The 71008-nt window shown below is 44.4% G+C and overlaps 2 protein-coding genes and 1 long non-coding RNA gene across 5 annotated transcripts; all 3 read right to left on the bottom strand.

Moving 5' to 3' along the window:
- Positions 1-15317: 15317 nt before the first annotated feature.
- Positions 15318-22634, bottom strand: LOC115911165. Its single transcript, XR_004061248.1, has 4 exons — positions 22516-22634; positions 20016-20104; positions 18476-18555; positions 15318-17759 (listed from the first exon to the last, which is right to left on the bottom strand). It is a non-coding gene; the product is annotated as an uncharacterized LOC115911165 (long non-coding RNA).
- A 706-nt stretch (positions 22635-23340) lies between these two features.
- On the bottom strand, positions 23341-25719 carry LOC115907324 (ragulator complex protein LAMTOR1-like). The gene is made up of 3 exons (XM_030955158.1): positions 25679-25719; positions 24483-24609; positions 23341-23792 (listed from the first exon to the last, which is right to left on the bottom strand). Exons 1-3 carry the CDS (start codon positions 25717-25719, stop codon positions 23703-23705), a joined length of 258 nt encoding a protein of 85 aa, XP_030811018.1. The 3' UTR covers positions 23341-23702.
- A 2129-nt stretch (positions 25720-27848) lies between these two features.
- On the bottom strand, positions 27849-47252 carry C1H21orf91 (chromosome 1 C21orf91 homolog). 3 transcript variants are annotated; one of them, XM_030956169.1, is made up of 5 exons: positions 47156-47252; positions 46454-46583; positions 33534-34049; positions 30302-30364; positions 27849-28868 (listed from the first exon to the last, which is right to left on the bottom strand). In XM_030956169.1, the coding sequence occupies exons 2-5, from the start codon at positions 46575-46577 to the stop codon at positions 28708-28710; spliced, it is 864 nt and encodes a 287-aa protein (XP_030812029.1). In that variant the 5' UTR covers positions 46578-46583; positions 47156-47252; the 3' UTR covers positions 27849-28707. The 3 variants fall into 3 exon arrangements, with proteins under 3 accessions (XP_030812029.1, XP_030812012.1, XP_030812020.1); XM_030956152.1 differs by lacking the exon at positions 47156-47252 and adding an exon at positions 47003-47055; XM_030956160.1 differs by lacking the exon at positions 47156-47252 and adding an exon at positions 46906-46946.
- Between the last annotated feature and the right edge of the window lie 23756 nt (positions 47253-71008).

Raw genomic sequence — 71008 nt, 5'->3', positions numbered from 1 at the left:
AGAAAACACATGGCAAAACTTCCTACATTGATGACTTGACATTATACATTCATGATAATGAAGTGGCACATACAACTATGAAGAAAGTGCTAGATTCTGCAGTCTTACTGTACCTCATGATACCATTTCCCTTTAGTCCTGAACTGCTGGAATTAATTAATGAAAGGGTAATTTGGGGGTGAAGTACTTGATTAAGAACAACAGAACAATCATGCAAAAGTAAAACAATCCCATAGAACCCAAAAATACCCCCACAGAATTTAATATACAAAAACATACCACACACACATATTAACACATGTATTGTTGTTAACCTTTATGGTATAGTTAGTAAACAGGGATGTAGTAAGGGAAAAATCTAATAATGTTCTTCTTTCAGGTGTTAACTTTGGTATAGTATTAAACACACTCTTATCACTAGCAAATAATATTGCTATTTTTGTGGTAGGCTTGAGTCTAATGCTCTGACCCAGACTGGCCTCACTGTGTTAGACACTACAGGCAAACAGCAAGAAACCTGTCCTACCACATAGATCTTGTAAGCTAAATAATAAATACAACTAAATGCTAATGAGAGGAGAGATCTTGGGATCTCCAGCTGGTCAGAGTAACCCCGAGATGTGTTAGAAAGTCTCTTTTCCCAGCCTGGCAGTCGAAGGAGTCAAAACTCTTCAGTTCTCGGTCTCAAGGTTGTTTATTGTTCCTTATCTATAAAATTCTTTCTCCTGTCCTGCCGAGGTCCACTCAGCAAGACAGTCAGAGGCACTCTGCCTGCCCCTGGGGCAGTGTTATCTTTTTATACTAAAAACTACGTATACAATGTTTACAATTACTTCCCAATACCTATCACCTATGTTAGACAGTGAGCTTCTACTCTAACCCAATCTGAAAGTGGCAACATCACCCAGAAGATGGAGGCCAAGAAGAAGAAGGAGAAAGGCTGGACATGCCCAGATCCCTCCATCTTGCCCCCCTGAACCTCCATTCTAAAAACCCCAAAAATCTATTTTTCACCCTGTGATAAATTCACTATCATTCCGCTTAAACTGTTGTGGTTTGCAGGTCTTCATGTAAGGTTGGTAATTTGCTCCATGGGTCATAATCAAAACCACAGGTGTTTTGGGCTCTGTGCCATGGTCTCTGAGCCCCTTGGCAGGGGTCTTGGCCTCTCAGGACAGCCAGAGGGATGTCCTGAATTCCAACAGAGAGCGAGTGGGCAGATAGTTGTCTTTATTTTACAGAGGGGGAACCAAGTCAGCAATTAGTTCAGAGAGATACCGCTGATCAACGAGGGGCCCTGCAACAGAAAGAGAATCCCAATCCAGGCTTCCTGTATCAAAGTCCAGAGCATTCACCAGGTCAGAATTCTTCCTGCAACAAGAGCTGTGGGAGCAAAAGTGAAAGCATACCTAGGCATTGGTTGGAGAAGTTGACAGAATTGTGAATCATTAGGTAGAAAGAGGAAATGGGAAGCTGGAGGATAGGATTATGGAAAAGCTAAAAGCAAAGCTTTTAATCTACGAATCTTCCCTTCACAGATAGTTGAGGTATGAGTGCCAAAATATGACGTTTATTTTAGGTTTATTCCCAGTAGGAGACTTCATAAAAATGTGTGGATCATATTTTTATTTCAGTTTTATTTCATCAGCTGTTGGAAAGTCTGTGCTGTCTCTTAGTTTCTGGAGATCAAAGTGTAGGCAGTGAAATAATCTGCCACTTTGGAATAATTTGCCTCAGCAGGCATTCCTGGTGCAAATCAGAGTACAAATCAGATGGTGAATCAGTGATCTCAAAAGAGGATTACTTTGGATTAGTTGTCCAGTGAAGCAGGCACTTTGTACAACGCAGCAGACAGCTCCAACATGAGGCAATTCATTGCTTTTCATTTAGTTTTTTAATTTTTTTAAAGGAACATTAGTTTACCAATGGATTCTCATACACTAATTAACAGTATTTTGACAGTGTTTGTGTCTAGAAGACAGATTATGTGACAATACTACAAAGCAAATTTAAGTGCCAGATTTTCAGGAGAGGGAGAAGGCTTGGTAGGAAGCAGCCCAAGCTGCTTTTTGGTTGACAGCAGGTGGAGGTTTAAACACTGGTCTAAGGTTCTGTCTTGAATGTCTATTTCAGCTTAGAGCTTGATTTGTGAGACAGAGAGGAGACAATTCTGTCTGACCATGGTTCAGTACTTCTGCTTCTCTAGTTTAAGAATGTGATGTTTTAGTGATGCTTGAATTACAGAATCATAGAATGGCCTGGGCTGGAAGGGACCTTAAAGATATCTAGTTCCAACCCCCTGCCAAGGGCAGGGACACCTTACACTATCCCAGGTTGCTCAGAGCCCCATCCAACCTGGCTTTGAACACTCCCAGGGATGGGGCAGCCACAGCTTCTCTGGGCAGCCTGTGCCAGGGCCTCACCACCCTCATAATAAATAATTTCATCCTAATCTCATCTAAACCTACTCTGTCTCAGTTTGAAGCCGTTCCCTCTTATCCTGTCACTTCAGACCCTGGTAAATAGTCTCTCTCCATCTTTCCTGTGGGCTCCCTTCAGGTTCTGGAAGGCCACAGTTAGATCACCCCAAAGCCTTCTCTGTTCCAGGCAGAACAATCCCACTTCTCTCAGCCTTTCCTCCCAGCAGAGCTGCTCCATCCCTCTGATCCCCTTGGTGCCTCCTCTGGCCTGGCTGCAGCAGGTCCCTGTCCTTGCTGTGCTGGGAGCCCAGAGCTGGATGCAGCCCTGCAGGTGGGCTCTCAGCAGAGGGGGCAGAGGGGCAGAATCCCCTCCCTGCCCTGCTGCCCACGGGGCTCTGGGTGAGCCCAGCACATGGGGGGCTCTGGGCTCCCAATGGCCAGGGCATGGCCAGCCTCTCACCCACCAGCACCCCCAGGGCCTTCTCCCAGGGCTGCTCTTGAAGAAAGGCTTTAATACCATTTTACTGATTGTATACATTGCTAAATTAATCTGCTTTTCAGTTTCACAGGACTGGTATAAGGTGAATATATACACCACTTATCCATTTAAAAACACAATGCCCCATTTCTTCAGGTTAATGTTTAACTCCATCATGCTGTAGCTGTGAGCTTGTTATTAATCAACCATTATTCAACCAATAACCAACCATTTTGCTGCCTCCCTGTTTACCTGGGTTCTGGCCATTTATTAATAAAGATAAAGCCATTCTTGGCTGCATTTCCCATGTCACAAAGGTGGCTTGTTGGCTTAAGAAGCACTATCTATCCAGAACCAGTCTCTGGGGTGGCTCTAAAGGGCTTGGAAGAGAAATGAAGGACAGAACTCACTTAGACATCATGCACAAAAAAGAGGGAAATTGTGCATATTCTGTGTGTATGAAATGATATCTGTTTCTGTATGCATGGAAAGCAGTCTTTGATGAAAAGCTCAAATTTCCTGGACAATATAAAATCCCTATTGTGAGGGGATAGAATGTAAGAAAAAATAAAGATAGTGCAGAAGGTAGTCTCACCCCTGTGGAGTTGCAGCTGTACTAATCACCAAAGATTAGGAACAGGCCTGCTCTTAACAGGCCACAGCTGTGTCCAATAAGAAGAAGAGTGCTACAAAAGAGTGGGTGTGCTGGTTGAGGAGAGAATTGGAGTTTGTTGGTTGTGCTGTGAAGAAGAAGCGGACAGTGCTGTGAGGAGTTGCCCATGAGAAATCACCAAGAAGATATGGAACTTTTGCAATGACAACACCCTGTGAGAGAAGAGCAGAAGTTGCCAACTCTTACTGCAATGGCAGCAAAAAACACATGCTAAAGCTTGAGATCCAGGCAGTTTTACTTAAGCTTTTATGAGGGCAAGCCCAGATCCAGCAGCACTATTTTCTCCTGTATTTAGACAGTAAGAGCTCCAGACCATAGTCCCAGCTCTGCCCCCACCCCTTGACACACTGGGGAGAAGTGTGAGCTAAAATTTCAGGAGTCACTGGTGATCAGTGTCTTTGCACCACTGTTTCTGAGTTCAGATCAAGCCTGAACAAGCGCTGGGCAGCTTGGTGTCTGCTCCAGACAAAGGTCAGCACATTGCTTCTGATTCAGTGCCAGACTGGTTATTCTGCTAGAGGCTTCCTCCTCTGTATCATCACCTTACTCTCTCCTCTGGACTCTGCAGCAGGCTAGAAGTAAGCCAGAAGAATAAAATACTGCAATTACTCTTGAATCTTCTTTTGCAATGGATGAAAATGTTGTTTCCCTAGTGCCCAGTGTCCTAGGTGAGACACCAGCTTCAGCAATGAACAAAGTACTATGAAAAGTGACAGGGAGACTTAGACCTCTAAACTGCTGGGATGGAATGAGGTCAAGTTTGGCACAGTGCATTACATCAGCTGGAGGAATCCTCCTTTAAAGAACAGCCCTTGCCAGCCATGCCAGACACATGTTCTGGCCTGCCTGTGTAAAACCACCACTGAAAGCCTCTTTGTCCACCAGGGCTGTGACAAAGATGTTTAGGTATGTCTCTGCAAGAAGCAGTATAAATGCCTACTGTCTTTTATGTATGTTCGTAATACAGCTCTGTGTGCTCAGTCATCTGCAGTGTGCTGCTCCTGGAGCACACCAATGATCCTCTGCCATAAAGCAAACATCAGAACCTATCCTTTAAATAAAGAAAGAATTCTCCAAACACCTGAAAATTCAGGCTTGCAAGAATTGTTAGGACAATGATACAGGACACAAGTTTCTTGGTTGATTTTGAGGTGTTCTAAGTCCACCTGTGTGGACCATTGTTATTTAACAGGAATGGCAAGCTTTAGAGGGATAACAAATAAGACTGAATGAGTTTTCCTCATGTGATAGACTGGCAACCTGTCTATGTGTCTATGACAAAGACAGAATCAACACCAGATTCTTATCAAATATATTTGTTTGTCTTCAAATTCTTCCAAAACATGACAAAGTGCTAAAGGCTCTTTAATCTTGGCATGTGCAACTATTTCTTATGAAATAAAAAGTTTTCTTATGAAACCTTCCTGTCCCTGCACACCATTCCAAGTTGCCTAGGTGCCAGTATAAACCTAACTGTGACCTTAAGCTTAACCAAGTACCTAAGCAAATGTTTCATTTTTACCTATGAACAGTTCTACTGAAGTCACAGGTCTGAAATTCTGCGTGTGGTTTTCCAAGTCACGTGTTAGTTCGTGATACAGAAAGCAAAAATCCAATCTACATACACATATTATATGTACATATATGTACATGCATATGCATCTACCTGTACAAAAGACAATGATGTACAGAGCAGCCTACTAGCAATCAGATAAATTTTTGAGCATTACCCAGATGTTTTTGACTCCAGGCTGCCCTGACTTCCTTCGATGTGTGTGCTAAAAGGTACAAATAGGTCACTGGAATTGGAAGGCAATTCATTGAAATCCATTGTTCTCAGAATATGGTGAATGGCACACCTGTGCTGAATACACACAAATGCCTAATAAGGAGACAGCCATAATATGACTGTTTGTGTGACATCTGATTTTTTTTCAGTGTTCAAACGTAAGTGGGCTGTTGCTGACAGATGTGAATATTATATGCATGTAAAGAAACAACACAGTCTCTGCCTTAGCTTTTGACTTGGAGACCGAAGGATTCCTTGGTATCGTGCTTTTTTGATCTTGTAGAAGTTGTTTTTTTATTTAGGATACATTCCCCCTCCAAATGTGCCTAATGACATTATGTGAAGGGATGGGAAGGCATATTGCCTTTCAATTTATTGCTAGCTGCACTAACACTATCCATATTAAACATAAATCTTCTACTGTTGTGAACTGTACTCAGAGAAACCAGCAGCATATTATAGAAGCAACGGCTATTCTGCCTCTTTTCATTCTCAGGGCATTAACTTACTTGTTCTGTTTCCACCTTGGAAGAGGCAAGTGAATTTAGAGTGATAGCTGCTCAGCAGTCAGTGCTATGCACAGAAATTACAGAATCACAGAATTTCTAGGTGGGAAGAGACCATTAAGATCATCGAGTCCAACCCATGTTCTAACACCTCAACTAGATCATGGCAGCAAGTGCCAGATCCAGTCTTTTTTTAAACACATCAAGGGATGGTGACTCCACCACCTCTTCCAACCCATGTTCTAACACCTCAACTAGATCATGGCACCAAGTGCCAGATCCAGTCTTTTTTTAAACACATCGAGGGATGGTGACTCCACCACCTCCCTGGGAAGATGATTCCAGTATTTGACCATGCTTTCTGTGAAAAACTTCCTCCTTAATTCTAGCCTGTATCTCCCTTGGTGCAGTTTGAGACTGTGTCCTCTTGTTCTGTCTGTTGTTGCCTGGAGAAAGAGACTGACACCCAGCTCACCACAGCCACCCTTCAGGAAGTTGAAGAGAGTGATAAGCTCACCTCTGAGTCTCCTTTTCTCCAGGCTGAACAACCCCAGCTCCCTCAGTCGTTCTTCATACGGCTTGTGCTCTAAGCCCCTCACCAGCCTCACTGCTCTTCTTTGGACACACTCAAGCATCTCAACGTCCCTCCTAAACTGAGGGGCCAGAACTGGACACAGCACTCAAGGTGTGGCCTCACCAATGCCGAGTACAGGGGAAGAATGACCTCCCTGCTCCCTGCTGGCCACACCATTCCTGATACTGGCCAGGATGCCATTGGCCTTCTTGGCCACGTGGGCACACTGCTGGCTCATGTTCAGCTGGCTGTCACCAGCACCCCCAGGTCCCTTTCCACCTGAGCACTGTCCAGCCACACCGTCCCCAGCCTATAACGTTGCAGGGGGTTATTGTGGCCAAAGTGCAGGACTCGGCACTTGGACTTAATGAACTTCATCCCATTAGATTCTACCCGCCCATCCATCCAACCGTTCCAAGTCCCTCTGCAAAGCCCTCCATCCCCTTAACAGATCGAGACACGCTCCTAGCTTAGTGTCAGCTGCAAATTTGCTAATGAAAGACTCTAAACCCTCATCCATGTCATCGATAAAAATATTAAACAGAACTGGCCCCAGCACAGAACCCTGAGGGACGCCACTGGTGAGCGGCCCCCAGCTGGATGCAGCACCATTCACCAGCACTCTCTGGGCCCGGCCATGCAGCCAGTTCCTAACCCAGCAAAGAGTGCTCCTGTCCAAGCCACGGGCTGCCAGCTTGTCTAGGAGTATGCTGTGGGAGACAGTATCAAAGGCCTTGCTGAAATCCAAATAAACAACATCTACAGCTGTAGGGGGACACAGTAGAATGTAATCTTACCCCCTAATGAGTTGCAGCTGGTACCAATTACTAAAGATTAGGAACACCTGTAACTAATAAGAACAAGTGGCATAAAAGGGTGGAGTAGTAGGCAGAGTTAGATGGTTACTGCAAGGATCAAGAAGAGTCACTGCTCAGAGGAGCTCACCATGAGAAGCATTGGGAAGGTATGAAACTCTGAAGCTATGGAATCCTTGCGTGATAATAGAATTGTTGTAATATCTAGGGCAGCATACAGCCTTTCCTGTATCCACTAGGCAGGTTACCTGGTCATAAAAGGTGACCAGGTTGGTTAAACATGACCTACCTCTCCTAAACCCATGCTGACTGGGTCTGATACCCTGGCCATCCTGTAAATTCTTTGTGATGGCACTTAATATAAACTGTTCCATTATTTTGCCAGGTACTGAGGTCAGGGTGACTAGTCTATAATTACCAGGATCTTCCTTTGCACCCTTTTTGTGAATGGGTATCACATTGGCCAGCTTCCAGTCATCTGGAACCTCACCAGTGAGCCAGGACTATTGGTAAATGATGGAGAGTGGCTTTGCAAGCTCATTTGCCAGCTCTCTCATTACCCTGGGGTGGATCTCATCTGGTCCCATAGATTTATGAACATCCAAGCATTTCAGTAGTCCTTTGACTGCCTCCTCTTGGATAATGGGGGGACCATTCTGCTCCCTGACACCATCAACCAGCCCAGGTGGGCAGGTGTCTTGAGGGCACATCATCTTCCCACTAAAAACTGAGGCAAAGTAGGCATTAAGCACTTCTGCCTTATCCTCATCTGCAGATACTAAGTTCCCTCCCTTGTCTGATAAAGAACAAAGGCTGGTCTTACCCTTCCTTCTAGCATTAATGTATTTGTAAAAACATTTTTTATTATCCTTTACAGAAGTCGCCATTCTAAATTCAAACTGAGCTTTGGCCTCCCTAATTTTTTTTCTGCATGCTCTAGCAGCCTTCTTGAATACTTCCTTAGACACCTGACCCTCCTTCCAATGCTGATACATCTTCTTTTTATTCCTAAGTTCCTCCAAAACCTCCTTGCCCAGCCAGGCTGGACGTTTACCCTGCTGACTGATCTTTTGGCTCACAGGGACGGTCTGTTCCTGTGCCCTCAAGATCTCTGTTTTGAGGCATGCCCACCTTTCCTGAACTCCTTTGTTTTTAAGGGCTGCTTCCTAAGGGACGCTCTGAATAAATCTCCTAAACAGGCCAAAGTCAGCCCTCTGGAAGTCTAATGCAAGGGTCTTACTGGTGCTCCTCCTGACTTCACCAAATATTGAGAACTCTATTATTTCATGATCACTCTGCCCCAAGCGACCTCCAACCACCACATCTCCCACCAGCCCATCTCTATTTGCAAACAGCAGATCTAACATAGTCCCTCCCCTGGTGGGTTCACCCACCAGCTGCAACAAAAAGTTGTCCTCCATACATTCTAAGAATTTCCTGGACTGCCTCTTTACTGCTGTATTAAGTTCCCAGCAGATGTCTGGTAGGTTGAAGTCACCCACAAGAACAAGGGCTGATGATCTTGAAACATTATCTAGCTGCTTATAGGATAAGTGATCTACCGCTTCTTCCTGGTTGGGTGGACTGGGTGGACACCCAGTAGGGTGTCAGCCTTGTTGGCCTTCCCCTTAATTCTTACCCATAGGCATTCAACTCCATCTTCCTTAGTTTCTTTCTACGGCATCAAAAGTCTGCTTAATATAAAAGGCCAAATTGGATTTAAACGTAAGTGTATCTGCTGCTCCAAGCTCTCTCCTGGGACTAAAAAGGCAGACAGATTATATTTTGCTGTGGTAAGAAATTGTTCCTGTAAAAATAATAATAACAACAATAAAATCATTAAAGCCTCAGGTAGATTCTGTTTCCTGAACTCCTGGATGTGTTTGGACACGTATGACGCACTCATAAATGCCAATACATGGAAATTTTCTGACCTCACAGCTTTAGACAGAGTTTCCAGCTCACCCTCTGTACTGGCTTGTCTTATCCCAGGTGTGGTCAGCTCTGTGCAAGCAGGACAATGTCCTACTCCCTGTTTGATCCAGTGCTGTCACTAATCCTGGTACAGCTTCGGGTGGGCTCATCAGGAAATGGAGGGATAGCACCGAGCTGCTCGGCCTGCTTGGAATGGAAGGGAAAAGAAACTGCACCGACTGAAATGCACCACCAGAGAGAGCTTTTGTCTTGCTGACTTTATCAGGGACACTGCACAGAGCTGCGCTGCAGCTCTCAGCTCGCAATGGAAGGTTTTGTAAGCATTGAATTATCAGGTGGAGTATAAAAATTGAAATTCACAGCACTGATACCATTTTAACTGCACACTTGATCCTTTTAAGCAAGCAGGACAGCTGGTAGAACTGCTGTCAGCCAGGGGAAAGCTGCTACAAGATGAATGTCTCCTATCAACAAGGCCCTGGTCTGACACTGGTTCCTCTGATTTTGGCTGGTACAATCTAGAGGGCATGGGGGTACTCTGAGAGTGATGGGAGCGCCCCTCAAATTGAGTGGGGACCTGTGCTGCACATCTCTCCTTTGCCATGAAGTCATAGATTCATAGCATTACAGAGTCACATAGGTTGGAAAAGAGCTCCAAGACCATTAAATCCAACGTTTGACCAATCAAGCTCAGGCATAATCTTGCTCTGGGAATATCACTTTTGATTTCAACAACTGACACATTACAGAGTTGCAAAATATTTGTCAAATGTATGTGATCACACATTCATTGAGCTTTGAAATACTCTTTCTGATTGCTCTGGATTCTTTTAGGTGGAGAAAAACAGCTTCCATGAAATGGATACAACTTCACACAAAGTTTTGTTTCACTCTTCTTTTGTCTGTGTGGTAGAGCTTGGAATGTAATTTATCTGGCACTGTTTGTGGCAAAATGCCAGCGTTGGCTCAGAACAGAATCAGGTAGGGCGAAGCACTGAAGCTGCTTCTGGGAAGTGTCAGGACATGTTTGCAGGTGTCCTGGCTTCTTTCCTGGGCATTCAGTGTTGCAAGGAGGATACCAGGCAAAACAGATGATAACTGGGATCCAGCATCTCCACCAGCCTTGTGGTTTGAGAGCAAGCACCCTTCTCTCTGCTCTCCCCACTTCCAATATCCCTTCTCCACTTTTATTGCACAAGTGAGTGTGTTTGTAGTTTTAAAGGTGAACAACACCATCATCACGTGAGCCTCCTGAGACCTGTGTGAAAGCACATGGAAACCTTCACTGAGGCAACCATGTCCTTCATTCTCACAGGAAGATGATTGCTATCATTCAGATCCTTCACTTTACTAGGCTACACCACTCCTTCCCACACTAAAACTTCAGGGGAACAGGCACGTTCAGGCCTGTAAAGAAGCAGTTCTCACTGCAGGTAGAATAATTGCAGCTGGCTCTGCTCTCTTCCAGAAACCATCTAGTCCTAGGAATGCCTGACCTAGGAATTTCTTAGTGTCTTAAATGCTCCTCATTGCAGTGTCTCAGTGTACTCTTCTCTCTCTCTCTATATATATATATATAATTTTATTTTATTTGGAAAGAGATCAAACAGCATGTTAAATAGCCACCAAAGCAACACATACCCTCTAAGTGAGCCAGACACATGACCAAACTCCACACAATCTAATTGCATGTAGACATGAAGAGCAAGAAGCCCTGGAGAAAAAGACAATACCACAGGTCACGTGGATTATTCTGGCATGCTATGTCAAGCCAACTTAATTATAGATTGTCTTTAATGCCACGTTCCAGGCTTTTATTTTGTGTGTGTGTGTGATTAAATAAATAAAAACACAGCCTAAAACTTTTGTGAAGCCCTAGAAAAGCTAAGCTATTCATGTTGGCTTGGGATTCATATAGACAAGGTTCCAAACTTCAGTGGTTCTGGCTAAGAATGTATCCTGGTACACAAGGAGGCTCTAGTTTATTTGTGTGCTCAAAAAAAACATTGTGGTAGTAGACGTATTCCAACGTAGCTTTCAAGAATTTATTTTAACAGAAATGGACCTCTTAAATTTATTCCACCTTAATTTTCACTCCAGAGTGAGGTCTTTATTTGTGATCATTGCACTAGCTGCTTGCTGAGAATCCTGTGATATTTCAGGACCAATGAGGACAGACACATTGCTGCAATACTTGATTGACCAGGTATGCAGTCAGAGCTGATCATATTAAAAATTTATCAGCTCCAAGTGAGACTTTAGAGTTGCTAGAGTTTGAGACTGTGCTTGAAAGGAAAGGTGAAAAGTTGTCATAAACAATACAGGATTTGACCCTGCAAGACATTGTGCCCTTTGGTAATATGTGAAACTCTCCCCTTAGCCACCTTCATCATTCAGAGTTAATGATGATAAAATAAAGCTTTGGGCAGGTTGGACTGATGGGCTGAGGACAGTGCTCTGAGGCTCAACAAGGCTAAGTGCTGGGTCCTGCTCTTGGGTGGTTGTAGGGAGATAGAATATAAGTAAATAAAGGTAGTATAGAAAGTAATCTTACCCCCTAAAGAGTTGCAGCTGGGTTAATTACTAAAGATTAGGAGCAGGCCTGATGTTAACAGGCCACAGCTGTAGCCAATAAGAAGAGTGTTATAAAAGAGTGGATTGGCTGGTTGAGGGGGAACTGGAGTCAGTTGACTACTGCAAGGACAAGGAAGAGTCAGTGCTTAGAGGAGTTGCCTACAAGAAACATCAAGGAGGTACAAAATTCTAGCAATACCCTTGCAATGTAATGCCAATAGAACTCTTGCAATATAATGATAATAGGTCATGGCAGTACTACAGGCTGGGGCAGAATGGTTGGAAAGCTGCCCTGGGGAAAAGGACCTGGGGATGCTGGTCAGCAGTGACTGAACATGAGCCAGCTGTGCCCAGGTGGCCAAGAAGGCCAATGGCACCTGGCCTGGATCAGCAGTGGTGTGGCAGCAGGACCAGGGCAGTGACTGTGCCCTGTGCTGGGCACTGCTGAGGCCACACCTCAGTCCTGTGTTCAGTTTTAGGTCCTCACTGCCAGAAGGACATTGAGGGGCTGGAGTGTGTCCAGAGAAGGGCAATGGATCTGGGGAAGGGTCTGGAGCACAAGTCTAATGAGGAGCAGCTGAGGGAGCTGTGGGTGTTTGATCTGGAGAAAAGGAGCCTCAGGGGGGACACTATCACTCTCTACAACTGCCTGAAAGGAGGGTGCAGCCATGTGGGGTCAAACTCTTCTCCCAGGTAACAAGTCACAGGACAAGAGGAAATGGCCTGAGGCTGCACAAGGGAAAGTCTAGATTGTACATTAGGGAAAATTTCTTTCTTTGAAGGCATCAGAACAGACTGCCCAGGGAATTGGTGGAGTCACCATCTCTAAAGGTATTTAAAAGTTGCATATATGTGGCACTGAGGGTCATGATTTAGTGATGTGCCTGGCAACGCTGGGTTAATGGTTGGACTTGATGACCTCAAAGGTCTTTTCCATCTGAAACGATTCTGTAATTCTGATTTTAAACCTTTAAACTGAGTGCCTGGCTATATCTGTGGATGCAGTTTGGCCCTTTTGCAGCTGCTCCACAATGGATTCCCACACAGGAAGGGTGGAGTGTGATACTGGAGTTGGGCATTGCCTGGAGCAGGGGCCCTCCCTCTGCCCAGCAGTGCCTGTTCCCAGGACCAGCCCTGCCCTGGCCTGTGAAGCACATCAACTCAACCATTTCTCAGACCACAGTGTGAATCAGCTCAGGGAACTGATCTGGGTGAAAATAAGCCAGCAAAACACAGTGCACAGGGACCTGTGCCTGCCCACCTGCAAAAGCAGAGGAGGCTGCATAAGGAAAGGGATGTGGAGAAACTTGGGAAGGCACAAAGCCAGCGAGAGCACTCTGACCCTCTGGCTACATTGTGCCTCAGTGTGAATGAGGTTATGGCCCTTTCTCTTTTCCTCAAAGGGTGGGCAAGGGTGTGAGCTGGCAGCACAAACCTCCTCAGTCTCCCTCATGCCAGCCAGCTGCATCCACACATCCACTCATCACTGTCCTGCCTAACCTTCCTCCCTGCCCAGCTCTGGGTGCTGCTTGTGAGCCAGTCAGAGCCAGCAAAGGCTGCAGCTGGGTTTGTGCCTCTTCAAGGACCAGCTCCCAGAAGGGCCTGGAAAAGGCCAGGGCAGACTCAGGGGTTCCAGTGGAGAGCCAGAGCACTCTGGTGCTGAGGGAGGGGAGATGGGGCAGTGGGGGAGTGCCTTTGCTTGGCTCAGCTGGCTGGGAAAGCACTGCACCAGCACAAGGCAGACCACTTCAAAAGGTGTTGCACCTGAGGCTCCTGGTTTTTCCAGAGAGCAGGTATCAGTGGAGTTCCATCACTGCTGACTGAAGGTTTCTGCACTTGGACAAAAACTGGAGAATGGCCTACTCCCAAAAGACTGTCAGCATCCCACCTGCTCCACTCCTCCAGGGCAAGGCTGAGGCACTGCTGAGTAGGAAGAGCCAGCAGGTCTCAGGTAGCCCTACTCTTGGTTTAAGGGCACTGTTTTGTAGCTGAGCACATTGGGTTGTGCAGCTGCCTTTATGGCTGGGCAGCTTTGGCAGCACAAACAGGAGGAAGAGCCAGGGCCCAGCACTTGCCTTTCTGTCGAGTTATGAGTGGGCCTTGGGTCTTCAAAGAGGATGCACTGGAGCACACAAGGCACCATGATTAGCACAACTATTATGATGACTAAAATGCATAGACCCATTTTTAAAAGCTTTTTCACCCATGATGTTAAACTCCACCCATCAAACAGGCCATCTAACCAAGTTCCTTCGTCAACTCTAATCTTTGACACACCTTTCTTGAGTTGCTGTATGCTTTTGTGGATAGACTCTGAGTGATCAAATAGACTAATACAAAACATTCCTTCAAATCTTTGCATCCATGTGCTAATAAGAGAAAATCAACTGCAGCCCTGTTTTGCAAAGTTGGATGTCTAATACTGGTAACACCTGTTAGCATACCACTCAATGCAAGGGGGGTAGAATTGAACTCCTTAGTCAGCCAACACCCTAGTCAATATAATTGTTTTAGTGCCACTGCTGAACTAAGCTGTAGTATAAAAAGAGATGCTGGGAACCTTTTTCCAAAACTCCAAGGTTCAAAATCATCTTTATATTGATTGATAGAGCTTTTACCTCTATGTTTCATAGACATTTTAGCACTGGGTGTTAGCAGAATAAGTTTCCCGATGCTACATGGTCCACCTGTGATGTGTGCTGGGATAGCAGGCCAAACTCTATCTCCACAAATGAAAAACATTCCCTGTGGTAATTGAAAAGAGATATCATTAAATGCAGACTGAACTAAAGAAGTATGATTACACCAGAAGGTCTGATTTTATATGTAGCGTGTAAGGAGAAACATCTTTAACTAAAGCTTGATTTTTCCCTGTATGTGGGAGATCAGGGACCGGCCGCAAGACATCGCCATGTCACAGGCAGACAGAACCCCTCCCCTTTTACCGTTAAACTGTTAACCCCTATTATAAATTACCCTGTCCTACTGTTAATAAAGGCCATTTACCGTCAACCACATTGGTGTGTGCGGGACTTGGACCGAGCGGAAAGAGTGTTGCTGCCGTGCCGTTCCCCCGATCCAGGATGCCAGGCTTCAAGTGGAGGCAACACCCGTACAATTAAATTTGGCACAAAAGGCCATTTTTTACAGAGCCAAGGATCTCCAATTCTTGAGGTTCCAGAGATGCTTTGGGAAGGTGAGGAACCCATCAATCCCATGCATCTACTGGGAACCAAAGATCCCATGTGGATGATCCTGTTAATGTACCTTGCATGGTTTCGTCAATTTCTTCTGGAATTGGCCAAGCATCCACTGGCACACCAAGCAGACACTCTCTACAACTTCCTGAAAGGTGGCTGTAGCAGGTGGGGGGTGGTCCCTTTCACCAGGCAGCTACTGACAGAACCAGAGGACACAGTCTCAGGCTGCATCAAGAGAAAAATGGGTTGGATATTAGGAAAAAGTTTTTTACAGAAAGGGTGATAAAGTACTGGAATTGTCTGCCTGGGGAGGTGGTGGAGTCACCATCCCTGGAGGTGTTTAAGAAAAGACTGGATGTGGCACTTCGCGCCATGGTTTAGCTGAGATGCTAGGGCATGGGTTGGACTCAATGACCTTTAAGGTCTCTTCCAACCTAGTCATTCTCTGAATCTGCCAGGCCTCCCCATACTTACATTTGGACCACTGCCCACCATACCATAGGGGCTTCCCACAGTCATGGATAACCTGGGAAATACTGTCCATGGTTAGATCCACCCCTCGGTCTCGTGCCCACTTATAGGTGGCACCCTTGGCTAGAACTTCCACCTGTAGGAATGTGCCCCCCAGTCTGGGTAGCTCATTTCTGAGGTGGGCTGCAGAGCAGTGTCAGGCTCTAGGGCAGCCTCCCTAGTCTCTGGCACTGTCAGGCTCTGGGGCAGGTATCAGGGTAGTTATCCAAGTCAATCTTCCCTTAGAATAACTCACAGAATTCCAACAGATCAAAAATCCACTTCCAGTGTTGCTCCCCATTGGGACAACAGATCTCTTCCCCATATTGTGATGGTTTCTCCACAATGAAGGGACAAATAGCTGCTCTCTTCCCTTCAGGTCCTTTAATTGCAATCATGCATCTACTTTGTAGACATACAGTGGCTCCCCTGATACCTGTGAGAGGGTCTAAAGGTGTCACTAAAGTCCAGTTCTTTGTCCAGAACATATAAATCACTGTAACATCTGCACTGATGTCCAGAAGACCTGTAATTATGATTGATTGGTTTTTTGTTGTGTATTAAACTGCAGGTCAATTGCAACTTATATGTTGTACCCAAAGATGCTTGGTGCTACACTTGAGCTCTCAGGTGCTATCTGTTGGCATTTTGTGAGTTATTCTATTATTCTGGCTGGCAAAGCAATAGCTGTGGCTACTGGAGTTTTTGCTGGAATGACAAGTGGAGGGCGCCATGCTTGTACTAGAACTGTTAACTCTTCATTGTAATTTGCTGAAACAATAGATGGAAAAACTACTAGTCCCAAAATGTAGTTTCTTTCTTCACCTATAATCAGAAAATCTTGTCTCTTTTGTGATGTTCCTGTCACACCTGTGGGTACCACAGCATGACAATCATGTAGAAAGTAGACTAATTTGGAAATTGCCAGTTCACATTGTGCCCCTGGGGGCAGCAGTTTGGGGTCACTTGGCAGGTGGCTGGCACTCTGGTGAATAGGATTTGGCCTGAGCAATTCACACATCTGGCCCCTTGAAAGCTCCCTAGCTGCTGGAATGCCACTACTGTGAGGTGGGTTTGTGCCCCCTGCTGGCTCTGGAAAATTCTTTCTGTCAGGCTTTCCACATCGATGGCATAATCTTTTGCAAGTCTCATTTTGCGATGCCTTATTGTTCTGCTGAAGTGTCAAGCTGAGAGCACGGAGGGCTTTTGCAAGTTTCTCAGCCCTCACTTCTGCTTGATTTGTAAAAGCTTTTCCAAGTCTTTCTCCCAGAGTATCTGCTTGAATGGTCGCTATGTGCTGAGGGCTTCCAATTTTGCTGCAAGCCTCTATCATTTGGGGCAAGGCAGGTTTGGGATCAGGAAAGCTTAAGACAACCTTTTTGCATCCTTCATTGGCGTTTGCATAAGCAAAGATGTGAAGCAGAAGTGGACGAGCCACATCATCTTCACACTGTCTCTCTAGAGCTTGTGTCAGGCAGTCAATAAATGCTGAATAGGGCTCTATTGGCCCCTGTCTTATTATAAGTCCCTCCTGTAGTCCCCACTGGCTGAGTCAGCAGCAGGGCTTTGCAGGCAGTGTTTTTGGTATCATTAAGTACTACTCCAGGCAGGTACACTGCCTGATCTTCAGACCTGTCACGTGGAGGGTCTCCTGCTCAATCTGCCAGTGTCAATGCAGCATAGGGGGTCCCAGCATAAGTTTCAAGTAATCTATTCAAGAATTTCCTCCACTTCAGGTCCCATAAGATGTATTGTGATTCTGTCAATATTAAGGAGGAGATATAGCAACAGTCATATGGTGTTAAATCTGCATTACAATATATTCCTTTCAGCAATTGCTTGAAATACGGTGATCCTAATCCATTTTCCCTTACCACTTGTCAAATCTTTAATATCATCATAATTCAATGGTTCCTGTCTTGGATTAGCATCTTCTCCAACTGGCATGGCTAAGAGCAGTTCTTTAGCTGGATCAAAATCTTTTTCTTTTATTGGTTTGTGTCTCACTGCTGCCCAGTCTGTTATGGAGTATTGTTGAGTCTTTTTCGGAGATCTCCTGACTTGGGCGGAGGCAGGTGTTCTGAATAAAGGAAGATAAGTCTCTTTCCCAGTTTGAGTCTGCTGGGCTTGAGATTGATGAATCTGGTTCTTCCTCAGAAACAAAACAATCATTGTCTCCCCCTCTGTCCCTAACAGTCCAGTGGTTGCCTTCTTCAGTATCATATTCAGTCACTCCATCCTGGCCTCTCTGCTGTCCATGAGTTTCTGTACAGAGACCACGTTCTCTGCAACGTGAAGCAGAATTCCCAGTCATACAGGAGCCACTGGGGACACTGCCTCCCCTGAGGTGGCACTCATGGCCAGGAGGGCACTGTAATGCATCCCCAGGGAGAAGGGACATGGGGCAGGATGGGCTCCAGAGCTGAGATTCCCGTGGTCAGCCTTGGCCATTAACTCTGACCAACTTTCATTCCCCTCCCTGGAATTCCACCCTAAATCCCAGTCTCCCTGCCTTGGCATCTCCCCTCCAACATTAACACAAACAGAGACTTCCATCTCTGGAAGGGGGGATATGAGGTGGGATATGGTGTCTTCCCTCCAGGAAAGGCTGAGCAAGAGTATGAGATACTTCCCATTTCCCCTCACAGGATTTCTGCTTAGGTAAAGATTTTTCCACTGGGTTTTGAAGAACTTTAGTCCAGGTACCCAGCTAGGAAAACTGCTTCAAGGCAGCATCACCAGAGCAGCCACTGGCACCCTGCCCTTCACACCCAGGACCTCCTTTGCTCTGAACCCAGGCTCTGATAAGGATTTCCATCTGGAAGTTTCCCCTTCCACAGGCTGCTGCAGGAAAGCTGCTGGCACCTCACAAAGATGCTGATGTGGGGTGAGGGGGTCACTTTGAGGAGAGGAAGCTGCAGACAGCAGTCTAGACTCTCTCAGAGGTCAGGGGCACTGAGCAGGGACAGTCGCTTTCCCCAGCACCAGCGGAGGGTCTTACTCTGCAGGAATCCATGGATGAAGGAGATCTTCTCTGGCAGTGGCTGCTCCAGCACAGACTCCCCCTCCTTGCTCCCGAGGCTGGAAGAGTGCAAGGTTTGCATTAACTCCTTCTGCATAGCACAGGGAGCTTGTGGTAGCCCCACTGGCTGGGAAGCACCACAGGGGCCAGTCCATGCATGGAGCCTCGGGCTTTTCTTGCTGGATTTTGGGAAGGCTGAGGCTTTTTTTTGTACTTATTTTGTGACTACATTCTTCCTAAGCAGTTCATGGAATATCCTCAGTTGGAAGAGACCCACAAGGGTCATTGAACCCAACTGCAGCTCAGAAATGGCATGCCCAAAACCGACACCAATCATGCTTGACCAGCACTGCTTCAGTACTGTCACTTACTCCCAAGGTGCCAAAACCAAGAACCTGGCCTGGGACAGGGGCTGCCACGAGGATTTGCTCCTCCTCACAGACTTCCTCTTGCGCCACCAGGAGCTCTCAGATCAGCCAGCTGCTGTGGCAGCTGCCCTGCTGCCACCCCACTTTATCAAGCAATGGCCAGGCCTCTTTAGAGAGCACACGCCACCAGGATCCCTACTAATCCCAGCTGGAGCACCGACCCAGGAGATTAACCAGGTCTGACTAAATATATCTGTGGTGCAGGCAACTCCTTCCTCCCCACCCACTGCAGGCAGATCCCTGCTCCAGGCAGGCTCTCCTTGCCCTGTGCAGGAGGTAATTATAGGAGACAGGCTCCCAGTGAGCCTCCCACTGGAAGGGTTTGAAAGCAATGCATGGCAGCTTCACACCCTCTCACTTTGTTTTTGTCAGCTCCTTAACCACCAGTCCCACCTCTGATGCCCATTATGGCCTGTAGATTTTAGTTGCCCCTTGCTCCCAGGGAACAAACACAATTCCTCAAGGAGGCATTCCTCCCACCCCTGCCCAGCCACCTCAGGTCCCAGGACAGAGCACACAGGCTCCATCCTGACCACACTGTACTCAGCAGCAGCCTGACATCCCTGGGCAACAGAAGCACTTCATGAGGAAGAAACTGTCATTCTTTACACTGCTTTCCAGATACAAGGCTTCCTCAGGATCCCAAGACTGCCACTCAGGAAAAACTTGCTGGGCTGTTCCCTCACCAGAGCAGCATCAATAGAAATGAATAATCTCCTGTGCAGCTGCAGGAACCCTTGTGCCACTGGCAGCAGCACGCAGGTCTTTTCTACAATGCCAGGAGTGAACCCAGATGTTAAGTGGGTTGTGATAACAGGTCTTAAACGACAGGAACTCTGACCAAAACATTCCCTGGGCAGCTCTGTGGGACCCAACAGCTCTGCAGGCAGACCCCAGCTGTGCAGTGCCATAGAGGAGATGCACATCTCAGTATCTCATAGGCCAGAGGAGGAATAAATACCCCAAGACCTCCACTCCCACCCTGCCCAAGACAGGAGCCCCTTAGCTCCTGGGGGCTGAGGCCATGGCTGCAGGGACAGCACAGACCCAGCTGTGTGGTCTGAAATGTGTACACAGACCCCCATACTCACATTTTGTGGATAACTCTGATGAAGACACTGCAGTCCTGGAGCTGGGACAGATCATTGACGGGATCAGGACAAACCTTTGTGCTGTTCACCTAGAAATGGGGTGGGACAGTCAGAAGGCAGAAACCAAGACAACACTGTGCTGTGCTACTCACCACCTCCAGTCCCGGCAGGGGACAGCAAGACTGGTCTGGGGGTAAAAGTAAATCCATCCCTTTAAACCACCCCTTCCCAGGGAACAGATGAACATGATCCCCACAGCTCCACATCTGGGAGTCTGGCACAGGTCCCATTTAGCACACTGCTGGAGCCCTCTTCCCTGGAGAGGCTGAGAGACCTGGGGGTGCTCAGCCTGAGGAAAAGAAGGCTCCAGGGAGACCTTAGAGCCCCTGCCAATGCCTAAAGGGGGTTCAAAAGAGCAGGAAAGGGACTTTGGACAAAGGCCTGGAGTGACAGGACAAGAGGGAATGGCTTCCCACTAGCAGAGAGCAGGGTTAGATGGGATATTGGGAAGAAATTCTTCCCTGTGAGGGTTGTCCAGAGAAGCCATGGCTGCCCTATCCCTGGAAGTGTTCAAGGCTAGGCTGGATGTGGTTTGGAGCAAGCTGGTCTAGTGGGAGGTCTCCCAGCTCATGGCAGGGCACTCTAGTTGAATGAGCTTAAAAGCCCCTTCTAACCCAAACCATTCTAGGAGTTTTCACTTGGACACACCAGTGCTTTGTGAGACAGACACAACAACACCTTTACAGTACAGCTGCTGCCTGCTTCAGGCTCAGCTCCATCTCCCAGGCAGTCTCCATGACCAGACCAAGCCATTCCAGCATTTCTGGTTGCTCAGCAGGAAGGGTGAGCAAGGCTTCTCCTGCAAACACCCACCTGCCCAGGAACAGTAGGAACTGGACTACCCTAGGACCTGCCCCAGGCACAATCCACCCTGTGACAAGCCCCAGCATCGAGCCTGAAGCTGCCAGGGCTGGCAGCAGCACCCATGCAGTGAGCTCCAGGACAGGAGGGGGAACTTTCCTAATCAAGGAGTGCAGAAGCTCTGGCTCCCTGGATTTTACCAGAGCCAGTCTGCAAACACACTGGTGCCTGGTGTGAGATCTGGACGGGCAGGCAGGGCTACCCGCTCCAGCTGCGGTCCCAGCCTGGCCTGTCCCTGCTGACACGGGCCACCCTGAGCGCCTGAGACAGCGCCATGACCCTCCCGTGAGGACGTGCCATTCGTGATGGCAGGCGGGAAGCGGTCGGGAGCCCGCCAGCGGCCGTGAGCGCCTTCCAGCTGCATCCCCGCCGAGAGCAGCCGCAGGGGGCGGCGGGCACCGGGGAACGAGCTCCGGAGGCGGCGGCAGCCGCGGCGGCATTGTCCTTCCCCTCCTTCCCTGCGCCGCTCCGGCCACAACACGGCGTTAACCAAAGCCCGCGCTCCGGAGCTCCCGACGGGCCAACGCGCCGGGGGACGCAAAGCCCGCGGGCCCCGGGCTGTCCCGGGCCAGGGGTCCGGCTGCGGGAAGCACCCGGGCGGGGTGAGCGAGCCACGGCAGCCCCCGGCGCGGACGGGCCCGCAGCAGGCGCGGGGCAGAGGGGGAGAGCAGCCGCCGGCCCGAGCGCCCGGATGTTGGCGAGCCCGGCGCGGCCAGCCGCGGCCCCGGGGGCTGGCGAGGGGCCGGGCCGGGAGCCATACGCTGGGAGATGGGGTTAATTTGCCATGAGCGCGGCAAGCCGGGAAGGGCCGGGGAACCAGCGGCCACGCACAAAAGAAAAGTTGAGCTTTTCTGCAGCGGGGCTGGCAGGTAGCGGTTCCCCTTCCTGGCCCTGCGCCACCCTACGTCACCGCGGCGGGGCCGCGCTCGTTAAAGGCGCACGGCACAGAAAGCTCCGGCGCCTCGCCACGGGGAGGGGAATCGTCCGAGCCCGGACGCGCTCACCGCCGTCACCCTGCCCAGGCCGAGTGACGGAGAGCTGAGCCGGTGGGGCCGGCACAGACCCGCTCCCGGCCCCAGCGCAGCGCAGGAAATCCGGGGCTCGGCAGAGAATGGCCCCCGATGCTGTCTGTCTCTAACCTGACTGGAGTCACATCCAGCTGACCCCTGAAAATCTACCCCCGATATGCACACACCCCGCGGCCACAGACTGAACGGGAACCGGACCCTACGGGTCACCAGCTAGATCAGGGAGGAGTCGGGCGAGGAAGGGACGCTCACCCCTCGCTGCTGTTCCGGAGACCCTTGGAAGGCATCTCCGCAGCGCCCGGGCTGCCCGGGGAGGCTCAGGGCCGCAGGATGGGGCTGTCCCGAGCACGGCACAGGAAGGGCACAAGGAGAAAGTTTTTTCAAACCTGCGCTGGGGGTAGCAAAGGAACCCGCGAGGAACGCGGCCGCCGAGTGCCGCTGGCGAAGGCTCCGACTTTGCCAAGCCCCGGGAAACGAAGAACCACATGCCCGCCCTTAGGGAAGGGGACCCGCCGAGGGAACCAGCGGGGCCCGCCTCGTGTCAGCTTTACCCGTGCCGTGGCCGGGGAATCGCGTCCGTCTTCATCTCCTGCATCGTTTCCGAGGCTCCAGTTCTAGCCGGGGTCCGGTCCCGAGTCACGGTCGCTATTATTCGAAGGGCCGCGCGGGCCCGGCCCTCCCGCGGCCCATTGGGCACCGCCGGGCCGGGGGCGGAGCGGGGGAGGAGCGGGGCGGAACCCGGCACACACGGCGGACTGCAGGGGGCAGCTCTGCCTGACGCCGGGACACACTGAGCATCCCGTTCCCACAGCACCGAGAGCTGACGAGTGTGTCTCAAACCCAGATAACTGAATGGCTGTTGAGTCTAGCCAGGACTGCTGGTAATAAACAACTGTAGGGCGGCACTGGAAAAACATCCTTGTTGTAGTTCCTGCACTGTAGGATGTGAGCGTAGAATGAGATTAAAACCAAGCGTGTAATTTACTAATAAAACTTTCTGATTATTTGCAAAGCCTCTGACTTTGTACATTCCTTTCGACCATGAGCATTTATGAATCTTAGGTGCTTCCTTCCCCTTAGCTGGGTCATCATTCCTTTTCTGTTCCCTTGTCCTCTTGGCCCTATGGAACACGATCAAAGAGGTGACAAAGGACAGACAGATGTGTGTACCCCCCCACCAGGGCATGGCTCCCCCATGACATTCATGCTGTGTCCAACAGAGAACAGTGGAGACAAGCACTGGATGAACACGCCTTTGTCTACTGTGGCAAAAAATAATAGTAATTTAAAAAAAGCAACCAAACAAACAACCAAAATAAAGGTCTAAACATGTAAAAAGAAGAAGGGATGGTGTTGGAGCCACCAGGCCCCATGCAGAGCATCACATCTGCCTGGCTCCAGCCCACCCATCCTGGTGACCTGGCACATGGTGCTGACCCACACCAGGGCCTCCTGGCACCAGCTGTTCCCTTTGTGCTTGTCCCTGTGCAAGGCAGCATCCAGCTGACACAGCCTCTTCCCCATGCACACCCACCCACCCACGAGGAGGAGAAAGCCTCAAGCAATGCAGGTGGGCTCAACGTGCCAATGATGGGCGCCTTGGCATTTAGTAGGAAACAGGGTATCTGTCCAAGTTCTGTGGCAGCAGCATGGGGAGGGAAGGGATATAAAGAGAAAAAAAATGGGGAAAAAACCAAAAACAACCCAAAGCACTGAAGCAGCAATGATGGGGGCAAGTTCAGGGGATGCTAAGCTGTACAACCAGTTCTTTGGCGTCGACATGGATCTGTGAGAGCGCACTGAAGGCATAGGCAGCTATCCGGGACACCTGCAGGCACAAAGACATGGCTGTGTCACTGGTGGCTACAGAAACCCCCAGTTATCCCAAAGAAACTGCTGCAGGTTAGCCTGCAGCCCTAAGGAGTCCCTAAGCCTGTCCTGGGCTTCGCCCCCACCTCTAACAAGGCCTTAAACCTGACCTAGGCTTTGCCCTCAGCTCTAACAAGTCATGTGTGGTATTCACATGCCCTCTGAACAGACAGAAGCTGTGAGAGAAGCAGAGAAAGGAACCATCAAAACAATTCTTATCTCATTTGCTGCTCCTGTGTTTTTGAACGTGTGGAATGTGTTGGAAGATTATTTACCTGAAGGAATTGCTTGATTGGATTCTGGTGATGGTTTTTTGATTCATTGACCAGTTGGATCCACGTGTGGGTGTCGAGACTGCTGGAAGACAGGCATGAGTTTTCAGTAGTTAATGAGAAGTAAGTATGATGTAGTATAGTATGTATCTCTTTAATATAGTTACAGTATGATATGGTATAATAAAGTAATTAATTAGCCTTCTGATATCATGGAGTTCTGCGCATCATTCTTCCTCCTTCCCTGTGTCAAGGAATCCTCAAAAATCCAATAGTCATGCCAGGGCTCTGGGCAAGCCAGGAGGGCATTACTGCTCCTCCAGGATGAGGATGTGTCCCTGGGGAGCACCACAAGGGCTCAGCCCAGCCCTGCTCACCTGCTGCAGGTCTGCAAAGGGGACAGGGTCACTGGCAAGCACTTGGTGTGGCTGGTTAGTCAGGGATGGCAGCAGTGGGAGCTTCTTCCAGTGCGTCAGGTTGTTGCTGAGCATGGCCAGGCGTGTGCTGTGAGGGGAGAGCAGCCAACATCAGTGCCATGCCAAGACATGGGGACATCCAGAAGATGGGTGCTGCACCCCCAGGGGGAGAAAGGGAGAGCAGTGGTGCTGCACTCCCAGCATCCAGCCCTCTTCACTCCCTGCCGCAGGAGGATGAGGGAACTTCCAGCTCTCCCACACAGACACCTGTCAAGCAGAAGCAGTCACATCCAGCCCCCCACCATCTGCCCCAAGGGGTGGGTGAACACAGGAGCCCTTTGTCCTGGGCTCTGCTGCCTGCACTGCCATCAGCTGTCCTCTCGGGGCCTGTCTGGGTCGCTGCGAGCCCAGGATTGTTAAAAGTCTCTTTTCCCAGCCCAGGTGCTTGAAGAATGAGTCAGAGTTCTTCAGTTCTCGGTCTCAAGGTTGTTTATTGTGTCTTATCTATAAAATTCCTTCTCCTGCCCTGCCAAGGTCCGCTCAGCAGGACAGTTCCAGGCACTCTGCCTGCCCCTGGGCCCTGTTATGTCTTTATACTAAAAACTACATATACAATGTTTACAATAACTTCCCAATACCTATCACCTATGTTAGACAGTGAGCTTCTACTCTAAACCAATCTAAAAGTGCCAACATCACAGCAGAAGATGGAGGCCAAGAAGAAGAAGGAGAAAGGCTGGACGCACTTAGATCCCTCCAACTTGCCTCCTGAACCCCCATACCAAAAACCTACTAAAATCTACTTTTCTACCCTGTGATAACTTCACTAATATTCTACTTAAACTGTTGTGGCTTGCTGATCTTCATATAAGGTTGGTAATTTGCTCCAGGGGTCATAATCAAACCCACAGGTGTTTTGGGCTCTGTGCCAGGGCTTCTGAGCCCCCTGGCAGGGGTCTTGGCTGTCCTGGACAGCCAGAGGGATGTTCTGTGTTCTCACACTTTCCCTGAGCAGGCTGCACCCTGCTCTCTGTGATAAGGCAGCTCTTCTACATGCTGAGTTCACTCCCCCAGGCCAAAACCCCTGGGACCTGCCCAGGGACACACACACAGCTGTGAAGAACTGCGGGCACCCCAGGGGAGAATGCAGCTCCCACCTGTACTGCCTGGCTCTGTCCATGTACTCATGCTGCTCCATGCCCTGCTGCCGACATGTAGGGGGATAGAATATAAGAAAATAAAGATGGTGTAGAAAGTAACCTTACCCCTAAGGAGTTGCAGCTGGGCCAATTATCAAAGATTAGGAACAAGCCTGACTTTAAAAGGCCACAGCTGTAACCAGTGAGAAGAAGAGTGCTATAAAAGAGTGGGCTGGCTGGGTGAGAAGGGAGCAGGAGTCAGTTGGCTGCTTTGTGAAGAAGAAAGAGTCAGTGCTCTGAGGAGCTGCCCATGAGAAGCACCAAGAAGGTATGGAACTTTTGTGATAGGAGACAACAGTATGGAACCCCTGCAATAAGATGACAACACTGACACATCGGTGATGCTGCTACAGAGACATGAGACAGTGGCTCCCACTGGAAGCTTATTGCTCCCCCTGAGGTCCCTCCCCATCTCAGAGCATCCTATGACCAGACAAAGCCCAGCACCCCAAAACAAACATCTCAAGGCCAAACTTGCCCAACAAATGCTGCCAGCTGGCCACAAGTGTGCCAGGCTGGACTGGCTGCTTGCCAGGAAGGAAATGCCAGGGAGTGTTTGCCCACAGCTGCCCTGGGGCAGAAGGAGGCAGGCAGAGGTTGCAGGAAGCTGAGGGCTGGTCTGGGCTCTGGGGAGCTTGGCATGCAGCCACCTGGAGAAAAAAGGAACCACTGGGAGGACAATGTCCTTGGCAGATATCCTGAGAGCCCTTGTACCAGGCCCTGGGCTCACAGAGGACCTTGGCACTTGCCCAGGGCCCTGCTGAGCCCCATTGTGTGCACCCCACAGCAAAGCAGTGCTCAGAGCTGCTGTGGCCCTGCATGCTGGACACACACCAGTGGCCACTAGCTCTGCAATGTCTGGCAGGGGAGCAGAGGGGCCTACAAGCACCCCAAAGCCCTCCCAGCCAGGCTGGACAGAGCCCTCTCCCCACAGTGCCCCTGCACATTTGAGGAAAAGCCTCCTCAGAAGGGGATGCAGTGCTGCTGCCCCTCCAGCCACCCTCTCCACATCCCCATGGACTCACTTTCCTACCCAAACCCTGGCCTCAGGTTGTGCCAGGGAGGTTTAGGATGGCCCCAGCTCCCTTAGCCTTTCCTAATAAGAGATGCTCCATCCCTTCACCATCTCTGTAACCCCCACTGGAGCTGCTCCATGTCTCCCTTGCCCTGAGGAGCCCAGGACTGGATACAGCACTCCAGATGTGCCTCACCAAGGCTGAGCAGAGAGGCAGGATTGCTCCCTGACCTGCTGGCAGTGCTGTTCCTAATGCATCCCAGGATCCCCACTGGCCTCCTTGGCCACAAGGACACTGCTGGCTCAGGGATAGTCTGTTCTCCACCAGGTTCTTCTCAGAGATGCTTCTCTCACCTGACCCTTACCTTGGTACTGAATCAACAAGGTTTACCAACAGACTTGCACGTGGAGATTAACCCATCTTCTGACAAATCAGGGATTTTCTACTGCCCACTTACTCACAGGCTCACTTGCATACACAAGGACTGATGCTACTGATTTTTTCCCCTCCTGAACCATAAAATACTGAGACAAGCTCAAGTCCCTACTCATGCATTTGTAGAGGGGGTTTGGAACAGCTGGAGGATATGGAACAAAAAAAAAAAACAAAACCAAAAAAAACCCCCAAAACAAAACAAAAAACCCCCACAAATAAAACCAACCTGTCCTATGACACTCAGACACTACATATAGGCCAATCAATAAACCTGCTCTGAACTTTGGCTTATTTCTCAGCTTGAGTTTAAAATCAAACCTAAACCTTTCTTCATGCTAGTCATGCCTTCAGCTCAGCTATAGAAGTTACTCCATTTTCATTTCAGGAGCTAAAAGCACATAGACTTTTAACTTTTTTGTGTGTGTGTCTGTATCTTCCACTCATCCCATCCTCCCCCAGATTTTTTCAGTGCAACTCAGCAACTTTCAGCTACTCGAATGCAGCCCTGCAGTATTTTTGGCAGAGACTAAGATTTCTTGACTTGGTAAACTGACATAAGTTTGAAAAATACAAAAGGCTTTTCTGATTTATTATGTATCATTACTACTTGCATTTCAGAATTAAAACACTTTATCAGTCTGATCCAACTTTATAAATAAATCATAACAAGGCAGTGTAGTATTACAAATTTATTGAGTTTTTTCAAAGTAATTTTTCAGCATTGAAAATTTCACACATATAAAACAACTTCTATGCATTAAAACCAAAGTATGGATTCTTTTTTAATTTAAAGCAAATGCTGTGCTTTTTAAAACATCTCATGAACCAAATTCTTCAGTTATAAAGCTGATAAAAATAATTGATACACCACTAGAGTTTTCTCTTCAACATGTGAAATTCATCTCTTTGGGAAACAATACTTTTTAAAATTGTATCATGAAAGATACAGACCTGAAAAAGGATAAACAATCATACACAAGGCATAAACGTTACACAGAGTAACTCAGACATTTTATAAAGAGATCTGGAAAAGTACCTAAAATAGTGATATTTATTTAGTATAAAATTTCAATAATAAAATATTGCTCATAATAAATAAGAAAACATGAGTTTCATTAATACTGTTCTCCCCTTAAAGCTCTCTTGGATGTAACAGGATCAGACCTGATCAAAAGTCAAATTTTTACTTTGTCCTCTGTATGAAGGAGGCAGGTTTACAGGCTTCAGGTCATTCTTTGCTAGAAACAATTTTATTATAAACAAAACACAGAATTCATTTCAAGGCTCATGCGTAGTTATGGGAAAAAATAATAATCCCCAAATGTGAATAAACCTTATTACAGCAGATTTTAATACCTAAAATATTTGCCCTTTTTGTTAAACCCAAAGTGGAATAAGACTTCCCACGGATTATGAATACAAAGAGAAAGCTGCCCAAGTTTTCTCAAAAGCTTCTAGATATGGGTGCAGCTGTACTTAATGGTTATCAATGCTGTTAGGGACAGTTTGCTCTAGGGGGATGGAAGTTGTTTCCCTTTATATGGGGACGTTGGATTTCGTCCCTGCTCTTCCCATCTGCAGACAGGGCAGCTTGGAGCAGTTCTTGAGCAGCTGCTCGATGGCGATGTGGCGCACGTTGAGCTCGGAGGCCAGGGAGTCCTTCTCCTGCACCTGCTGGGCCAGCTCCTCAAACACATCTGCAACAACAGCACTGGGTCAATGCACTTGGCCCCTGCACTGACACAGCCTTAGGAAGCAGCGACAAACAACACTGGGGAAGAGGCACAGACATTTATTTAAGTGGGATCATGCACAGGAGCTCTGCTTTTCCTGGTTCCAGCACAGCTCTGTATGCATTGCAAACTGAACAGCATCACTTTGTTTCTAGTTATGGACTGTGACCGTGTTCACAGGGGTCTCAGGTTGAGGGAAGAGACGAGGATTTGACTCCATGTTTCAGAAGGCTTGATTTATTATTTTATTATATATTACATTAAAACTATACTAAAAGAATAGAAGAAAAGGTTTCATTACAGAAGGCTAGCTAAGCTAAGAATAGAAAAGAATGAATAACAAAGCTTTGTGGCTTGGACAGAGAGCCGAGCTAGATGGGCTGTGACTGGCCCTTAATTATAAACATTTAAGATGGGCCAATCAAAAATCCACCTGTTGCATTCCACAGCAGCAGATAACCATTGTTTACATTTTGTTCCTGAGGCCTCTCAGCTTCTCAGGAGGAAAAATCTTAAGGAAAGGATTTTCATGAGAAGATGTCTGCGACAATGGACAACCTGAGCCAAGGCGGATCGGTATAGAATTGAAAACAAAGCTGACTCTGGCCTGGATCAGCAGTGGTGTGGTAGCAGGACCAGGGCAGGGATCATCCCCGTGTTCTGGGCACTGGTGAAGCCACACCTCAGTCCTGTGATCGGTTTTGGACCCCTCACAGTAAGGACATGGAGGTGCTGGAGCATGTCCAGAGAAGGGCAACAGAGCTGGGGAAGGGTCTGGAGCACAAGTGTGATGAGGAGCAGCTGAGGGGGCTCAGCCTGGGGAAAAGGAGGCTCAGGGGGTACATCATCATTCTCTACAGCTGCCTGACAGGAGGGTGAAACCAGGTGGGATCAGGCTCTTCTCCCAGGTAACAACTGACAGGATGAGAGGAAATGGGCTTTGTTGGCACCAGGCAAAGTTAGATTGGATATTAGGAAACATTTCTTCATGGAAAGGGCTGTCATGCACTGCAAACAGGCTGCCCAGGAAGTGGTGGAGTCACCATCCCTGGAGGATGGTAACAGACATGGAGATGTGGGATTTAGGAACCACCTGGTTTTGTGGGGAACTTAGCAGTGCTGGGTTAATGGTTGCACTTGATGATCTTAAGGGTCATTTTCAGCCTTAATAATTCTATGGTTCTAGTCAAATTCTCAGAGAATACTGTGCCAATTTGCAGCACCAAAGCAGATTACATAATGAAATCTCTCTTTATCACACATTTCCATGGAAAACAAGAGACATCCATTAAAATGTAACTGACAGAAAGGCAATCAATTTTTTTTTTTTAGAACCAGACCTTTTTTTATGACAAAGCACCACAGACCCAAAACAAAGAGTATTGGAAAATGCTCACCCTGGATTTGCTTGAGCAGTTTTTCATTAAGTTGCTTTAACTCTCCTAGAGTCATTGTAGTCACTGCAACAATAAAATCTGTTATTACTACTACCAAAGTCACACAAGCATCCCTAAGCAGACTCCAATTTTCTCAAGATTTCTCCTATTTGCATTCTAATAATCAACAGATGTGTGGCAGTAATTCAGAGACAACAGTACTTATCAGTGATTTGGGGAAAATTTGAAAATTCTCTTTTTAATTTTGACACAGACAAGGATTTACTTACTCCATTAGAAAACCCTCTCTTCAATGTTAAAAGGGTGGCAAATCAAGGCCTGAAAAGAGTAGCATCCAGAGTCAGAACTGCTTGGCACATTTAAATTCTATACCCTCCTCTGACTGCAAAACATGATTTCCCCAGTGTAACCCATGAAAGCACATCTGTTTAATTGTGGACAATGAAAAGGGGACAATTCTGAGCTAAGTCCTGCTATGTTTCCCAGCCTGCAAGAAGCAGCTTCCTGACAGAATTTTCAGCATGTGGCTCCCTGTTTTGGTCATCAAGGTTTGTGCTTTATGCATAAATAATAACTTGCACAGTTTCCACTGAGTATCTCAGTGACAAATGACAAAGGACAATCCTGGCTTGATATGAAGACCAGCATATAAAAACAGGTTTCCTTCTGTGCTCCTGGTGAGAACTATAAGATCCTCTGTATCATTCAAAAGCCCTTCTGTATCTCGGGTTGTGTGCATTGATCACCCTCACAGAAAATACACATTAAGCCTCAGAGGAGGGAACTGTGAAAATGTTCTTCACTGCCCTTGATCAACAGCAGGGAAGCACTGGTCTGCTTCCTAGGGTTTCCTCAACCCTGCAGTGGGCACACGTGGTGCCATGGCTGCTGCTGAGATGCCCTTGTCACCACGGTGAAAAGTGACAATCTGAACACCACAGGGGGTACTGGCCACAGGCACAAGCTTTAAGACCTTGCAATTCTAAAATACTGTTTTTAAACTTCAGCAAAGCTGTTTCTGCTGCAGCTTAGCAAAGCTCTCATGGCATACTTGAGAGAAAAAACGATGCTGCAGCTTTTTTCCAGAGATTTCTCTGTGCAAAAGGTTTCTACATGGCAAATTTAAAGTCCCAAATTCTGAAAAAGATGGGTTTTAGCTACTCACTGGATTATTTGATTATCCTAAGCCTTCTCTTTCAAACTTTCTCAGAGCTGGCAGTTGTGGGATGTTCAACTGCTGACAGTACTGCCAAGCCAAAGAAGCTGGCAATAGCTAAGTCTTGGTACTCAAGACATAATCCCAGCTAAGAATAAAACAGATTCACCTTTCTCCTCCATCAGTCAGGTAAAATGGTGCTCCTGCCTACCTTCAGCTATCAATAAACCTGAAAAGTCCCTTCTCACCCTTTACCACCCTTTTAGCACCATAAAAACCCTGACTAAATTTAATATAGTAATTAAGAGCTAAAAATGTCAAGATTTCCCCCTCGCTCTTTTATACCCAGTGGTAGGATGCTAATTCCCCATTCTTCAGTATTTTCATTAACATTTTGTCATCTGCCAGACAGACTGGTTCACATGTTTCATGTGAGTGTTTTGGGACAGGACTGTTTCATGGCACATTATTCTGATACAGAAGGGAAAGGGAGAAGGAACACTGAATTTAAATGGTAAAATATTATTCTATCCACACCTGACGCAAACTCTGAAAAAATACTGGCCAAGCTATTTACATTTCTATTAATACTGTTTTTCAGTAGTCAGCTATGTTGTTAAGACTGAAAGTATTGCAGTAAGAAGGTATCTAATTCTGGCAGTCTAAGTTTACATCTAACATACAAACTTAATCATAGAGACTCCACATGAATGTCTTTTAAAGGTAAATACTGCAAAATACAAGCAAAAATGCCTCAAAGCTGCATTTTGTAGTCAGAAGAAAAAGCTTGTTATTGTGCTCAATGCAGATTTAGGTTCCCATCCTAAAATCAAAGACTGGAGATAAACTCCAAGTCACTAACTTCAGTTAGACAACCCCATAAACCAGGTCAAGCTTCCATAATTCCTCTGTTATATGTCCTGATTTATGTAATCCCAATTTATGACTCCAGTGGACAGGTGGTCAAACAGCCTAATGTATCTGTTTTGATTTATGGCTTTAAGGCTACTAATTCACTGCAAATGCAACATGACACATCATGCAGCAGTTAAGTAAAATCCTTTCATAAAGAATGAGAAATGACTCAGCTTTGCAAGGACAGAATTATCAGTTTGTTAAAAAAAAGGGAGGCTAAAGAAGCCAATTCCAACTTTTTACAGTACCTCTTTCTCTGACTCTTCTGACATTCTGATTCCATTACTACCTTGTTTTTCGTCACCTGTTTTTCCCTGGAATATTTTATCAGTGCTTTTGTTTTCTTTCTCAGTTCTTTTGAAATTCAGAAACCCTCTCTAATTACTTTCCTCATCTACAAATGTAAGAGTGGACATACACCAGTTCAGGACCAAGTACTGCCTAAAAAGCAGGATGGTAACAGCATGTCCTCTAGGAATCTATTCCTAACACATTTCATGCAGTCTGATTCCAGAGACACTAAAATATTCTAGCTTTTTCTAAAGATTTCTTCTTAACGGGGAAACTAATTTTCTGTTATTTTCACCATCATCAAAATACAGTTCAGGTCTTCTGCTACAGCTGTTAAGAGGACATGGTGGCAGAAGGGCTTTCCCAGTTTCTTATGCTCAACAAACACAAGGAAAAAAATCCAGTAAAATGCACTGGGAAGTCTGCAACTATAATTTCACAAGTTTGTTCTGCTACATGACCTCTAATTTCCCCTGCTGTGTAGGGCAGGTCTCTGTGAAGTGGAATTCAGGGCACTGTGCAAGTTCAATAAGAGAGATTTGCAAGAGCTGAGTAACCTCCACCTCCACAGGCAGGGCTGTGCAACTCCCAGGAATGACATATGGAAATTAAATTTTTTGCATAAATTAGACATGTCCTGTATCACACTGGGTTACAGCTAAGAGTAAAATAAAATTAAAGAAAACCCAAAAGAAAAAACACCAGCCAAACCACCCTATTTGCTCAGCCAGGTAGCTCTTTTTTCCCCAGAGATTTTACATGCTGGACATCAGGATGAGAACAAACACCCTGTGGAGACATGAAGTGGTCAATAGGTATTTAAAAAAAGCCCTTGCTTGTTAGGCTGTGTGTAAATGGATGCATACTCACGTTCCTCCCTGCTGTGCTGAGGATGTCTCCTACGAACACTGGCAAGTGAATCACCTTCAGCTTTTTCAGCTTTCTGGACCTGGCTGCGGTTGGACCACAAAACGCTGCTGCAGCAGAAGGTAGCACCGAGTCTGAAATCAGTGGATTCTCTTGGTTCCAGCAGAGTCTGTGAGCAGCTTGAGATGCCTCCAGATTTCCCATCTATCCATTTTGCAGAGTATCTAGGTACTGGGGAGTCAAACTGTGGGAGTAATTTTCTATCAGTCTGATGTCTGAAGCTAAAAAGCTGGTGTTGGGATGGTTTTGAGCTTTCAGAATCAGAGTCTAAATCCTTGTTTTGTGCATATTGTATGATCCAGTTAATTTTTTTGCTCAAGATATTTTTTACTTCTGCATAAGGACTTTTAGAGAGCTTTGATCGTGGACAGTCCTGATTTGCTATTAAGTGGAATTTTTCAAAGCAGTCTCTGTGCCCCCTTAAAGATCTTGTATGTAGAAGGTCTGACTTTGGTACTCCTGTAAAGACACAACAGAAAGAAATTCACTTACTGCTGATTTTTTAATATCTTTACTCACAAGCAACCAAGAAAAAAAAAATTCAGTGATCAGTCTTATCACTGAAGCAAACAAGGGTACATCACAGCCCAAAATTTGTGGAATTTCCCTCAGGTTTGAGTCCTTATCAAGCAAATTGTTTTGCACACCATAATCTCTGGAGCAGGACTTCAGCGTGTGCCTCTTGCACAGTGACAGAGATGAAGCAAACTGACAACTCCACACATGCTGCATCCTCCCTATACACAAGTGTATAAGCTGCAGAAGTAAAATAAACCCAACTGTGTACCAGCAAGTTCTACAGAACGATCCTGCAGAGCAGTCTGACAGCACTCATACAAAGCTCCCATCTTCTATGCATAATGTTATGAGCCATCTGCTCAAATACTGCAGGGTGCAGGCTTGTCTCATTCAAGTGGTCAAACATAACTCAGATTTCAGTAATAGTTTATTATTTTGCACTGGTACAAGCCTGCAGCCTAGCTAGGGAAGCAAGCTCTAACAGTGTCAATGCTTGCCAACATTAAAGTGTCCTGAAATTCATTTGAGATGTGCTGGTTTTGGCTGGGATAGAGTTAATTTTTATCACAGTGTAATATGGGGCTGTGTTTTGGATTTGCACTGCAGTGTTTTCATTATCACTGAGCAGGGCTTACACAGTCAAGGCCCTTTCTGTCTCTCACCACCCTGACAGAGGTTGGGGGCATGCAAGGAGCTGGGAAAGGACACAGGTGGAACAGCTGATCCTGACTGACCCAAGGGATATTCCACACCAGATGGCATCATGCTCAGTGTATAAAGCTGGGGGAAGAAGGTGGAAGGGAGGAATGCTTGGAGTGATGGTGTTTGTCATCCCAAGTCACTGTTCTGCATGACAGACTCCTGCTCTCCTGGGGTGGCTGAACACCTGCACAACCATGGGAAGCAATGAATGAATTATTTTTTTGCTTTGCTTGTACAGGCAGCTTTTGCTCTCCCTTTGAAACCGTCTTTGTCTCAGCCCACAAGCTGAAATTGTCTCCCCATCCCACTGGGGTTAAACCATGACATCACACAAGATGGATGTTTATTCTCCTCTTCGCTCATCCTCCCTCAAAGACTGTTCAAATAGCTACAGCAGGTAACTTAAACCTCTAAGTAACAGCTAGTGATTGACAGGTTAAAAAGGAACACAATCTGTGAAGATCTGCAGTTGGTGAGTGAACACAGATGGTATGAGAAATGACTATTCCAGAAAGTTAATAGTAGCCCCACTACAAAATTACTTTCTGCAACTTCAGTGGATATTTATTTTTCTTCACATACACAGTAGATCCAGAATCCAAGTCCAGAATAATAAACAGTTTGTCATTTATCTCAGTACCCCATATATTACTTGGGAGGGTCTCAATACAATGAAAACCAACGCTGTCTAACAAGTTTGTCACTGCAAATAACAATAATATTACCTGTGAACCAGAGGTTGAAAGTGCTTAATGCTGAAGTATTGAAAACAACAAACAAGGTAACTGTATCTTTGAATCTAGGCAACTTGAACCAACCTGCAGCAATTATCCATTAAAAGTGACTAAAATAAAAGAAAACCCATGAAGTGCAACAGGTAACAAAATCTGGTAACAGAGACATTTACAGACAGTTAGAACAAAGCTACATGTTACAACAAGTCTCAGTTCCGTTTGATTTAACCTCTTAAATTCTTGAGGCAAAGCGTAATCTCCCCAACCCAAACAATTAACAAATGATACAATGTTTTTGTTAAATTACTGAATCCCACAAAATCCCACACTACTCTCAAAACTAATCCGAAAAAGTAAAATTTTTAACAAGAAACTGAAAACAAATCCAAGCACTTCATTTTGATTATCTCACTTGCTGGTGTCTGCTGTTTGAAGTTGGGGAGTTCAAACATCTAGAGTAGCCATCACAAATTGCTGATTTTCCACTCTTTGGGCAGCACTGAAATTTAAGTGCATTATTTTCTGGCTGAGTTCCTGAGAGTGCACACAATTTATGGGGCAAAAATATCTAAAAAAATGGAAAACAAAAGAAAACAGCACTGGGATTAATTTTGTTCTTAGGACCAGGGGGAGAAGGTAAAGTCATGAAAACAGATGTTCCTTCTGTTCATGAGGTAACTATTAGAAGAAACAAAACTCACATACTAACCAGAGGCAACTTTTAAGGAGGAAGTTCTGGAGTAAAGTACACTCTTTACTCCAGAGGTAAGAGTAAGGGGCAGTCAAGATTCTCACTCAACACCTCAAAATTCTTTTCAACCTCTTTCAGCAAACAAATACTCACCAACTTTTCTTAAACTCTGCATAATCTGCTGCCCACTTGCAATGCTATTTTACCTCTCTATCTTTACAGAGACTTAAAAAATCACAACAAACATTTCTATTGAAAACAAGAAAGACAAGTATTTTTTTTTTCAGGACTTATCAGCACCATTTAAATAGAGCAAGCCTGCTTAACTCAAGTAGCATGATGGAAACTTTAAGTCTTTAAGACATCACAGGAAAGCAAACACTGGTTAAGTGAAATTATAAGGCAAATATATTCACAACACCACAAACCCTAGAAAACTGGAGTGATTTGTTGAATGTTACCTGCTTTACCCAAGTGATTCTTCAACATTCTACTTTGCTGCTGCTCATAGTGCTTTCTTTTACTTACAGAAAATAATCAATGGGCTGAAAAACCTGCTTTGCACATTTTTCCATAGAATAATGCTCAGGAACCCACTTAACAAACACACCTGCACAACAAATGACAGAATACTGATGGTATCACTTGAAAAAGAAATTCCTTTGAGGCTGCTTCATTATTTCAATGAGAATTAATGTTACTTGTCCAGTAGGAGAGGAGCATAAGACCACACAAAATAGCCAACACACAAATTGTTACACAAAGAAAGAACAAGTGCAGCATGACCTCATAAAAGCCCCAACTGAATTATGTCCAAGCCTTAAGCTCAAGGTTATTCAAGTGTTTCCTTCTGATGAATTTATCTTTTAAGAGTTCTGAACATTGCTAACTTCCCCCTTCTAAAGGCATGCTGCTCAAAGAGATCTGTTTTATCTGAACTCTGTAATAGAGTGCCTGAAATGAGCAATTATTACAGAAGAAAAAAAAACCCATGCTACTTCAGGAGTTTAAGCTTTGCTATTTATATGCCACACATTAGCCACAATGTCCCTCTTTCTGAGCACAGGGCAGGTTGTTGTGAAACACTTTCAGTATACAAGATAAGAATTTACATCCTGTCCCTTCTCCTATTCCACTGCAAAACCCCCAAAGGGCTCCTATCTAAGGAATCTTGAATAAAGTAAGGAACTGAAAATGTGCAAATCCAAACCAGTTTTGCAGACAACTGCTAACAGACCTGCTTCAGCTTTCACGTAACTGGTTTGGATTTTTGCTGTAACAATCACACACAAAACTAAAACAAGCATCCATCTCTCTTTTGTCCCAAGGTGACAATTAGTCCTTTCCTATGCAGAGAACATCAGCCATAACCTTCTGGAAGAGCTGAGCAGGGACAGCAGCTGCTGTGCCAGCACAAGCTAACAACCACACACCAGAATTACAGCAAGTTTGGAACAAATCCTTCTGTTGTGGGCAATACCATCAGCCTCATGAGGCAGAAAAGATGTCCATTTCTTTTTGGGAAGATTTCATACTCCACTCAGACTACTTCATATTTTTTCCCTTCATCACAAATGCAGAAAAAGCTACAATCTGGTGAGCTGGCATGGACCAAGTGATATATAAAAATGATTCAGTTTTATTGCTTTATTCAACACTATACACCTACAGATGAATAAAGCATGGCAAGATTTCTGCACAAAACAAGAAGCAATACTGTAATTTTGATAAACAGCTATTGTGAGTTTCAGGGACTTTCACAGGGTTTCAGTTCTGTTTCCACATTTCTGTTTGCCAATATCAGCCTCAATCTTTCTTACTTTTTGTCTGGTTCTTCAAGTCTGCAATTGTAAATCCATCAACTTCCCCACTCCCCCATTTGCAGGTATGTACATTTGTTCCTTGTCTTACTTTCCAAGAACAGGACTGCAGACTATGTCCAAGTACACCCTAAATTTCATGTTCACTTCTTCAGAGAAGGAAAAAACCCTTCAAAAAGCAACAAAAATCCCACCCAACAACACCCAGAGAAGAAAAGTTTAATCTGCAGGGGAAAAAAAATCCCACAAAATTTGCTAATATCTACAAGACCATATCTAACAAACTTAAGACAGCACAGATGCTATAAGGAAACAAGCTCATGCCAGAGATCATTCCTCAAGTGCACATGATTCACAGGCTGATGCCAAACCTCCAGACAATGATAAAACAACATAACTGCTTACAATCCATTATTTGTTTCTGATTCTAGTAACTCATGTGTCCTAGATGGGATATGAACATATCACTTCACTCTATATCTTTGTATATTGACTTGAAGAACAGGACTTCCTACATAACTGCCTAATGCTTAGGCAAAAAAAAAACCAACTCAACCCAAACCCTGACTTTCAATTTATAAGCTATGCAAGGCAGCCAGTCAACATGACTCCTAATCCACTCCTACAAAGTAATTTTGTAAATGCATGACTAGCAATCAGGCAGGTTAATACACATTTTTGTGACTTCTATTTATTCATAACTGTAAAGTAGCTGAGAGCAGGGAGAATATTTACAAGATAACCAGGTGAGCAATCTCATCTCAAGAAATTCTACCCCATTTTAAGGCATTTGTACTTGAAAGTAAATGAGTTTTCATCATATTAAAGTTTTTTGCTTTCTGGCTCTTTTGAGGGTAAGAAACCTACAAAGACTATTTCTGCCTTTGCAACTCATTCACCAAGAACTGTGTATAACTCTTCTTCATTATAAAGACACAAAATCTAAAAGGGAAATGTTTGTTCATACGAGCAAGTGAAATGTTTGTTTACATAAAGCTGTCTAGAAGAGTTGTCCTGTTTGGAGAGTATAAAAGTAATCAACAAGTCCAATTCAAAAGGAATGTTCTTGAATACCAAGATTATTCCACATCCCTTCACAAATGTTTCCATAGAAAAAAATAAATCAGTGATCATTAGCCTGCTTATCTTCAACAGTGGGTTTTTTTCATTTGTTTGCTATTCTCTTTAAAAAAAACCAAACAACCAAACTTCTTATTTGGTCTTTCAGATCCATCAGTTGGAAATAATGTTAAAGAAAGCTTACATTCCCTTCTTAGCATTTTCTAATGTCATGCTGTAAACTAATTTATTTTTTGCAATGGTGAATAGCCAGCTGAAGTAGAAAATCTCCCCTGAATCTAAGATGAACTAAAATTAACAGGAATACTTGTAGACGCATGAATAGTCAATGATAAGTTTGCACTACGCCATTAGTTACTTAAAGCCTCCTTAAAGAATTTACAGATATTTATGGGTAAGATTTATACCTGAGCATCTCTTCTGCCTCCAGTTTGAGTTAGCTGTGGAGACCTGCCTTCACAGGCAGTGAAGAAATGCCTCTCAGGCACAATTCACCTCACCTGAAACACTGAACTCCAGAGGGATTTGTGACAGACACCTCTGGTCTTCTCCTTTAATCCTAGAGTAAGCAAGAACCCTTGCCTGTGGCTGCCCACTTTCAGAGCCCTGGTCTTCACTGTGCGCTCCCAGATGTTCCAGCTGCTGCTCCCCTCAGCTGTGCACCTCAGGAGCACTCTGTAAACAGGGATGTTCAGCCAGCTCATGGAACAGCTCCCAGACATCTCTGAGTGTCCACTGGGAGCACAAAGGTCAGATGAGCTCCAGCGTGGTTTATCTTGTGGGCAGACAGAAAGGCTTCACAAGACATTCAATGTTCATGTCTGTTTATTTTAAGCCACTGCTGCATAGGCTGCTTACCAAGAGTGCTGAAAGAGGGAGGTTCCCAGAAAAGCAGATCCCAAGACCTGTTCAAAATGCATGAGACAAAAGCAGCCCATGATAACATAAGACAACAAGTTATCCACAAGTCTAAATGACAAAAACCTGATACTCTTCAGCTGTACGATTCTGCCAACACTGAAAAGCAGGATCATTAGAGATGTGTATCTCCAGTACATCTCCTTGACAAGATGTAAAGCCAACTGCTATTTTTAAGGGTTTACATGCAATCTCATTTCAGAGTTAAATCTTATGATTTATTAGACTGGCTAGAAGGAAGATGCCAGTGCCATTCATTAATTTCTAAAACCAGACACTTTGCAAATACCAGATATTATCTTGTTCATAAATTAAAGTTCTCTCCTCGCTTTCATATGATAATGCCAGCACTTTCCACACATCAAGTGTGCACACAAATCACCTCCCACTTCATTCCGATCAGCTCATTTGTATTTTAGCACAGAGCAAATATATCAGACAGAACAGAAATTCAGCTGGCCCCTTAAATATATTTTCAAAAATCATGTTCCTTATAAACTACTTTACTAAGAAGAATTTGCTACTGTATTAAACAAAGCAATGCACTGATGAAAACTTCACTACTGAAAATATTATGCCACATACTTTGTAAGAAAAATCAGTTAGACAACCAGAAGAGAGTGGAAGTCATAAGCTGGTACTTCTGCAGTCTGGATGATGCCAGGTAACATAAATACTCAATTATCTTGCTTGCATGGACAAATCTCCCAAATCTGTACATTAAGAATGCAAAAATGTTTTTATTGAACCAGCTCCACATCTTAGCATTACTCAGTGGTACTTGTACAGCATTCAGAGTAAGAACAACATCTCCAATCATGCTCAGACTTGAATTTGTAGTTAAGAGCTTTAGTGGAAACTGCAGCTAATTTCACATGTCCATTCAACTTTGCAGAAATGAGTCATACTCCTGGCCTGCAAATGCTACCTTGAAACAAGTTCTCATCTGTCTAGTTTAAAGGGCAACGATGGCATTTTTTAGCTTTTATTGCCAGAATAATCTATTTTACTGTTTATCTTTCATTAACACTGAAAAAATAAGGATGTGTAATATTCTGGAACAGAATTAAATCAGTGATTTCCACTTGTTTCAACTACACCTTACAACACATTTTATTTCTGTGAGATATTCTTCTGCAGGGTGTAAAAAGGAAAAAAACCTGAAATTAGAATGCTTATACGTCTGCAACAACTAAACCCACCCCCTCCTTCTTTTTTCTTTTTTTTTAATGAACACAGAATGAGAATATTATACAAGATTTTATAGGCCTTAACAGGAAAAAAGCTATGTGGTAAAACAGATTTATTTATAACATAACATCCTTGTCTCAGCCTGGAGACTCAGAAGCACTAACCTGATGCTGAAATTGCCTCAAAAGCTGAGTCTATCAGCACTTTAAAGGACCATGGAAATCTAACTACTTCAACATAAATCAGGGGAATGGATGCCCAGTACTTACACTGTCTCTTGTATTACAGGACTTGGGATGGGAACTGTCATTTGCTATTCAGCTGCTCAGCTCTAAACAGAAATGGAAGTGAGCCAGTTTGCTTGTCAGCCAGCATTCTCCAAGATGTTATTGTAGTTAGCAGCACTGGACAAGCAAAAGAGTAAAAAATCATCTCAAACAATCACATTTGCCACTTCTATTACCATTTGTCTGCATTACAACTCCTGAATGTGAGGAAATGCAGGTTTTAAAAATAATTCTTCATTAAGAAATACCAGCATAAACCCAGTTGAAGACAGATACACTATGTAAAGTAATGTAAAGGTAAGCCATAATTGTGATAGACTTCTAAGTTTGATGTTCAATATCTTGAAGTTGGGATTTCCACAGGTGTCCAGAGGATCCCAGGACACAGCTGCCTTGTGCAATGCCTTCCCATGGGAATAAAGCTGAACAGTTCTAAGCAGCACCACAGGCAGGAGCCTCTGGCAGCTGCTGTGTGAGGGGTGAGACACAGGATACACGGTCACACAGAGCCACAGACTGGCTTGGGTTGGAAGGAACCCTAAATCTCATTCCAACACCTTCCACTAGAGCAGGGTGCTCAGAGCTCCAACTCACCTGCCCTTAAAACAATTCTAGGGATGGAGCATCCACGACTTGGAAATGCAACAACTGGAGTTTCAAAACACCATATTCAGGCAGAGGATTTTGTTTTGTTGATTTATACATTTACAGACAGTTTTTATATATACACAAGCATGTGTTTTTCAGTTTTCATGCATTTCTCCCCACCCCTGAGGTATCACAGCAGATTTGTTAGTACTGTATCTCTGCTAGCAGAGTTCACTTAATCATTTTCTCATATTCTAATGAAATTAAAAAGAAGAACTTTGTTTCCACTAACACACAACACGTGATTTCCTGGCTTATGCAAACCAGTCACGTATGAATTTAAAACGTTTCCTGTTTCAATGCACTGATTACTACTGTGACACCTACTCAGAAAAGCAAACAATGCACCATCTCTGATGCTCGCTTCATCTGCACAAGGCAAACAAAGCCCAACGTTAAAGCCCAGCAGATCCTGCCCACCAAGATATTCTAAACCCCATGTACAACTTTAAAAACACTGCTCACAATCAGCTTCATTTCTCAAAATGTTTAGTCTTTCACATGTAAGTACTCTGCATATTTTAAACCTTAAGAAGCACATTAATATTCTGCTGTGCTGTATCATCTGACTATGAACCTTCAGACACAAAAGCTAGTTTGGCAACAGAAGTATTTAGGTGCAGCTTAGTACACTCAGCTTCCCTGAGCATGAATCCTCAAACTAAGTGAGCTGGATGAGCCAGTGCAACAGGAAAAAAATACTGCTCTTTGCAGAGACAACACTGCTCTCACCCCTTCTAGGCTGAAGACCAGAACTACTAAACTCTGCTGAGCATGTTGCTCTTTCCTTGTTCAAGAAAGACAGATGACATTTAAGAGGGTTAAGTTTAAACCTGCATATTGGCTTTAGTTATTCCAGTGCCCACATTCTCTTTTCTTCTCCCCTTGCTATCACTCTTTCAGTCAGCTTTAGAGAAATAGATCCTATAATCCATAAGTATCACTCCTGAATAAATTCTGGGACAGACACCACAGCTGATCTCCTACTTACAATCAAATCAGCAGTTTCTGTGAATTAACTGAACTTAGTAAGAAGCATAATCACAGTTTATTTCACTAAAATACAAAAAATCTATTATTAGAAAAATAATGATGGAGATCTGATATCTGATAAAAATGAAAGGTTTTATGGCACGATAACTGACTTCCTTAAATAGAAATTCAACAGTTATTCAATCAAGACAGAAGACAGATGAAGCTTTCTGTATAGCAGTATTCTCCATAAAGGACTATAAAAGAAACACAGTTTTCCCCTCAATTATGTAACATTACCAAGATACAGTCCAAACATAATAAAGGTTACAAATAAACACTCAATGTCAGTAAAGTAAAGGCTGAGCCATGTCATAACACTAATCCAGACATCAGTCATTATTAGAGATGGGGATGGTCTCCAAGTCCCCCATTTCTAATTCCTCCTCTTACTGACCCAAGCCAATCATCAACATCACCACTGAGACACAGGCAAACCTGTCCAGCTGCTGCACTCACAGATGCCAGGAGATGCAAAGATTCGCCACCACTAGATTACACTGTAATTAAGTGCAGCTAAGTAAATTATATTTCTGTAGTATTTTGTTCACAGACACTTGAGAAAGTCTGTTTTGAGGGTTCAGCTGCATCAGTTCCCAGCACATGGACTTGCCGTGTCCAGGTTTAAGCAGTCACATGCTGCTGGCATGAGGGGAAACAGAATAGTCCTCAGCAGTTTTGTTACTATGATGCCCTGCTAAAAAAAGAAAGCTGGGAAGCCTACTTCCAGAATTTCATACCTACACTCACAAACCAAAAGTATATTTAGGTCAGAAAAGACCTTCAAGATCATTGAGTCCTGCAAACCTAAGATTGCCAAGCCCACTGCTAGCCCTTGCACATCTGTAATGCTCCTTTCTATCCTGAGCCAGCTCCTGGTGCAGACTGCACGGTCAGGAAAGATGCAAGAGGTGCCACACATTCCAATTAAGTCAGACAGCACTTAACACATGGAAGTTAACAGGGTGCTGCAAACGGTGGGAGTACTCAAGCATCCCGCAAGATGCTGAGCTGTGACTAATAGCCTGCCTGCTCTCCAACAGCAGCTATTTCCTGCTTCCATGAGGGAGCAGTTCCATACCAAAAATGAGCAAGCCTGTCTTAGCTGTTGCATGAGTATCTTTTTTAGAATTGCCTACTTCACTTCCTGAAATACTTAATATATGTATGGGTTTTAATTGCTGACAGTTTTAAATATGATGCTACATAAAAAGACAAACGATCAGCGAGATCGACACTCATTTGTAAGTGTGGGATAACAAATCTACAGGAGTTGATGCAACTTGCAGCTGATTCTGTTCAACAAGTTTTAATGCATCTGAACTCCATTAAAACATAACCAGGAGGTCACTATGAAAACATCCAGCATAACATTGTGCTTCAGTGAACCACCCAGTTCATGCTGTACCCAGGGCTGCCGAAAGACTTATTTGAGAAACATAAAAATCAGTCTTTGTCACAAAAAAAAAAATACAGGAATGTAGAGATCTGTCAAAAGTAGGAAAAGTGTGACCGTAAGTATAGTAAAGAGCTGACTCATGCAGCAGTTCAGCTAAAAAGCCTTATAATGACTCTATATAAAAAGCCACTGACACAGCCTCTGCCACTTTTAAGCCTCTCCTCCCTATGAGCAGTAACAGTACATCTTTTCAAAGTGGCACACAAAAGACAGACTATCAGAAATTGAGGCATTTTGATGTTAACATGATCAAAGATATGTATACTTTTATTATGCAAAATAATAGAATTGCAGTGGCCTATAACTTTAGGGAAGCTTTTATCACTATTCTATTCCATGCAGCCTCCTTTTAAAATTAGCTGGAAATGTAGAAGATTATGTAAAGGTTTCCACAGATTAAGTCTTTCCTAGCACCAAGGCTATTTAGAGCAAAAAATCCCAAACCTATTCCACTTAAAACACATGATCACTTTGTAAAGTCACAGCCATAACAAGCAGCTTTGACAAATCCACAGCTTATCTCAAACAACAGAGCACAGAAACCATACAGCAATTTTTTAATGTGTTCTATCACTTTCAACACTTTCAAAACAAAACTAGATTAGCAGTGTAATGGAAGCACTTAATTCTCAGTGTGCTGGTATGTTTTCAAAGCCTAGAGAGAGAAACATCCTCTCTCCATATTGAGAAGTCTAAACCTAACATTCTAAAGCTATAAGAAAACTCAAAGAGACTGACTTAGGTTAGACAGCTGCTCTTGAGGTTCAACAAAAACTGCAAGTACACACGCATGTCTCTTCTAAACAAAAGCAAAAAACATGGCAATTACTTCTGAAGTATCCAGGTAGTGCTCAGATTGAAATACACTGCCTCTACTAGCAACAAAAGTCTACTACCTGTTATCAAGGAATGATAACAGAAATGATGGGACTAATCACATAACACTGTTGAGATCTTCAAATTCAACTGCGTCACAACATAAATTACTCGGGGTGGTCATATCTACATATAATTGGCAAAGACCACTCTATGTAAGGGGAAGAAGTTACTTTGCTGCTCCAAAGACAAACAATTTGATTTAAAAAGGGACAAAAATAATCTACTGCTCATTCATGCATGAAGAAAAGCAACCAGATGGCAAAATTCTTTACGAAAACAGGTTTAAAATTTTAAAAATACTATTCTGGAGGCCAAAATGGTTCTACAAGATTAGTCTTTTAAAAGATGGCAAAAATTCCTACTTTACAAGATGCTGACTTTAGGAAGCTTTGACAATGAACCCTGCTTTATCACATTACACATACCAACATTTTATGAAAACAAAAAGAAATTTTGAAATTTCTTTCATAATTTCAGAAAGAAAATATGAAAACAAGAATTCCGTTCCCCTGAGCAGATCCAGTGAAAGCAAAGTGATCTGCTTCCAAAAACCCTGAATAGTATGCTATAAAATTTGCAATTTAAGCTTGCTTTATACATACACCCCCTCTAATTATTGAGCAAATAAAGGCAGAACGTGATTCAGATCCCAAGTCCAACATCAGCGGTCTAAAGCCAGGAGATGGAATAAATACCAGGGCGTTCCAGAGGCTCTGGAAAGAGGGGGCTCACCCTCACATCTGGAGGAGCAGCACCCACCTTTAGAGCTAGAAAACAAACTGATTTAAAACTTTGTCTACAGACAGACGTTTCCAAACCCCATGGAAGCTTTGGAGGAGCCGTCTGTGCGCTCAGCCCCGGCCGGGCTGGCCCAGGAAGGCTCCAGCTCCCATGGAATCTCACCTTCGATGTTCAGCTCGAAACAGACGTGGCAGAAGGAGAGCGTTTCCTTCTCGGTGCCCAGCTTGCAGACGCTGCAGATGTTGTCATCGTCCAAGTCGATGCTCACGAACTGCTCCTCGTTCATAGTGCCCTGCGGAGGGGGACAAGGCACGGCAGGGTCACTGTGGGAGCCACCCGGGCCGTGCCGCCGAGGGGGAGGGCCCGCAGCGGGGGCGGGAGCGTCCCGGCAAAGTTTTCCCTTCAGACAAACTGAGGCCAGGCCGCACGGACCGAGACTTCCCCCTTCCTTCCCTCGCTCGAAGGCTGCCCCGTCCCATCCCGTCCTGCTCTCCAGCAACTCCATCACCAGCTCCATCACCGCGGCCCCTCCCTCCCTCCCTCCGCGCACCAGCGGCGCGGACGCCCCTCCACCGCCCGTACCGCGATATCCCCGGCTCTGCCCTATTCCCTACCGCTAATCCTACTCCGATCCCCAATGCCAGCCCCGATTCCGAATGCCAGCCCCGATCACCAATGCCAGCCCCGATCCCCAATGCCAACCCCGCTCACCGCCGCCCGCCCCGGCCGCGCTCCGCTTTGTCCGCCCTCCCGCGCCGCCGCCGCCGCCGCTCTCGGCGCCGGGCACCGCCCGCCGCTTCGGGCCGCCACCACGGCCCGGCGGCACGGGGGGCGCCGGGGGGCTCGGACCGCGCCCCGCCGCACCGGGGTGGCTGGAGTCGCCTCGGAGCTGGGCAGCGAAACGCGATGAGCCAGGAGCTCCGGTTCTCCCCGGGCCTCCGGGCGGGCAGGGCGGCGGAGAGCGGCCGTGCTCCCCCCGCAGCAGTTGGTCTGCGCCGCGCGGGCGGCGGGCGGGCGGGGCTCCTGTCGCGACTGGGGCTGCCCGCCGTGACTCACCCGGAGCGCGCCTGCCCCGCTGACACTGATGCTGAGCGCGCTCCTGTCGCGACTGGGACTGCCCGCCGTGACTCAACCAGAGCGCGCCTGCCCCGCTGACACTGATGCTGAACGCGCTCCTGTCGCGACTGGGCTGCCCGCCGTGACTCCCCGGAGCGCGCCTGCCCCGCTGACAGTGATGCTGAGCGCGCTCCTGTCGCGACTGGCGCTGCCCGCCGTGACTCACCCGGAGCGCGCCTGCATCGGTGGCACTTTTGAAAAACGCCAATCACTTGTTTTTAAAATTTTAAAAGTTTAATAGTAATAAAATGGTTATAAAAATAGTAATACAATTAGAGTAATAATATTTTGGACAATTTTAATTAGGACAATATGAGACAACAGAAACAAAGAGTTACGGACGTCCGGGTACCTTTTTCTGGGCAGCACTAGCCCGGAAAAGGACACACGTTAACAGAGGATTAACCCTTAAAAGCAATAGCCTGTTGCATATTCAAACACTTCATACATTATGCATAAATTCCATTCGAATACAGGATTCTGTCTGGTCATCATCAACATCTTCTTCCGAATTCTAACAGCGCCTTCGAGGCAGGAAGAAGTTCATTTCTTCTGATAAGAGGGCAATAAATTCTTTTTCTCTGAAAGATTTAGGTGTCCCGTGGCTGCTGTCTCGCTGCAAGTGCTTTCTTTAAAAAAAGTATCTTACATAACATAGTTTCTATTTTAACATTTTTTATAACCTAAAACTATATTTAACACACTACTTAAGAGAATTAATACAGCATTACTTTCTAACACAGCACACATAATATTCATTTTAATATTTGCGAAAAGCCAATCATAAAATACATGCATTTTTCACACACTGATGCTGAGCGCGCCCAGCAGCCAGGGAGAGTAGGTTTTGTTAGAGGTGGGGGCTAAAAACAAAAAAGGTGCAGTGATGGAATATCGATTCTGATCAGGAACCGATATTAAAATCCGGCCAGGGCTCTGCTGGCGTTCCGGAGAAAGCCACAACTGGTCACAGAATCACTGATTCTGGGTATGGTTGGAAGGGACCCCAGAGGGTCATTGGTCCCAGCTCCCTAGCAAGCAGGGTCATCCCAGAGCGCATGGCACAGGATTGCATCCAGACACTTCTGGATTATCTCCAGTGAGGGAGGCTCCACACCCTCTCTGGGCAACCTGTTGTGGCATGTGTTCACTTGTGCAGTAAAGTTGTTCCTCAAGTTTAGGTGGAACTTCCTGGGCTCCAGTTTTTGCCAGTTCCCTCTTTTTCTGTTGGTTGGCACCACCGGCAAAAGGTCGATCCTTTCATCTGGGGAATTTCCACAATTGACGGAAATTACGTGCGACACATTCCTACATGTCAAAGTGGGATTGTTTATGGGAGAGCTAAGTAATCTTCCAGAGGCTCCTGTGTTGAAACACATCTCTGCAGTTTTGATTGTTTTTTTCATTGTATTGTCTTGGGGTGTTTTCTTGAATTTTATCAAAAAAAAAAAAAAAGGACAAACACATCTGATGCCATCCAGAGGGACCTGGACAAGCTCAGGAAGTGGCCCATGGATCTCATGATGTTTGACAAGATGAAGTCCAAGCTGCTGCACCTGGGTCAGGGCAGCCCCAGCACCAATCCAGGCTGGGGATGAGCAGATCCAGAGCAGCCCTGGGAGAAGGCCCTGGGGGTGCTGGTGGGTGAGAGGCTGGCCATGCCCTGGCCATTGGGAGCCCAGAGCCCCCCGTGTGCTGGGCTCACCCAGAGCCCCGTGGGCAGCAGGGCAGGGAGGGGATTCTGCCCCTCTGCCCCCTCTGCTGAGAGCCCACCTGCAGGGCTGCATCCAGCTCTGGGCTCCCAGCACAGCAAGGACAGGGACCTGCTGCAGCCAGGCCAGAGGAGGCACCAAGGGGATCAGAGGGATGGAGCAGCTCTGCTGGGAGGAAAGGCTGGGAGAACTGGCATTGTTCAGCCTGGCAAAGAGAAGGCTTTGGGGTGACCTAATTGCAGTTTTCCCAAAGGAAGCTTACAGGAAAGATGGAGAGGGACTATTTACAAGGGTCTGGAGTGACAGGATAAGAGGGAACGGCTTCAAACTGGCAGAGTAGGTTTAGATTAGATATTAGGGAAAATTCTTTATTGTGAGAGTGGTGTGGCACTAAAAAAGTGCCTGGAACATCCATCTGGAGAAGTTGTGGATACCTCATCCCTGGAAGTGTTTAAGGACAGGTTGGATTGGGGTTTGAGCAACCTGGTCTAGAGTGGTGTGTCCCTGCACAGCTGGAACTAGAATATCATTAAGGTCCCTTCCAAGCCAGGCCATTCTATGCTTCTATGATTTCCCGAAAAAAAAGAAGTCCTGCACTGTGCTGGGGTTCCATCCTTTACTGCTCTTAGGCAGCAAGTTGACTTTAGATTTGCTTCTCTTGGAGGATGATGGAGTGTGTTTCATCACAGAGCTCGCTGGAATCTTCCTCACATTTTTTCTGCCACAAGCTGAGAACTGGATCTGGGAGAGGGGATGCATTTCCTTCTCTCCTTGTCATCTGCTTTTTTGATGAAGTGTAGCAAAGCAGCAGCACCTTGGCTTCATTGCAGAAGAAAATTTAAGACAGAAAAAGGCACATCAGCTTGGGTTGGAAGATTACAAAACAGAAAGGGAGACTGGACAAGTGATGGTGGAGCTTTATAAAATCTATAATTATTGAAGTATTTTCCCCTCCAGATTCTGATGTCTATTGAATCTCAACAGCTCATTGCCACAGTGCAGCAGCAGCTGCTGTGAAATCCAAGGGCAAAAGAGCCATGAATCTTGTTAATAAATGACATGTGGGAGACCGTATGGCTCTTGGTAACTGAGCTGCTTTTCTTGTCAAATATTGCTCTAAAATATAGAGGTCATTGCAGTAAAAATAGTGAAAGAGAACTAATGTTTCAGGCACAAATTTCTGAAAAAAGCTGGGAAATACCAAGATGAAAATTGTGAAATCGTAGCTGCTGCCCGTGGTGTGGTTTATATTTATTCATACACATTTGTATTTCCTCCCTTGGTTTATCAGTGCATGTGATTCTAGCTAACAGTTTACTTACACTGGAAAATTATTTTAGTGGGAAACAAATCTGTTCTGTCTTTCTATGTTTCTTTTTCCCGACTGAGTTTGCATTTTCTTAACAGGGAGGCTTTGGCAGTGATGGTGTTCCAGCAATTCCCACTGCTTCACCTTCCCCCAGCTGCTTGGTCATGTTCCCACACTGTTTTCTCCTGGTGTTTCTGTGTTTGTGAGGTGACACAAGGGGCTGGATCGCTGGTTTAAAGGAAGAGAGTTAATTCTGCCTCAGGCTGATTCACTGTGGTTCACAGTGCAGCCCTACAGGCACTGGGGGATGGCAGCTGAAGGGGTAATGCATGGAGACAATGAATACTCTTGGACACTGAATCATAAAATCATGGCTTGAGCTCCATTAGGGTCTTCCCTCCAAATACCAAAATTTTGGAAAGGAAAGCTCGTGGCAGTGTTTTATAAGGCATACTGAGTTCCAGTTTTGTGAGCAAGGATTTAGGAGTTCTAAAGCTAAATGGCATTTTTACTGAAAAATAAAGTGTTAAACAGGAATCCAGGGGGAGGTGGGGCAAAATACTGCAGCGGGGATTCCCAGTGGAGACCACAACTAATATTGACACTGCCCCAATGAAAGTATCCATGTAGGTTTGCATATTAAAAGAGGCTCAAGAAATGAGAAAAGTTTGTGAAAAATCTGAATGTTAAACTCAGACTAGGTGAAGTAGGTCTGCTTCCCTGAAAATTAAGAAGTAACATGTTGAAATCAGCCTGATTTCTTTGTCTGCCCTCTCTGCTTTCTCCCTTCTGCTCTCCCCTGGCCTTGGGGATATTTTTCCCCTTGGTAGGTCAGGCGACTGTGGCTTTTCCAGGGCCTCTGGCAGATCTCCATGTTCCTCAGGCATTTCTGTCTGCAGTTAGTAAACACATACATTTTCTCCAACTCATCTCTTTTGCTTTTTTTTTTCTTTTTGTATTCTGATGGATTTTTTTTCCTAGTTTCTTTTACTTGTTGGTGTCCATTTTTTTACAGATCTTTTGTTCTTGTGTTCTCTGACCTTTCCTAGTTTACTTTATCTTTCACCCCTGGAAGACAAGTATAGATAGGAATGATTTGCTGTACCCCCCACTCATCTATTTTGTGACCTGTTATACCTTCTTATTCTCCCAGTCCTCTTTCAACTTTATTCAGTGTGCAACCTTTACTATAATGTCCTATTTAAAATCTTTATTGACTGGTCTTTGCCCCCTTAGTGTGTGGCATAAAACCTAATTGAAAAGAGGTAGTTCCACATTCCCTATCCCTGCAGTTTTCTTTTTGTTGGATCTGGTGATCCCATGGCTGCTGCAAGGTGAAATGAGTCAGTGAGGTCATACAAAAGAGAAGAAAACAAAATTAAAGAGAAAAATCAAAGCCTTTTTTCACCAGCTCATTGAAATGTCTTTTATGTTCAGCTGTATCAGTGCTAGATGTGGTGTAAGGGTTTTTGGGGTGGGAATGCAACTGACCTTTCAGCGGCTTGAAATTTCTTCAGACTTGATGTAACCACCAGTTTGATCTCTTGTTCTAGTCCTTCTGTTCCTTCATCCACTCCCTTTGCTTCATCTTCCCTCCAGGCCCTGATCTCATGATCCTCTTTTTTGGCAGCAGTGCTGGCTGAAGTATTTATTCAATGCTTCTACCCGTTTTCCACCCTGGTTTTTTTGGGTTTTTCAGGGATATGTGCTGAAAAGTAACCAGCATCTGTCAGATTCCTGTCCAGTTTCCTGCATGATTGCCCAGGCTCTCAAGAGAGGGATAGTAGAGTCAATTTATGCAAACTGCCTGAATACCTGGTAAAGACACCCAGAGAAAGACCAGAGTCTTTCTTCTCCTGCCTTTTTCTGGTTTTCCCTTCTTCCCCTTGTGACTGTTTTTCCCCTGTCCCTTTCCTCCATGTCCCTCTGGTTCTGCCATATGAAACCACACCATTTTTGCATCCTCTTTCTGCAAAACACCCCTGTCTGTGCTATAGCACACCACCAGAAATTATCTCTTATCTCTTCTTTTTCTTTCCCGAGCTCACTGAACTGCATGCCTTCATTAAGGTCTCCTCCTGTGCAGGTTTAGTTCTGTTCATTAATCAGTGGCAGAATATACAGGGCTGTTCAGAATGCTAACTAAACTCAGCAAGGGAAAATTTCAAAAGCTTACCATAATACCACTGGTCTGATTCACAGATGTCATCCCAGCAAAGCAGTGAGAAAAGGATGGGTTACTCATTGGTTTTTGGCTTCATGGTTGGCTTCTGAAATTAAATACCAAGCTAGTGTGGAAAAGTATTCCTTGGAAAGTCATGTCCTGTATTTTTTGAGGTTCGAAGAACGAATCTGCCACTCATCTAATAGGCCACAAAATGAAGGAAGCTGAGCCAACCTAAAATTACACGAAAGCCACAGCAAACAAGGGTGGAACAACAATTTGTGTCTTTATAAACAGAGGCTTGTGGCAGGTTGCTGGCTACAGTGGATCAGAGACGTGATAGATGAGTGTGTGTGTATTCAAACAAGTCATGAATGAGAGACAGAGGAGGGGAGTGTCTTCTATGACTTCACACTCTGGTAAAAGGCTTTCTAGTAACTAGTTTATCCTGATTTTCTAGTCAGATGAACACACACAATATTTCCCAATCCTAGCAAGATCTCATTGATTAATTGTAATGCTGAAATAGCTCTTAATTTCTCAGTGGTGTTTATGCATTCCTTTTTTATCCATAGATTTAGATATCCTTTACAGTGCCTCTTGCTCTTTTAATGATCAGCTGTGCTCTTTAAAACTCTTTTGACTTCTTTTTTTCCCAAAGTTAATGGGAAAAAAGTTATTGTTCAGTGCCACAGCCTTGTTTCTGGCACAGCCTCATTTTCCTTCTTGATCATCACAACAATCCATAAAGTTGTGGAATTCTGCAAGTCACAGAAAGTGCTGTCCCAAGGTGAGCATGCCTTCCTCCTGCCCAGATCTCAGCCCTCCTATTCCACCTGAATCTCCCTTGGCCTCTCAGTGTCATCTGACAATTCAAGTCATTCCATCACTTCCAAAATCAAGATTTCATATTGGCTTTTGTGTTTTGTCCAGTGTGCCTTCTAATTCTTGGCTATTTCTCTTAAAGCAGCTGATTCTTGTTAATCAGCTTTTAATCAGGATCTGTAATACATCCCCTGAAGTTCTCATGGCTGTGAGCCTGTCTCTAGGTCTCTTATCCATGAATTTGGCATTGGTTCATATCTTACTGTGGTGATTCACAGCTCTTCCCCTCCATTGTTGGCCTATCTTTTCATACCCAGTTAAAATCAGCACCTTTTTGCCATCTTCTTGAGGGCAGCTACCACAGCTTATACTTGGCACAGTACATTTAACCAATCCTATTTTTTTGCTGTCACAAACCTCTCTTTCTCTGTCTTTGTACTGTAAATGCCTCACTGCCCTTCCAGCCATTTAGGTCTTCAGATTGAATGGAATGATGCCTTGAGTTTTAGCTTTCGTATTTTCCAGATTCTGTACTGCATTAGTATATAACTCTGAACTTCCTATGAAGTGTTAGCAAGTTCTCTTCACAGTCTAGTTAGATGAAACAATCCTTTTCCAGCCTGAGAACCAGGGACACTGTTGCAGCTTCAGGCCCAAAAAGTATAAAAGCCAGCAAATTGAGGAGAGCAATCTGGGGGGATGGGACTTCATAACCTGAAGCTGCAATTGGACAATTAATCCCAATGTGTATATGGACCAAAACTTACAAAAGTGTAAAAACACATGACCTGTCATCCATCTTGGGTATGGCTTTGGCCAGGCTCTTGTACTGCCCAAGGTGTGTCCTTTGAAGGTTTTTAATAAATACCTCCTTTATTCCTTTAACACTGTCTAGGCAGTCTCTCAAGGCATCAGATCTTGCAGTCTCTGTGGAGCTATACATGAACAATGTGCCTATAATATTTCATTTCTTCCTACATGTCATTTGAGAGATTCAGCCCTGTTGACTGTCCCAGTGTCCCTGCCACCTCACACCTCAGCTGTTCCCAACTCCTCTGTGCGTCTCCTTCGACTTCCACTGTGTTCTCCGAAAGCTCATTCAGAACTGCCCTGTGAGGATTACCTTCCTTGCTGACACAATGTCTGTGGCTCTCTTCTGGCTTTCCGGTTCATCAGCATGAAAGGCAAGCTCATTGTCCTCTTCAAAGTTTCTGAACAATTGACTCTGCAATGGCCCAGCATTATTGTCACAGTGAGCACAGCTCTGTCAGTAACACTTATCCTCACTGTCTCCTTAGTTGTTTCTCACACAGCCACCTCTGGCCTTTTTACAAAGTGCCTCTTCCTTTGCTGGAAGTTCCTCACAAACTTCAAAGAATTAGTTCATGCTGTTGTCTCACCCAAGACTTATTTCTGCATCGTTGCCCAGAGCTGAATGTGTAAAATGCAGTCATTGTTCTCTGTACCCCCATTCTCTTCGCCAGTTTTACTCCTCCTATTTTTGCAACCTACAAGTTCTAGTCTTCTTTTTATTACAAATACTAATGCAGTTCCTAACAAGCCTTGCAGCCACCCAACTGTGATCTTCTGAAAATCATCTAAGGTAGTCTGCTAGTCTCATTTTGCTTGAGTAAAAGTTTTGTGAAAGTTTTGGTAAATACTATTACGTGAGAAATTTTGGGAAGAGCCAAAGTGACTCCTTAAATGTGAGGGCCACTGAGTAGCACAGAAAGCCCTGATTTTTGATAAGGAGAATCTTTGTAATAATATGTTGTAACAACATCAATACAGGATTATGAAACCTCCATATAGACCTACAGAATGATGAAAGTTCTGTGGTCTTTAATGGCTTTCCACATGTTGAAATGTCAACATGAAAAGGACACAATAAGGAGTGGCTTCTGAAGCATGTTGGTGTTTTAGTATCTTTGCAAATGCTCTATACTTTCCTAGAGATCTGGCAGCATCACCTGTGCTATTGGAATACTGAGTATGCTGTCCTCATACTACAGTCTTCTGTAGCAGCAAATGCAAGGAAAACAGCATCCTCATACTACTGTCCTCACAGTTTCTTTTTAAGCCTAAACTGTTCTTTAACAGGATATCAGAAGGGGCTGATCCATTACACAGTTCCTTCCCCTTTGCATTTCCCAGAGTAAAATTTCAGTAGATTAAAAAACAAAAAGGAAAAATTAGATGCCTATGTAATATTGTGCAAACTATGACAAACCTTTAGTGAAGGTTGTCAAAAATGAATACCACCTTCTCTTTCAATTATGTTATCTGAATTGTTTCTCCTCTATCCACTGTATTTTGGGGATAATGTTCCCCCAAGTGGTAGGATTCCTCTGTGATGGTAAGGCTTGCCTCAAGAAACAAATACCCACTTGAAGTGTGTTACTTTTTCACTACAAAGCCAACTCCAGTTACTGCTGCAACACAATCATCCTCTTTGGAAACTCATTTAACCAGTGACACTGCTGCTACTTATGCCTCTTGTTGCTGTCACTGTTTATGTATTTATGCACACACACACACATTTAAGGAAATGAGTCAGTGGGGCATCAGAGGGGATGCACTTACACAAGCAAGCAGCAACATGAATTTGCACTTGTGTGGATGGTGAACCCACCATAATACTCTGGCCACTGAGTTTCCCTGTTGCAAATGCTCTTCCTGTGTGTTTATGTGAGACAGTTTCACTGTAAGCATGGATGTTGTCTTCCCTGTGTGCAGGTTATTGGCTTAGCCCTGCCTTCCAGCTCTGGTGGGTGTGTTTGTGTGTATTTGCACTGGACTGCACATCCAGAAGCTGCCCTCATCAGCAAAAGGAAGAGTTAGTGCCATACCAGGGAGTTAAAAGAGACCATTACTAATCCAGCCTGGATGCCTAAGCACTGGAGAAAATGAAAAACGAGGCAGAATATGGGCTGTCAATTTTAGAATCACCGGGGCATGACACACTGCAATATTTGCAATCACACACTCAGCTGGGGCTGGCTGAGGCTGGAAGGTACCTCAGGAGATTGCCCGCTCCAACCCCTGCTCAGGGCTGTGTCTGCCTGGATTTTCAATACCTTCAAGGTTGCAGACTGCTTGGCCTCTAGGCACCTTGTGCCAGTGTCCAACCACCCTCACAGTAAAAAGGTTTCAGTGAAATTTCCCATATTTCCCTTAGTACCCATTGCCTCTTTTCTTGTTCCTATGATGCCACTATGAGCAGCCTGTCTCCCTCCTCTTCAATCCCTCCATCAGGTGTTTTTATACACTGAAGAGATCCCTCTGAGCCTTCTCTGCCCCAGGCTGGACACTCTCAGCTCTCTGTGTCTCCCTGTGGGACAAATGCCTTCTGTGATGGTGTTCACAGGGGTCTTAGGACGAGGGAAGAGACGAGGATCTGACTCCATGTTTCAGAAGGCTTGATTTATTATTTTATGATATATATTATATTAAAACTATATTGAAAGAATAGAAGAAAGGATTTCAGCAGAAGGCTAGCTAAGAATAGCAAAAGAAAGAATGAATAACAAAGGCTTCTGTCTTGGAAAGACTCCAAGCCAGCTGTGCTGTGATTGGCCATTAATTAGAAACAACTCTATGAGACCAATCACAGATCCACCTGTTGCATTCCACAGCAGCAGACAACCACTGTTTGCATTTTGTTCCTGAGGCCTCTCAGCTTCTCAGGAGGAAAAATCCTAAGGAAAAGATTTTTCCATAAAATGTGTCTGTGACAGCCTTCAGTCCCTGGGGACTCACAGGCTGCCTGCAGTGACACTACACCTATCCCAGTGCCTGAGCCAGCCCTCCAGGGTGTGGATGTTCTCACCAGGGCTGAGGAAAGGGAAAGGATTACCTTCCTTGACCTGCTGGCAGCACTCTGCTTAATCCAGCTCAGGAGGCTGTTGGCCTTCTGTACAGCAAGGGCACTTTTCTGGATTACGTCCCACCTGCCCACCAGAGACCTCAGCTCCTTTTCCTTCAAAGCTGTTTTCCAGCCAGATGGTCCCAGCTTGTCCTGGTGCATGGGGTTCAGGACTTTGCACTTCTGTGTCAAACTTTGAACACCAGCTCATTTCTCCAGCCTGTCAAGGACCATCTGAAGGGCAGCACACCCCTCCCAGTTTCGTGCCAATAGCAGACTGGCTGAAGACACACTGTCCCATCATCCAGTCTTGGCTCTGCATCAGCCCCTGGGCTGCACCTTTAGGGACTGGTTTCCACCTGAACTAACAGCTGCTGACCACAACTTTTTGAGCCCAGTTGCATCAGTTTTCAGTCCACCTCATGTAGTTTTATCTAGGCCATACACCACCAGTTTCTCCACAAGGATGTTATCAGGGACAGTGTTGAAAGCCTTGTGAAAGTCAAGATAAAGAACACCACTGCTTGTACCTCATCCTCTCAACTACTTATTTTATGGAAGAAGGCTTTCAGGCCATGAGGCATGATTTTCCTTTCATAAATCCTTGCTGCTCCTAGTCACTTCCTTGTCATTCATGTGTTTGGAAATGATTTCCAGGATTACAGGTCTCACCCTCTCCCCAGATATCAAGGCAAGGCTGACCAGCCTGTAGCTCTCCTTCATGCACCTTATGGCCCTTCTGGAAGATAGGGGTGAAGTTTGCTTTGTTCCAGTCCTCAGAAACCCCTCCTGATTGCCATGGCCTTTCAAAGATGACGGAGAGTGGCCTCACAGTGACATTGTCCAGCTCCATCAGCAGTCCTGGGTGGGTCCCATCAGGTATCAGGGCTTTGGGTATGTCCAGGCTGTTTAAATACTCCCTAAGTGATTCTCCCCCAGTGAGGGTTAAGCCCTCATTGCTCCAGACTTTTCCATTAGATCCCAGGTCTCATGGGCCCGTGATTTCTGCAGGCTGGTTTTTACTGGTAGTCAAAGGCATTCCACACCATGGCCTTTTCCATGTCCTGTGTCACCAGATCCCCTGTCCTGTTAAGTAGTGAGCTCACATTTTTCCCAAAGAAGCCCTTGTTGCCCTTCACATCCCTCACTAGACTCAACAACCTGTAGTTGGTTGGGTTTCCTGACCCTATCCCTGGACATACCAGATTCCTGACTATCTTGGTTCCATTTATCAGCCTCTGGAAAATGCAGGAGGTGCTCCATGCAGCTGCCCAACACACATGTTTTCTCCAATAAACTTAATGAGAAGCAAAGGCCGTGTTTAGCTGTGACTTTTTACTCAATTAAAATTAAAATGACATGTCACTCTATGTGCTGGCTGAGCCTTCATCTCCAAAGAGTGCCAGTTAGTATTAGGCTCACTATTGACAGTGGCCTAGTTCCTATTGATGGAGTCATTAAAAATTTTAGTCTGCAAAGTCAGGAAAAAGTGGTGGCTGATAGTCCTGATCTGAAATAAGGGAGGAAGAAAAAAATCTCAAACCCAACCTGTTTTGTTAATCCATCCATGTACATGAAAACAGCACAGCAGGATTGGGGAACTAATCCCATTTCAAATCAGATGCCTGCTGGTTCTATTTAATGAGCATTATGTCTCTTTCTTTTTAACCCTAAAACATCTTAAATCATATAACAGCATTCTGCTTTTAAAAAATATTATATTTTTATCAGTTCTGTTAAGATATTTGCTTCTATAGCTGGACCAAAGATGGATTGCTAACTACCATCTTTACTGCCAAACCACACGCTGAACTTCATTCATATGGAAATACCCAGAAAAAGGAATTGGCACAGGGGCCTAAGTACTAATGAAATTTCCTACAGATTTGTACCTTTTGAGTAAACTCTGGTGTGTGGGAAGAGATAAAGTCATGGGAGATTGTCTTTGAGCTGAGACATTAAAAACATCTTTCTCCTCACATATCTTCAGTACTCAATAAATATTTTATACCCTCGCACTCTACTCTTTCCCTGTGTAGATGCTCTGTCAAGATCTCTTCACCCTACCTGCCCTCTTTCATTAAATTTGCAAAAAAATATTGGGACATTTGTCTCACTCCCAAATTAGCCTAAAATTGGAGAAAGATCTAAAACCTATTAGCAGAGGTTAAGGAGGGGCATTTTTCATTCCCCTCTACCAAAGGCCATATCAGCAGAATGAGTGAGTGTGTCATGTACCATTTTAATTCAACAGTGTTTATATCCCTGGATAGCAATGCTTACAGAGTCCAGGATAATGAAGAAATAATGATTATTCCATTGATTATCAATATTAGCTTGATATTATTCTAATAGCTATATAGTGATATTAGGGGAAATAAAAGTATATTTATGTAAATTTTATTATTCAGTGTAGACATCAGCTATTATCCTAGTGCTGTTTATTCTCTCAGCATCTACTATATTAATTTTTTGTCTGCTTCATAATTCCTGGGGGAAAAAAATCCTCATTCCTCAAAATATCTTTATCTTGGATGATGTCTAGAAATTTGTTAAAATAATATAGAACATGTTAAAATGGGTAGAGACTTAATTAAAAAGTACATATACATATACATATACATATACATATACATATACATATACATATACATATACATATACAGGTGTCTGTGTAAAGGAATGCCTGTAGTAATAATTTGTTCAGTTCTCTTCAGCCTAGACATCTTCATCATCCTCTGTTGGTTTATTTGTTTAGTTTTCAAGCCAGGGCAGCCTATTCATGTATACAAGCAGCCTAAAGAGTTGCCTCAATAGCAAAATACTTGCAGTAGCACAGTTGCAAAATGCCTGATGTCAGGAATAGGAGACTTGTGACATTAAAGATAAGGTAAATAAGGCCAGTGCATTCAGTCACTTCAGCACACAATTGTCAGCTGACCAATTTTTATATTTTTCGTGCATTTCAGACTTTGCATCTTGGGATCAGTGACTTGCATGCAGGTATTTATCATCATCCCAAATCTTTGCTAATTTTCCATGTAGTTTGAATGATCCTTCTTCTGTGCAGCAGCTTAAAGGAAAAAATGTATTTTTGGATGGAAGAAACAAAAGCTTAGCAATTCTTCCTTTTAGCTATGATACTTGTCATAACATTGAGAAAAGAACACAAGTCTGCAAATGATGGGCTGTCATGGTTATCAGAAGCCTTAGAAGTGGTTGGAACTAGAGGAGATTTCCACCTGTAAATGAATGTGAAAAATCACCAATCACTTGTTTTTAAAATTTTAAAAGTTTAATAGTTATAAAAATAGCAATATAATTAGAGTAATAATAATTTGGACAATTTGAATTAGGACAATATGAGACAATAGAAACAAAGTGTTATGGACATACGGGTACCTTTTTCTGGGCAGCATAAGCCCAAAAAAGGACCCACGTTGACAGAGGATTAATCCTTAAAAACAACAGCCTGTTGCATATTCATACACCTCATACATGATGCATAAATTCCATTCAAATACAGGATTCTGTCTGGTCAGTGTCAGCTTCTTCCTCTGAATCCTGACAGCATCTTCATGGCTGAGCAAGGCAGGAAGAAGTTTGTTTCTCCTGATAAGAGAACAATAAATTCTTTTTCTCTGAAACATTTAGGTGTCCTCTGGCTGCTATCTCGGTGCGAGTCCTTTCTTTTAAAAAAGTATCTTACATAGCATAGTTTCTATTTTAACATTTTGTTATAACTTAAAACTATACTTAACACACTACTTGAGAAAATTAATACAGCATAACTTTCTAACATAACACACATAATATTCATTTTAATATTTGCGAAAAGCCAATCATAAAATATGCATTTTTCACATGTATAAGGTCCTGTTTCAGTACAGAAGAGCTGCACTCCATGGAGCAGAGCAGCGAGAGGACAGACACACTGCAGTGGCAGCACGGCAGTGCTGACCTACTTGAGCAGGCTGTGCAGCAACCAGCATGCAGCTCTGGCTCTGTTTCAGCAAAACAGTGTGTGACCTCCCAAACTGGAATGTAATTTGAAACATTAAATGACTAGACATATCTTTTGGCGATGCACTTATTAACTTTTGACTTTATCTCCAGCCCACAAGGCCTCCTTTTACATCACAGTGATGCAATGCCTACTAATTGAAAGTCAATTTTCTGCCAGCCAAGGACACAGCTGAGGCTACAAAAAGCAGACACAAATGTGTGCAGAGGCGAGATATTATCACTATTTCTTCCTCTGACTCCCTCACTCTACCTGCCATCTCTCTTTGCCAGTCTTTCTCTCTCCCATGTGCCCACACATAAAAAACCCTTAAAGCACAGCTTCTTTGTGAAGGAAAAAAATAGAATTAAGTATTCTGGCCATAAGGAATGGTCTCACCATGAGAAACTGTTAGAAATTTATTCCTTAGGATGCTTCTTGGCAAAGTGAACTAGTGAACAGATGTGTTAAATAACAGTGCTACTTGTGTTTTGAAGGAAAAGGTAACAACTGTCTTGATGAAATCTTGAGCAAAGTCTGAATGAAGCTTTTCTTTCTTTTCAGTGCAGGTTTGCTTAGATCTCGTTTATATTCAGAAGACATACAGGATTTAGAACTAACATTTCACAAGTCTGCCAAATGCTCTGTCAGCTTTTAATATTTTGGTTAGTGTTTTTTAAAAAACTGGTTCACTCATTCTCTACCCTTCCTGATATATTTATCAAAGGCACATTTTTGTACCAGCTATAAAAATCCTAGCAGAGAAAGATTGTTGACCTAGAGGTTTTCTGGATCATAAGCATTTAGAAATCTCTTTCATAAGTAGAATTAAATTATTGCTGAGCGTAGGAGATGCCAAGGTAGCATGTTTCTCTTTTGAATTGCAGCAGGTTTTGTACATAGCATGATCCTGAATGCAGCTGCTTCTGATAGCTCACATTGGGAAAAGCACCCAAGAGACATTAATGCCAAAATCTGGAGGGAGCTGCCTGGCTGAATAGAGGCAGAAGCAACCAAAATGATTGGAACATGGTTGGAAGGACTAGTAAGATACAGCTTGAAGAAAGTGCAAATCACAGTCTGCTATTGGGAAGTGACTTCTCTCATGAGTATCCCAAATTTTGTTGTTACCATGTAGTTATATAGCTCACTCACATAAAACTTCATTAATTCAGTGAATTAATTTCAGTGCGTTTTGGCTCAAAAGGTAGTTGTCCATTCAATTGTCATCCTCAGTTTTTCATAGGGTCTCTCACTTGGATGTATGGAAACTTCCTGTTTCTTGCTGCAAATCAGTTGGATACTCAACCAATGTGCTAATGTAGAAAGCTTGGCCAAATCCAGAAAGCTGAAAATTGTACAAGATACAATGAATAGTGATATCCAAAGCTGCTTTATGGCTTTAGCAGACACGAACATGATTGATGTGTTTTCTAAGTCATGGAGAGCTCCAGACCCTCTTCCACACCCAGTAGTGCCATTCTGGCATATCTTTACATTTAAGAGAGTGGCTGAGGCTTCAGGGTATTTTGTGTTTCGTCACTTTCTCATCTCATAACTATGTTTTTCTCTTTGCTGTCTTTAGGCTTGTTACAGAACACCTGATGCTGAAGTTCAGCAAGTGAAGTGTTAACTAATCCAAGGGAGCCTGCCTGACTTGCATGCTGATGTAAATGAAGCTGTGAATTGTGTCATATTAGCCTCATTTGCTTCCCATATGCTTACTCTCATTTTCCCCTCAGAAGCTGCAACTTCACTTTTTGTCTTCATTTGTATGCCCAAAATGCAGCAAGCTTAATTACCAATTATAACCTTGCTCATTTAAAGGCTAAATCAACTGGAAACAATGCTAAAAAGTGTTTCCCTTGAGGAGAACTGAAGGCTTTGTGTTAATTTACTTCCCGTATTTTGATTGGTATAAAGCACTGTGTAACTTACAAGTTAATCTCCCCAAATGATGTTAATTTTAAATTGAAATAACACGTGCCCACTCGCGGGATGACAGCCTGAGGAGCCTGCCTTGTCTTCCTCCTTCAACTCTGACCTGCCCTGCAAAATTATCTCTCCCTGGGAAGCTCTCAGTGGAGCACCAGAGCACCCAGGTCTGCCAGCAGCTTTTTATTTATGGCCACCTTTTACTGCTTTATTTTTTAGCTGCCTGACTTGTGCCATTTTCTTGACTTTTGGAAGTCCCTTGAGAGTTTCTTCTAAATGCAATTTCTTCCATTGTAGGAAATGAGAACTCCATAAGCTTCCAGGTAGGTTTCATGGGACCCATGGAAGGGGTAATAGCTGTTTGGGTTGATATACTAGTGATTGCCACATAGCATCTCTCCAGTCAATACTGCAAAACTCTCAGACACTCTTTAGCTCCTGAGTGAATTTACAGTTCCTAGTGACAATCTCCATTACTGCAATAAAGACCAGTGGAACTGGAAGAAAAGAAAACTAGATTTGGAAAGCTGCCATAATTATTTATGGAATGATTGCATGCTATAATTCATCAACTACTTGGAGCATGCCACCCTCTGTTTATGGCAGATGTCAGACATGTTTTTTAGCTGTTCTTTTTGTTTTGCAAAGCAAAAACTATAAGATATTGAAAATTTTGTGTTTTTTAAAATAAAAATAACAGAAAATAAAGCAAGTATTTGGAACTGGTCATGAGCTCAGTGCATTTACATTACCTGTTTCTCAAGCTTCAGCAGAGAAACAGAACCTAAGACTGTAATAATGGTTGTTGTGTGTCCCACACTTGTTGGCAACCCATGTTTTCCATACAGAACCACCTGTACCCGTCCCTTATCTTCTTTTGAAAATAAAAAAGTTGCAACCCTGCTTCCAGCCTGGGAAAAAAGTACACAAAGCATTCACAGCCCCCTCAACTTGTGTGGTTCACATAGTTTTTTAGCTTCTGACTAAGAGGAAAAGTCCTCTTTCATACACCTAGAAATGACTAAACACAACCTCATAATAGGACTAAGATGTTACACTGTGTTTGACATTTGCTCTGGTTTGTCCCTCTTTGATTATGTGACCTAGAAGTGGTTTATGGACCACTGCTCTGACTGTGATGGATGAATAAAAAAATAGTTTTGTCATTTTTTCCAGGAAGAATTGTGATTTTTCCCTATGCATCTATTTTCCTATTAATTATACTGTCCTTTCTCTAAAAGGATGAAGGTAAGCTTCTGTTCTGTTCAGCCTGTAGCAGGAAGGCCTGAAGGGATATGATTGTTCTGTTTTAGTACACTGAGCAAATGAATGGGATGGAAAAAGCTCAAACACTGAAGAATGGTGGGGATATAGAAACAAATGTGTATAAGCTGGCACAGTTCATCTTGAAACCTAGCAAAATGATCTAGTAATCAGGAAAAATAAGGTTCTTGAAGCAGTGTGATGAGAAATCTAGACAGTTTTCATATGGGAGTTTCTAAAGTTTAACAGTTTAATTAATATCCATGAGAGCACCATGTTGGACTAAGTGACTGAAATTTTCCATTCTTGTCTAATTCCGAGGTCCTTTGTCCTTAATATCATCATGGAAGGACAGGAGCCAGTCCAGAGGAGGCCACCAGCTTGATCAGAGAAATAAGGTAGGTATTTATTAAAAGGCCTTCAAAGGACACACCTTGGACAGTAAAAGAGCCTGGCCAGGGCTCTGCCCAAGATGGACCCAAGCTGGATGACTGGTGATGAGTAGGTTTTCACACTTTTGTAAGCTTTACATAACGGGGTTAATTGTCTTATTACAGCTTCAGGTTATGAAATTCCATCCTCCCAGTTTGCTCTCCTCAATTTGCTGTTGTTTACACTTTCTGTGCCTGAAGCTGCAGCAGTGTCCTTGGCTCTCTCTCTTGGAAAAGGATTATTTTGTTTTATGAAGTTCAGAGTCACACACTAAAGCAGTACAGAATCTGGAAAATATGAAAGGTAAAATTAAGGCATCAGTAATAACAATAATAATAATAATGACACAAAGAGCTGATGGAGCAGCTCTGCTGTGAGGAAAGGCTGAGAAAAATTTGGATTGTTCAGCCTGGAACAGAGAAGGCTTTGGGGTGACCTAATTGTGGCCTTCCGGTGCCTGAAGGGAACCCACAGGAAAGATGGAGAGAAGACTATTGACAAGGGCCAGGACAAGGGTGAATGGCTTCAAAAATGACAGAGAGTACGTTTAGATTAGAGATTAGGAAGAAACTCTTCCCTCTGAGGGTGGTGGGGCCCTGGCACAGGTTGCCCAGAGCAGCTGTGGCTGCCTCTGGATCCCTGGAAGTGTTCAAGGCCAGGTTGGATGGGGCTCAGAGCAGCCTGGGATGGAGGGAGGTGTCCCTGCCCTTGGCAGGGAGCTGGAATGAGATGATCTTTGAGGTCCCTTTCAGCTCAGGCCATTTGATGATTCTATGATCATGGTGTACACATATAAAACACACAAATGCACATGAAGCTACAGTGCAGGCAATTTATGTTTCCCTTTCACCAGTTTTTCACATTTCAGCTTCCCTTTTCTCACGCCACCTGACATTTTTATTTAATTCCCCATTCCTGGGATGTACATGACATTGTTTTTTCTTTTAGCTAAAGGACAGGCTTACAAATCCCTGTTAAGAGCAGGAGCGCATTGCACTGGTTGCAAAACTGTCAGGCAAGAAAAAAGGATTTGGAACTGCTGAAGGTACCTAGATGGAGATTTTCCTGCAAAGATCTAGATAGTGGCTTTAAATGTTGGTTTTGAGGGAATTTCCTCCCTGGCAGTTACCAAGGGAGCTTACTCTTGGGAAGAGCTGGTGCTTTTGGAAGCATTGTGGCAGAAATTCACATTTATGCACCTCTTACATTACACTGGAGATGATGGTGTGGCTCAGTAGTCATCTTCTGGTCTTATATTTTTTAGCATGCCATGAAAGTTCTGCATACAGTGTTTCAATAAGCTTCCAAATAACAAATTACAGGGGTTTTGCAGCAACACTGGCATTTCTGTCACCCATGCCCCACTCTGCAGTGGATGGATCTTGCTAATGCCTGGTGATTCCTATAAGCTTTTTTTCTGCATGGTACTCAGCACCTTGTGTGAGGATTAAATTCTGAGAGCACAGCAGGTGTGTCTCTAAGTTTAGCTGCTCTATTTATAGTGTTTTCCTGTAGGCACAACACTGCAATTGTCACTCACACTGTCTTCCTCCAGTTCTGCATGGCACCAGGTTAGGGAGGTAATAAACATCCTTTTATGAATATGGCCTTCTTGGAGAAATGAAAATTAATTGCCTAAGTGCCATCACATGTAATTAAACAGAAAAAGCTTATTATGAAGGGAATTTAAAGTAAATGGTCATCAGGAAATTCTGAGCTGAATTTTAATACAGCAATTCATTTTATTTGTTAATTTCTACTTTACAGTGATAAATTTACATCAAATTACCTGTGAAAATGATACATTATAAATTTGTATATGTACAAATTCATATAGACATATTTTATGCACAACAGAGTGAACAAAAATAAGAGCACTGGAGAAGTGGCTATTGCATTTCAAAATCAGTCATTAACTTCCCCTTAACTGCCCTGTAATTTGTAGCATAAATTAGAAGAGTACACAGACCAGTGCAAATATTTATTTTGTGCTGATCTGAAGTGCAGACTGTAGTAAATAATTTTGAGGCAAAGAACTAAAGGAACAGACAAGAACATCTAAATCTTATTTCAATTGTTGTTTTATGTACAGGAAATGTTAACAGTGGTGTGGTTAATGATAGCTATTTGCTAAAGAAATTCTTGTGGACCCCTGAAGCAGCTTTGTTGTTGTGCACTGTGCTTTAGTTCTGCAGCAGACACAGGTGATGGAGGAAAGTCAGCAGAAAACAGCAGAGGTCAAAACAGGAAATCATCTGTGCACAGACCATGTTCTTGCTCTTTGAGGAACCTTTACAACACCTCAGCAGTGTGAAAAAACATCAATAAAACAGAAATAGGCTTTGTTTTTTCAAATCATTTGCTGCTTAAGGAGAGCGATAGGCTATGGGGTTTAAGTAAGGTGACATTTTGAAGTCTTTCTTTACAGCAGAGGTGCAGAAGTGTAATCTGCTGGTTTAGATAATAAAATAGATTTTGGAGCACCACCTTAGAAGAAGGAATTAAGATTGCAACTAATTTTACTGCAGCTAAATTACAGAAAATGCAAGGCTCTGTCTTTTAAAACAGAAGCTCTCTCCATTTTTTTCCCCTGTTGGGGACATAACATTTACATTTCCACAGATAATGAGCTAGATCTTTCAGTGAACCAGCCCCACAGGAGACTCATTCCCAAATCCAAAGTGTTATTTTTCTTTCTTTCTACTCCATGTAGAGCTTGAGGTGAGCTGTTCTTAATGTCTGACGAGGATCACCGTTTCTTGAAAGCAAATGCACTTTTCATTGTCTTCTTTAAACAGAAAAGATCTTATTACTACCTGTCATGACTTCTTTGCTGCAGCTGCCATTACTGCTTTTAATTGGTAATTCACCAGTTTTAGAGATGAGGTTTTTGAGTCCATAAAACTGCAGGGAGCTCACTCTTAGTCTAAATGGATCTTCTGGGGATGCAGGAAGACTCAACAATGTTATTCACATCTCACAAAAGGCCATGGAAAGCCATGTCTATTACTTTTAAACATCTTCACAGTCAACTGCTCCTTCCCATAGCTATGTTTATTTCTTATTAGGTCCTTAAATACATTCCAGGTGGGAAATTAAATAAGTGCCAAGGAAACAGGCGGCTTTTTTCTGCCAGGGGTCTCTCACAGAGCAGTTCCCTTGCCCTCATCTCCCTGAGGTGTTTGTGCTACTGCCTTAGTCTTTGCAAAGGATTGGCATAAAAATCCATGATAAGGGCCAACAGATCTGTCTCCCAGCTGTGGAAATGGGATCAGTAGGGTGCAGTTGCAATGCTCTCCAAATTCAAAGGTCTCTTCAAGGGCTGATCCTCTGGGGAATGTTTTGCCCATGTCTTTTGCATGGTGGTGCATCCCTTTGGAATACCAAAGGTGGTACCCAAGGTGCTGGACCATGACATTGAGAGGGACTATGTACAAGGGCCTGGAGTGACAGGATGAAGGGAATGGCTTCAAACTGAAAGAAAGTAGGTTTAGATCAGATATTAAGAAGAAATTCTTTCCTGTGAAGGTGGTGAGGCCCTAGCACAGGTTTCCCAGAGAAGCTGTGGCTGCCCCATCCCTGGAAGTGTTCAAGGCCAGGTTGTATGGGGCTTGGAGCAACCTGGTCTGGTGGAAGGTGTTCCTGCCCATGGCAGGGGGTTGTAACTAGCTCATCTTTGAGGTCTCCTCCAAACCAGGTCATTTGATGATTCTGTCCATCAAAGACAAAATCCCACTGCCTGATGTGGGGCAGAAAGCAGCCAGTGGGTGCTGTGGGTCAGCCACAGAATGGCTAAACACAGCTCAGGCATTGGCATCTTGAGCTGGGGGTCTGGGTGTGAAAAAAAGCCAGGCTCACTGGCTGTGGAAGTTATGAGGACGGGCATGCTGGAAGAGGAAGGTCAGAAGGTCAGCTGCTGCTTCTGCTCCTTCCAGAGTGATCATTCACATGCTCTTACATGTGCTGCAGTGTTTTTCTGTGTTTCCAAACACTTCTAGGCACCCCTGAGCCCCCACAGCTTTTCTGGGCTGCAGTATCCTGCCTGCAGTCCCAAAGCACTGCAGAGACAGCTCATGGCTTTTCCTGCTGTTTCTTCCCTGGTCATCCTGCATCCCTCTGCAGTGTGACCTGTCTTTCAGGCTTGGACATTGGACCATTTGGTCCAGGTTATAAAGGAACATGTGAAAAACGAGATCATAGAGTCATAGAATATCCTCAGTTGGAAGAGACCCATAAGAATCACCAAAGTTCAACTCCTGGCCCTGCACAGGGATACCTAAGAGTCCCACCATGTGCTGAGAGCATTTCCCAAAAGCTTCTTGAATTTTGTCAGGTTTGACACTGTGATCATTTCTCTGGGAGCCTGTTCCAGTGTCCAACCACCAAAAACCTTTCCCTAATATCCAATCTAAACCTCCCCTGACACAGCTTCAGGCCATTCCTTTGGGTCCTGTCACTGATCACCAGAGAGAAGAGATCAGTGCCTGTGCCTCCTCTTCCCATTGTGAGGAAGCTGCAAACCCCAGTGAGGTGTCCCCTCAATCTTCTCTTCTCCAGGCTGAACAAACCAAGAGACCTCAGCTGCTCCCTGTATAAATCTGGGAAGTTAGGCTGAGTGGGGGCCCAGTAAGTTCTGCACTTCCCCTGGGAACTCTGCGATGTTTTGTGGCACCTCTGTGAAACCAGAGAGCAGCACCTGCAGGTGAAACAAAGGAACACTGCTGCCTGGGAACCTGCAAACACTAAATGTAAGCAAAAGTGAGGAGGACTGCAGTGACTTCTGGCTGCTTTATGTCTCGTTTCTGTGCCTCTGAGACCTCTGTTAGACATTGTTTTCTCTTTTGTACTCAGGTTAGCTTCCTACCTCTGCCAACATTTTAAATGCTGGGTTTTTTGTTCGTTTATTTTTCTTTTCTTTTCTTTTTTTCCCACAGAAAGACACAAATGAAAGATCTATAGAACAAATGAAAGTAGAGGACTATGGTAGAGAAAACAGACAACTCAAAAAGGAAATGAACTTCATTGCTGTGATGTTTGATAGAGAAGGATGTAGGACATGTTTTATGGTGTAAAAAGAAAGGATTGATTTTTGTTTGTTTCTCATGTTTTCTTTCATAGGATTTTTTAAGGATTTTTTTTCCCTTGTTTATCCTTAATTGATCAGTAACTAGTTGTTACTCTGTGTGATTGGTCACTCAAAACCTCGGCGCGTACGTGCTGGGAAAAGTTGTTTGTGAGAGATAGTTTTTATATTTTTATCTAACAGTGTAAAAACAGTTTATATAGGTGGTTAGTGTTTATCACAGTTTTAGAATTCTTTCTCAGGGAAAGTAGGCTGTTTTCTACAGTCTTAGAACTCTTTCTCAGGAAGAACAAGTTGCTTTTTACTGCTGCAGAACTGCTCCCACAAAGAGCTGTCAGCTTTCTCACGGTTTCTGCCGGCTCCAGTCAGGATTGTTTGTAGCCTTTTGGCCTGCTGCTTCACTGCTACAGACTGCTGCCTTTTCTCCACCTTACCTTGTTCTCTAAAGACAAAAGTTTTCAGTGACTGTACTGCAGTGTAATAGCTTGGTAAAAAATTGCTAATAACTGGCCACAGGATTTGTAGTGATTTGTACTGATTTTGCAAGACCTCAGGATGTAGACTTGTCAGACTTGCTTAGTTTAACCTTGGCCTGCCTGGAGCTTAGTTTACATGTATTTTAGATGCAACAGCAACCTTTCTAATGACCAGGTGGCTATGCCCAAGCTTTTTGTCCTTGTTTGTCTTTTTATGGTATGACTGCAATTTTATCTAGATAGTAGAACCATAGGATATCCTGAGTTGGAATGGACCCATCAGGATCACAAGCCCAACTCCTGGCCCTGTGCAGGATAGCCCAAGAATCCCACCATGTGCCTGAGACCATTGTCCAAAGCTCAAACATATTTTCATTTACAATATCAACTATATACATTTTTTAGTAATCCCTTGTTGTTTTTTTTTTCCCTGAAGATCAATGACTTTTCAATATAACAGAGTTACTGACTTGTATCCTTTGATTTCAGTGACTTCATACTCATTCCATAATATTTGTTTAGTATTCATTTCTA

The sequence above is a fragment of the Camarhynchus parvulus genome, chromosome 1 (assembly GCF_901933205.1).
Source record: "Camarhynchus parvulus chromosome 1, STF_HiC, whole genome shotgun sequence".
NCBI classification, from domain to species: Eukaryota; Metazoa; Chordata; class Aves; order Passeriformes; family Thraupidae; genus Camarhynchus; species Camarhynchus parvulus.
Note: the sequence above shows the minus strand (reverse complement) of the source record. Positions and strands in the feature narration are given on the sequence as shown.

Excerpts from the sequence above, each read along its gene's own strand:
- LOC115907324 (XM_030955158.1), bottom strand. The coding sequence starts at position 25,719 with ATGGAGCAGCATGAGTACATGGACAGAGCCAGGCAGTACAG. Across the intron at positions 24,610-25,678 it reads GACAGAGCCAGGCAGTACAG|CACACGCCTGGCCATGCTCA; the intron begins GTGGGAGCTGCA and ends CTCCCCTCACAG. Across the intron at positions 23,793-24,482 it reads CCTTTGCAGACCTGCAGCAG|GTGTCCCGGATAGCTGCCTA; the intron begins GTGAGCAGGGCT and ends TTGTGCCTGCAG.
- C1H21orf91 (XM_030956169.1), bottom strand. The coding sequence starts at position 46,577 with ATGAACGAGGAGCAGTTCGTGAGCATCGACTTGGACGATGACAACATC. Across the intron at positions 34,050-46,453 it reads TTTCGAGCTGAACATCGAAG|GAGTACCAAAGTCAGACCTT; the intron begins GTGAGATTCCAT and ends GTGTCTTTACAG. Across the intron at positions 28,869-30,301 it reads ACTGCTCAAGCAAATCCAGG|ATGTGTTTGAGGAGCTGGCC; the intron begins GTGAGCATTTTC and ends CTGTTGTTGCAG.